The 71,027-nt window shown below is 47.6% G+C and overlaps 1 protein-coding gene across 8 annotated transcripts; it reads right to left on the reverse strand.

Annotated features, from left to right (window-relative positions):
• Positions 1-17,599: 17,599 nt before the first annotated feature.
• ALOX5AP (arachidonate 5-lipoxygenase activating protein) lies at positions 17,600-44,977 on the reverse strand. Of its 8 annotated transcripts, none has more exons than XR_003004581.1 (7): positions 44,771-44,977; positions 37,686-37,785; positions 33,750-33,834; positions 26,835-26,905; positions 23,212-23,293; positions 19,540-19,701; positions 17,911-18,045 (listed from the first exon to the last, which is right to left on the reverse strand). XR_003004581.1 is itself a non-coding variant. In XM_024755386.1 (6 exons), exons 1-6 carry the CDS (start codon positions 44,838-44,840, stop codon positions 17,883-17,885), a joined length of 615 nt encoding a protein of 204 aa, XP_024611154.1. In that variant the 5' UTR covers positions 44,841-44,943; the 3' UTR covers positions 17,600-17,882. The 8 variants fall into 8 exon arrangements, 6 of the variants coding, with proteins under 6 accessions (XP_024611154.1, XP_024611155.1, XP_024611156.1 ...); XR_003004582.1 differs by lacking the exon at positions 17,911-18,045 and adding an exon at positions 19,208-19,336; XM_024755386.1 differs by lacking the exons at positions 19,540-19,701; positions 33,750-33,834 and adding an exon at positions 19,208-19,336 and having other exon boundaries at positions 17,600-18,045; positions 44,771-44,943.
• Positions 44,978-71,027: the final 26,050 nt, after the last annotated feature.

A 71,027-nucleotide genomic window follows, 5' to 3' on the forward strand; every position in this document is an offset into this window, starting at 1 on the left:
AAAAAAAAAAAAAAAAAAAAATTGAGAAGACATCCAGCTTTTCTGGGAAAGAAATCACAGTACAGTTTTGACCTGGCCTCTCTCTTGGAGGAAGTTTGCTTCACTGTCCAGAGTCTTGACCTCTCCAGAGGGGTGGCCGTCTCCAGATGTGGCCACACGGCTGCTGTGGTCCTCCTGGAGACACCCTCAAGAAGACAAGCCAGCAAACTCAACCTCTTCCTCAAAAGCAGCATCTTCTCACAAACAGAATGTGAATTTCTCCCTGCCCCCGGCTTCACCCACAGGGAGTGCATGCCAGGATATACTAGAATGTTCCAGGACTCCCTGGGAATTCTGGAATGCCTATACCCTCCATCTAGGCAACCCAGCTCTCTGCTCCAGGCACTTGCAGGCTTCAGAATCTCCCCCTGCGTGTCCTTCCCCGACATGCACGAAACTCAAGTTCAGAGACTGGGTGTGTTCTGTGTGTGTTACCTTCTGCGCTCACATTTTCTTGCTACTTGCTACCTCCTCCCTGCACTGCACTTGCTTTTCCTCTAACTTCTATCACAGGCCACAGTGGCTGTGTGCAAGGCAGGAGAGCCCCACCTGCGAGTCTGGGCAGCAACTGTAAGTTATATGCATCTCCTTTACGTCCTCAACGTTCTACAGAAAAGCTCGACACAGCTTGTACCACATTATATGGTGACTGTTGCTATGCCTTCGCCTGGAAAATATGAACTGTCATTTACTGAGCACATCCTACGTGTCAGTGTTTAACGTACATTACTACCAGACCCGTAAGATAGGTATTCTTTTTTCCCTATAACAGATGAGTAAACAAAGGATCCAAAAGGTGAAGTAACCTGTCTAAGATCGCTCAGCTAAGCAGAGAGATCAAGCAACACCTGGGCAGGCCTGGCTTCAAAGCCAACCTTCTCTCTATGACCCCACCTGCCCGGCAGCGTCTTAGAAGCCTGAGGTCTGGGCTGAGTCTTTCCTTTCTGTCCTGGAGGTTTGCCCCGGGACTGAGGGGTTTCCTGGGATGAGGGACTCTGGGTGCTGAAACCGGGACAGTTGGTCACCCCACGTGGGAATGTGGATGCCTGGACATTACCGTGGCCTCAAGCGTAGATGCCGGGCTGCGTGGACCAAGGGGAAAGATCACGGCCCACAAGACGCCCCCTGCAGGGCAGGGACCACAATGTAAAGTTCTCCAACTTTTGAGAAAAGTTCCAGCGGGTCTCCAGGCCAGAATATAATCATCATGATCATTTGGGGGGTGCACACAGGACTTGTCAGTAGACAAGGTTTGCCAAACATTAGAGAAACATCCTGGGGTTTTTCTCTCTCTCTTTTTTTTTAACGAATCCAAGAAATCTAAATCTAGGTAAAATTTTTGAAAGTATTCATGTATCCTTTGGACTCTTCGTCCTCAAGTGCTCATCTCTGAGCAGGCTTCAGGGTCCACAGCCACCTGGAGCTTGACCGAGAGTCCTTAGGTGGTCCTGCTAGAAGGCCACCAGCAGTCCCTGTGCCACCCCCACCCCCCACACACGCACTCACCCTGCACATGACCTTGTCAAAGCCTCTGCAGCTTCGCTTTGAGCTTCTGCAGGTGCTGTTTAGACCAAACCTTCCCCCTTCCTCCTGAAACCCTACTCATCCTCCGGCCTCTCCTCCTCCCAGAGCCTTCCCACCACCTCCTTCCTGCCTGGGTCCCATGGGCACTGCCCCTCTGTGTGCATGTTTGTTTCACTCCCCCTCCAGGCTGGGAGTCCTGCCGGGCAAGAGCCAGTGACCATCTTCTTCTGGGGTTCCCAGCACCCACTACGGTGTTTGGCATACAGATGCTCAGCAAATGTTTCTTCCAGTGAGACAGAAACAGAGCTCTCCGGGGCCTGCTGGTGATGGAAGCAGCCCAGCTTGAAAGGCGGTCTGCTCCGCGTTGCATCCACAGGTGGCTCCAGGCTTACTTACAGGCACAGAACTTACTGTCAGCTTCGAGCCAGGGCCGCTGGTTCCTGACTGTTGTGGAGACCACCCCACGGTTGCCATGGGAACCGGCCACTCACAAAGCCTCCAGGGAGCCCTGAATTCCGCCCCCAACTCCCTGCGCAGATCCTCCTCGGATGCTGCCTCGGGAACTTCCCAGGTTCCAGCGCCTCCCTCCAGCCCATCCCTGAGGCCAGAAGATGAGGGGCTGGGCTTCGGTGGGGCTCGGACCACGCCACCTACAGCTGCTTTCATGGAAAAAGGCATTCAAAGTTCCAAAGAGACCAGCCAGTAAGTGCACTGCTGGGGCACATCCTGTCAGATGAAGTGTCTTCACACTTGGCAGTGAGTTGAAAAGGGCGAGAACCAAGAAACAGGCAGGATGGGGAAATCGAAGAGGGATCAGTTCTCCTTTACCCACAGGGTGGCTTTTGGGGTGTATGGGGAGGTCTGATGCTGGGAAAGGGGCACCAGGGAATGTTGTCAGACCTGCCAATGGTGGATCCCAGCAGAGGTTTTACCAATTGACTTTGAGAAGCATCTGTGGAGAATCTCACAGACGAAGAAGCTGAGGCTCAGAGACGTTAACCAAATCCATGTCCTTAACGTCTTGGGCCTCTTCTAGGCGTGGTCTTGTAAGTCTCCCACGCGTGCCTCCCTGCTCTCCTGGCCGGCTGCAATGATGATGACTCTGGGCAACGTTGGAAGTGCCCAGTGACCTGGTGAAGAGGACAGAGCCTCTGCCAATCCAAGCCCCTGAATAGCTGTGCTGAATCGGGCTGCGCACCAATTTCCACCCCTGCTCAGGAGTATTACCTGGAGAAGAAATAAACCTCTCGTGTGACTACACACAGGGTCTGTTTGTTACAACAAGTAGCTTTCCTTAACTGAACAATGGGACAGGAAGCTTTCGGCTTCCTTTTACTCCATTTCACAGGACTAGTTCCAGGACAACTGGTGGCATCTGAGGTATGTAGGCTCAGTTGGAAAGGTCCAGAGATGCTGATATGTTCGTCACGATAGCTTCTTCCTGTGCTCTGGAGGGTTTCCAAGAAGTTGGCTCCAAGACAGAGCAATAATTGTTCACATAACGTGTTGCCAGAGAGATTATGGCTTTGCTGCATGGTATCTGGTACTTAAAAGGTGTTCTATAAATACTTATTGAATGGATGGATAGATGGATGGATGGATGGATGGATGGATGGATGGATGGATGGTTGGATGGATAATGGCTTCTACTGCAGGGCAGGGGAAGGAGGGAATGTCCTAAATATAGACATGGGAGTCTAACTGAGACACAAGAAAGAAGGTAAAGAGAGAGAGCTGGTCACTGCAGTGACAGCACCCTCTTAGGGTGTGTTGGCAAGTCCAGCTGGGTAAAGAAGAACAGGTGACCAGAGATTGACAGGCCCAAGCAGGCAGCAGATGTGTGGCGTGAGCGAGCAGCTCCTGCTGCTGGAAATGCTTCCCACCCAGCCCCAGCCAGTGCTCGGGATGCCACTTCATCAAATAAAAACACAGACAGTGTGCCCACTTAAATTTGAATTTCAAATAAACAACTCTTATTTGTCCTTGTGATGCTTGGGACATACTTATACTAAAATGCTATTCACTTTTTAAAATCTGAAATTCAAGTGGAAATGGGTGTTCTGTATTTGATCTGGCAACACTAATCCAGGCTGCCCAATAAGTGATCTTGTCTGGACAAACGGGGGGACATCTGACATAGGCTGATCAAAGACCACTGTTTCAGGGATCAGCAGTTGTTTGCTTCTTCTGAATAGCCAGGAGGTAGAAGACCTCTAACAACTTCACTGGGCCTCTTCTCTGCATTTTGGAAAGTATTCTAAGTACGGAAAATGGCAGGTTTGTAAATAGTGGTGTAAATTAGAACAGAAAAAAAAAAAAAACCCAAAACCAAACCAAAAAACCCTTTGGCTTTCAGTCTATTAGATCCAGAGAAGAAATTCTTCCAACCCAGTGACAGTTTATTAAATGTGAAACATACAGCCTCATTCAGAATAGAATTTATAGAATGGGGAGAACAAGGGGCCTTTCTGCTTTTAACCTTTGGAAGAAGTCTCTGTGTGTTTTATTCAAAATTCTTAAAACAAACATTTTCCACATGTAGGTATTGTCCCTATGAAAAACTTGCTGTTTAATAAATAAATCCATTGTCAGCGCAGAATTCTTGGTCAGCGTTTGCAAAGATGCTCTTTTCCTCCCTTTAGATTCGTTATTTTAGTTTATTTTCTTAATATTCCTGGGAGCCGTGGGAGAAAGTTCTAGAAGTAAAGGGAGTCTAGCCTCACCCTTTTCCCCCATACTGATCACATTACAATTTTACATTAAAATCTCCTTGGGGAGAAAAAAGGCAAGAGGCCTGAAGGGCTAAGCCAACCACTTTTCAGGGTCGGGAGGATGGGTCGTGTACCTGGACCACATCCTCGCTGGGTGCTGATGCCTCTCGTCAACAACAGGATGGACAGCTGCATCTGCGCATCACATCGTGAGAGAACCTCCACCATCATCATCCCACTGGTCACGTGCTTTACTTGTCATCGTCCCCCGCAGGAGTCCTGATTTTCATGCGTGCCTCTCTGCAGTCTGTTCCCTGCCCAGCAGCCATAGAGGGCTTTGGAAAACGCCAGTCCCCTGCTTTAAACCTTCTGATGAGTCCCCAGCCTTGAACAAAATAGCCAAACCCTTTACTGTGGTCTCCAGTGCCCCTAGTTCCACGCCCGCTTAGGGCTCCCGATGAGCTGGTAACTGTGCTTGGAAAATCCTTTCCCCGGGTGTTGGCCTGACTGCTGCCTTGTTGTCACTCAGGTAACAGCCTAAAAGCTGCATCTCCGGGCAAATTGCCCGGATCATGAAACCTAAGGCAACCCCTTCCCCCCCGTCTCATCTCGCTGTTCGATTCTTATCATAGCACTTACTACTATCTGATCAGTTTTTGTTTATTTGCTTATTGGCTGTATCCTCCAAGCAGAATGTAAACTCCAGAAAGCCAGGGGCCCTGTTTCTCCTCTTCAACCCATATTCCCAGCACCTAGAGCAGCACAGCACAGAGTAGGCCATCAATACCTGTGGACCAACTGAACGAATGACTTGCAGAAACTTTCAAAGGCTCATCTTTTCACCAGGCACCAAATCCTCATGAAGGCAAAACACACACAGACTAATGACATCAGCAAATATTCATCCAGGGCCCGCTACCTCCCTAAGCACTTCACATGTATAATTAACTCTCTTAATCCTCACAACAGCCCTGGGAATTCCGTCATGTTATTATCCCATGTCACAGGTAAGGGCATAAAGCGGCCGGGTTTCTGGAAGGTATTCCCTGTGAGGCTTTTGGTTGAATACGTTGGTTTCTTTTATACCATTTGTTGAGTTCTGGTCCTATTTCAGTGTTAGGAGGATACAGAGCCAGCGTGTGACTCGGCAAGGCTTAGGAGGGAGCCAAAGACAGAGGGTGAAGGAGGACCCACGATAGAACCACTGTTGCCCGTGTCTACCCACCCATCCCCTGGCCGTTCACCCGACACCCAATCACCACCAGGCACCGTGCCATTCTGGGCACATCTGTCTATCAAGAGGTGGTAAGTACTGCAAAGGCACAGAGCAAGGTAGGGGGTGGGATGCTGAGGATAGAAGAGGATGCTGCTTTATAGGTTCCATGTGAGAGACCGTGGAGCAGGCAGTGGGACGGTGAGCGGCGAGGTCCCGAGGCAGAACGTGCCTGGTGTGTCCAGAGGACCAGCAACAGTGGGCCTGAGATGGGCGAGCAGTGGGCAGGGACGGGGTCAGGGAAGGGAGAGGACTTATGGGTGCTGTAAGGTATTAGGATTTTGCTCTGAGTCAACAGGAAGCCATGGTTTGACTTACAGGTTTGGAGAGTCACTCTGGCCGCTCAGACACTGAGTGGCATGAGCACAAAAGGCGGGGGCGGGCCATGGCCGTGGTTCTGCTTCCTAGCGGACACCCGACAGTGCCTGGACACACGTTTGGTTCTCACAACTTGGGGAGTCAGGGAGTGTGCTACTGGCATTGGTGAGTATCAGCGGGTATGCTGCAAGCAACCTGCACGGCACACAAATCCCCCACGACAGAGAATCATCCAGCCCCAGATGTCAGTCGTGCCAGGGTTGAGACATCCGGAGCTCGCGGATTACCGCCATCATCTAGGCAAGAGATATACTCATTAAATAGCAACTGAGCGCCTACTGTGTGCCGGGCAACGTTCCAGGAACTGAAGATACAGCGACGAACAACACAGACCAGGTCTGTGCCTTCCTGAGTTTACAGCGTAATGACAGTGGAAGCTTAGAACAGGGTGGAGGCGGCAGAGGGGTGAAAATGGTCGGGTTTTTGTATCTTTTGAAGGTAAAACCAACAGGATTTTCTAAGGATTGGGTAGAATGAAAGAGGAGCCGAAGTTGACCCCAAGGCCTCGTCCTGAGCAGTGAGTACAGAGTCGCGGTTTACTGAGCTGAGGACCACGGGGAAGGTGGGAGAAAGTGATTTGGGGGTTGGGCAAATCGGGGGTTTTGTTGTGGACATATTAAGTGGAGGTGAGGGAAATCGGAGATTTAATCTGGAGGTTAAAAAAAAGAGGTCTTTTTTTGTAGGAAAAAAAATTTAGAAACTGGCACATGTAGAGCAGAGCACTGAAGAATTCAGTGTAGATGTAAGAGTACATCCAGGAGATCATCCCTGCAAGCTGAGCTCTGCCGCCTGGGAGCTCTAACCTCGAACCCTGCAGAGGACGGGGAGAAGCGGGATGAGGTGAGAAGAAAGCCAAATGAAGAAAGTGTTCCGGGAGATGAGAGCGATCAGCCGTGCCAGGGAAGTGCTCCCATTGCCAGGAAGAAAAACTAAATACCACCTCCTCCCCATTTTCCAACGGTATAAATCGCTCCGGTGAAGCAGCACAAAACCTGAAATCGCTGCCTTATCTATTTCAGTCTCTCCATCTACTCCGATCAGTAATTAAATTAGATGTTGCACAAGATGCAAAAGTGTTTAATACATACTCCCTGTCTTCATGAAGCTTTCCATCTACTAAAGAAAATACAACATCAACGAAAGCTTCTGCCTCATAAAAGAAGGAATTAATCTATCAGTATTCACCAGGTGTCCGCTGTATTCACAGCCCTCAGCTTGTGGTTGAAAATACACAAGAGAAAGGCAAGACAAAGGTTTTCGTCTCATGGAATTTACGATCTAGTCGTGGAGATTTAGAGGAGACATATAGTGGAGAGTGGAGATGCTTTAGGTGTTTGAAGAAGGAGGAAGCTATTCATTATTGAAAGGTCTTCTTACCAGCCTCCAGCCTTAAATGTCTCCCTTCTACTGTGGTTCACATATGTATTGGGAGTGGGAGTCCCAAGGAAGTTGGGATCAGGCCAGAGGATATGAGTAAATCAGCATGACCATGACAACCTCTGAAAAATGACCCCAGTGCCCACTGGCCATGGACTGACAGTAGGAGGAGACTTCTAGGAGCTCAGGCTCAGAGCTAGCATCCCCTAGGACTGGTGGTGGAAGGGGAATTAGGGCCAACACGAAACTAAGATATCTTGGTGTCTCTTCCCATTCATTAGCTCCCAGCTGTGATTTCCCCAGAAGTAACCAGATAAACGAGGTTTTGCATTTGCAATGTGGAGGCTTTGGAAAAATCAATTTCCACACCAATTTCTCTCTCAGGTCTGATATTCTAACCCGAAATAGGTTCTCAATTCCGCATACCCCAGCATTATAATGGGAAATCCATGAATTTCTGCATTAATGTAACCAAATCCTCGTATTATAAGGAGCAAAGCTTCAGTGCTCACAGGAACTCTTTGTATAAGGGGCAGATGAGCCTCAAAGAACAATCAGGCATTTACTTGTTTTAGCCTCATTTCTAAAGTATAAGAAAGGCAGTAGAGTGGTGGATTGCTGGGCATGTGTAAGTAGAACATGGTTCAAGGTTTTGCAAAATTTATATACTTCCTTCTATAAAAATCTCAGGCAATTCTTAAGATAAATGTGTTTGGCTTGAGAAGGGATCAAAGAAACCATCTATTTTCTTTTTTGTACGAATTCCTGAAGCACTCTCCCATGAAGACTCAAGATACCTCAGAAGGAAGATGGAAGGACAAAGTATTTCCAAAAAAATGTCTACTTCCTCTATCTCTCCTCATCTTCTTTTTCAAGTCAGTTTGCTTTACCGGCGGTAAGATATTTCAATTATCCGTTCTGTCAACACCTCACCAAAGCCGAGGTAAATATGATCATTTTGCTTTGGTATAAATAAATATGGGAGTAGGAGATTATTTTTTCAAACAGCCAAGGACCATAGAGTTAGAAATCACCTGTAAAGTCTGGAAGGCTTGCAAGGCCGTTATCAGGAAAATTCCCTCAAGTCACATTTCTTTAACAAACAAACAGTAAGCAAAAGACCTGGATTTTTCTTTTTCACCGGTGTGAAGCCATCCTGTTCTTTGAGCCCAGTCTTAAATTGGGAGATACAAAGGGTCAAGTGATTTCTTATGAATGTGATTTTTCTTACCTGACATGTTTTCCATAAATTAGTACAACGATGCTAGGTTTTTAGATTAAAAGACCCAGTTCAATACGTCTGTCCGCGGAAGAGGACATGAAGTATTTGCCTTGTGCCTCCATTAAGAAGATGACTTACAATGGGCTGCTGTCAGACGAGGCGTCTGGATTCTGGCTGAGCTGATTTAGACCCCCAGGCTGAAAGCCTTCGAGGACCCTTAGCAAGTCCCTTCCCACCCCCCATCCTCAGAAACAACATGGAGACCCACACATGCATGTTTTGAGGATAATTTCGGGGTCTTCAAGCATCCCCACCCCAGAGGTCCAGACCCCAAAACCGCATCTGAGCTCTGTGATACAGGTTACTTGCTCTCTCTAAGGCTCACTCTCCCCCTTCGTAAGTGGGCATGTGATAACAATACCTTGATCATCAGTCGACTTTACTGATTAAATGAGCAGATGTGTCTGAAGCTCTCAGCACAATGCCTTGCCCATAATGAAAGCTGGTCATCGTTAGCTGTTATTTTCATGCCTGGGCCATAAGTTTAAGATTCCCTGGTCAAAAAGAATAATATAGGTACTTTTTATCTGTATCAATATATATCTTTATTTATTTATTATTTATTTTTGGCTGCGTTGGGTCTTCATTGCTGTGCACGGGCTTTCTCTAGTTGCGGCGAGTGGGGGCTACTTTTCGTGGCGATGCGCGGGCTTCTCATTGCGGTGGCTTCTCTCGTTGCGGAGCACGGGCTCTAGGTGAGTGCGGGCTTCGGTAGCTGTGGCTCATGGGCTTTGTTGTTCCACCGCATGTGGGATCTTCCCGGACCAGAGATCAAACCCGTGTCCCCTACATTGGGCACGGGCCACCAGGGAAGTCCCTGTATCAATTTTTTAAAATCTATAGGGCAGGTTTTATGGAGTAACAGTTAAGAGCATTAGTTTACTTTATTGTCCATAGTTTACTTGAAAATAGCTTGACATCGAGAATGGAAACATGAGTTGGTATTATTTGAAGCCTTAACTCTTGGGGCATTGAGTTGCTGTAATAGAAAATTCAGCCTCTGAGAGTGGTCAGCTGGCGATGTATCAGAAAGATGTCGGCTCTTCACATTTCAAGCACCACCTGAGGCTTTGCATATGAAGACAATGCATGTCAGAAATGAGTTTTTATTGGCAGAATGAGAGACTTGTTGGTCTGCACGATGAGTTTCAGAAATAGACCCTCAATGGTAGAATGAAAGGTATTCAAGTTCGGAAGCCTGGATAAAATACTGTAAAAATGCTCCCCAATGCACGCTGTAGGAGCCAGTGCCGCTGGGGTCATGTGCATAGGGATGGCACTGAGGCCAAATACAGTCCTGTGAGCTGCCATTGGTTAAAATTTCTGGTTGCCTAATGCCAGTTCTAGGGCCCTACCTCTGGAATATTGTCGCTTGTGCCTCAGGGGAAATTTTTAGTCAAGAGATAGAATCCACCAAGCTCACGGTTGTACGAATTGTCCTGGGCCTGCTTTCTAAAGGAACCCTTGTTTAATAAAAGTTCTGTATTTGTGTCCAGATTTGGTCTGAGAATTGCTTTCCTAATAACATGATAAAAAACGCCTTCAATGTCTCAGTGACGTCATAAACCCAAATTACCCAAGAGTGGTGCTCAGCCCAATTGGATTAAGTCAGTTCACAGTAGCTTTTTTTTTTTTTTTTTCTCCTGTGAAGGATGGAACCTCGGCCCCCAGCAGTGAGAGCACGGAGTCCTAACCACTGGATCACCAGGGAAGTCCCCACAATAGCTTTAAGATAAGATAGACCTGAATTTGACTCCCAAATGTGTTACCTCCTAGCCCTTTGACCTTGGGCAGATGTCCTTACCTGTGGGCCATTAAAGGATTAAATAAGGCATACAGAGCACACGTACAGTACCGGGCGCACAGCGAGACGGTAATAAAGGCATCATCGTCGTTATGATCAAGCGTTTAGGGATTCTCATCTCTCCTAATTGTAAGGGGCTTTCCAACGTCTTTAGATGTTTATCTTACATGACAATTTTACTCAGAACTGTACGTCGCAAGTGCCCACTCTTGGGCTCTTGTGATCTACTTTGCTCAAGCACTTCTTTTACCTCTTGGAGTCTTTAAGGTCCCCATTGGGATGAACATTCCTTGTGGGCAGGGATCTTGTCTCTTAGTCACTCTTGATGCCCGGCACCTGGACCCAGGCCTGGAACGTGGCAAGGGAATGATGGGGACCTAACTGAACTGTGTGTCTTCTCTTATCCAAGCTCAAAACCAGGAGTCCTTTCTTCTCCCTCTTCTCTCCCTGCTCTCATGCCACCAGCCATGCTTCCCATTCATTGTTTATTCATAACGTTACATCTTCTAGCCTCTCAGCCACCATCTTGCATTTAGACCATTGACATCTTCACCTACTGGTTATATCCAGCTTGTTTCCCCTCCCGCGTCTGGCTAGTTCTTTCTTCAAACTGTCTTCTACAAGGCAGCCAGATTACTCTATTAGAACTCTGCACAAATCATCATTCTCTCAACAAACAAAACAAAAAACCCACTTTCAACAACTCTCTACTGAGAGCATCCAGGTCCCACAGGCTGGCTGGCAACTGGAGTCTCCACAACCTAACCCACGGACCTTCCTTTCAGGAAATCCTTCACTCCAGTCACAGTGGTTTCCTCATTATCTCTGCTGACCCCTGTGTTCACAGACCAGTGTCTCTCAAACATCTCCACCAAAGCCTCCCTAAACTACAGAGGAGGGTGGCTCAAGTACAGAGAGGGAGATGTTGCTTTCAAGTCCTGTGTTTTACATAAAAAACTCATATGAATTTTGCATTCCTAGCACATAATACATCCATCTGTGTTTGTATCAATATATAAACATCTTAGATGATAGCCACTCTGTAAAATTGGTTGAGTCCAATCTCCAGGGTCCAAGAAGATGTGCCCAGGTAAGCCGATGGCTTGTGAATCCTCTGGCTTACCACAAAGCACCGTTTTCCCCACCGTCACAAGCCCACAGTCTGTTCTCCTGGCCTCCCTCCTCCTTACCCTGACTATTTCGGGCAGCAGTCACCGCCTCCTCTGAGATCCTACTCACTGTAGCTTGAACCGGGGACCATCTTTTCATAAACAATCCTGTTCCCCCAAATAAAAGGTAGGCACTTGGAGACAAAGACCCTCTGTTACACCAGTGTTTTTCCCCTGGGTGTGGCACGAAGCTCTGAGTGCAGACAGCCCTCAGCAACACCTTCTGTATTCCTTGTGTGCTTTAAAGTGTTTCTTTAACGTTTCCATTTTACATTGATTTCTTTCTTCCTTGTCTCTTCTCCTCTTTCTTTCCCATCCCTTCAATGGCATTTCTTTCTCCTTCTCTCCTATTTCGGGTCTGAGTGAACTGAACACTGAGTTCTCTCTCAGAGGTAGGAGTTTTTCTGATGCTATGCTTTAAAATGCTTCCAACAGAACAATAGAAAGAGTGATAAGAGCAACAAAGAATGGCTTATTTATTTGTTTGTTTGTTTGCTTTTGGCATTTGATCAAAGACAGGCCCTGTGCTCAGAGATTTATTTGACTTGTTTCATGATAACACACCAGTGGAGAATCCCTCACTAAAGTAAAGTGGAACATTTCAGAAAAGTACACAAGCAACCCTCAGCTTCCTGGAGACCCACTTCCTTTCTCTGCCCGGCCTCTCCCATTTCATGTTTCAGTAACAGCCCCACTGAACAGAAGAATGAAGGCAGGGAACTCATGGAAGGAAGGGCTTTGAAAGAGAAGGTTAAACTGAGATGAGCTTCAGTCATTAGCTCTGCTTTCTGTGGTCCCCATTAACCCAGGTGATTGAAAGGGCAATGGAAGGATGTGTCAGCTGAATCACAGAATGCTGTTGCGGTTTTCTTCCACTCAGTGGGCACAAACTATACACACACACACACACACACACACACACCCCTTTCCCTCCGGCCCCTCCCCCAGCCTTTTTCAGAGACTGGAAATAACAAGCCTCATCCAGCCGCATGGCGTCAGTCACGCCAGCCAGCGCTCTTTTCATCTGTCACTGGCCAGCGCATCCATAAGTGTAAACATAATTGGGGTGAGGGAGGGAGGCAGTGTGCCCAGTGGGCGTGGCCTCCTGGCTCCAGGTGAGAATTGACCTTTCCAGACAGTGCTGTGGCCACGGTCAGGTTGCCATAGCACTGACGATGAGAACCGAACATATACGCACGGAAGCAAGTAATCACCCACCAAATGTTCATTCTTTTGCTCTCTTGTTTATGCAGTGGTTTCCACTCTATTAATAGCATGTCCATTTTTGCAGCAAACTTCCTCAAACATTAAGGCCAATTTCCATTAAAAATTGTTTTCAAAAATTATCCAAAGAGAGACAGAGTTGTTGCTTTTCTATAGATAGAATTTCTGATCTCCTTGAAGCCTATGCTGACATCTTTTAGGCAGGCAGGAGTGTGCCAATTTGCGGAGCTGCAGGAAATTTTAATACATATGCTGGTTACAATCTGTACTACCTATCAGCACAGCATCTAAGTGCATAGGCCAGGGTAACAAGAAGAAAGGAGGATAAACTTCTCCTGGGACTCTCGTCTATTTGTGTGCCAAGCGGAATTTTTAATCTGGAGAGCAATTCTGCAGAAATGAACAGAAACTGCTATCTAAACATTTTAATAAGAATAAGCCCCTGAGCCAATATGCAATTGAGTGCAGTGCTTTCTAGTAATTTCATTTATACAACAGCTCCACAAGCTGTTTCTCTCTCCATATTCAGATAACCCTCGCCTCTAGGGTGACCAGAAAAATGATATTTTAATAATGTGCCACATTTGCGATCAGAAATACTTCATGAAACACTCTCATGATCATATGGGTAACAAGCTTCAAAGAACTCTTTTCTAGATTTAGACAGGACCTGTTCGCTTCTTGTGGTAATTTTTCAATATCGCCTGCAAGGAATCGTTACCCAAAGACACGTGCTTGGCCTGAGGTCCAGCGTTTTTTTCAGCTAGGAGAGCTTGCTGGCTCCCACAGAACTTCTGGACCGGCGCTGTCCAATAGAAATATCAATACAACGCAAGCTGCACATGGAATTTAAAATTTTCTAGTCATCACATTAAGGAACGTAGAAAGAAACAGGTGTAATTAATTCTAATTAATTAATGAATGCATTTTGTTTAACACAACATATCCACAAGATTATCATTTGGATGTGTAATCAATATAAAAACATTCTTAATGGGATATTTTACATTTTTTATATTACGTCTTCAAAATCCGGTGTGCGTTTTCCACTTACAGCCCATCTCCATTCCGACAAGCCAAGTTCAAGGGCTCCGTAGCCACGCGTGGCTATCGTATTGGGTGGCGCAGCTCTAGAGCAAAGGGTTCCTGAAAAGGTAGTCTGCAACCACTCACATCAGGAAAAACCTGAGAATCTGAATAAGAAGGTGAATTCCTGGGCCCTGTTCATGACCTACCAAATCATATCTCTGGGGGTGGCACTGAGGGATTTGCATCTTTTAACAGCTCCGTAGCTGGAGCTTTGCTTAGTAAAACTTGAGAATATCCGTTAGGCTCCCTGTCCCAACTTATAGTCCTTCAGATATCACCACCACAGCCCTTAGTGTTCCCGACCCAGGCTCCTCGCCTTCCCCAGTCAATAGAAATTGACTAGAGGCCAGACAAGAAATTCAGGCAAGGCTTTGCCGGGGCCCCTGCTGCAGCAGCGGGGAGGGAGAACAAACCACAAGTTCCCTTGCTTGTTTGTTCCCGAGGCGGGGCAGGCTTGTTTCTTACAGCGGGTGAGAGTGAGGTGTGTTCAGGGGTCGGGCCGGAAGGGTGGCTTAGGGAGTTTGCCCACGCCTTAGGTGGTGTTGTGTGCAGGGGGAAGGCTCAATACCCTGCTTTTGCTCCGGGCTCTTCAAAAGTGGCGGTTGAGTTTGTTTTCTTTTTTGGTCTCTGTATCTTCTGGGTCCCCAACTGCGCACGCACACAGTTATTTTTAGTCCCATACAGTTTCTCTCTATTTTGTAGCTCGAGGAGAGGTGTGTCCACGTGCAAGCACTGCAGCACCGCAGCAAAGGGTCCAGGTCCCAGGCCTGTCTCACCACCACACATCATATAAACCAGGAGATACAACCTCACCACCCAGTCTATTCTGTTATTGGCTCACAAGCGTCTCTTGAGCACTGATCATGCTCCAGCACTGTTCTTGGCAATAAACAATGCGGGGGGGGGGGGGGCTTCCCTGGGGGCGCAGTGGTTGAGAGTCCACCTGCTGATGCAGGGGACGCGGGTTCGTGCCCTGGTCTGGGAAGATCCCACGTGCCGCGGAGCGGCTGGGCCCGTGAGCCATGACCGCTGAGCCTGCGCATCCGGAGCCTGGGCTCCGCAACGGGAGAGGCCACAACAGTGAGAGGCCCGCGTACAGCAAAGAAAAAACAAAAACAAAAAACAATAGGGGTGTTGCTCTGGGGTATTTATTGCTATGGGGTAGAGCAATAAACAATAGAGGCAGTGTCCCTGCCCTTTGGAAGCTTACATTCCAGTGGAGGAGGCAAAGAATAAACCAGGGAAGGGGTAAATAAGTGGTCTGATTTCTGGTGGTGATGGGTACGGACAAGAAAAGTGGGAAGGCAGCAGGACAAGGGGTGAGGCGGAGGAGGGATGGGCTTCTATGCAGGCGCAGTGCGGTGGTCTTGGGGGCTCTGGGAAGAGACGACCACAGACACTGAATGAAAGGATGGAGGGAGCCCCGGAGCAGTCTGGGAGGAGCGCACTGTGTTAGAGCCGGCAGCGCAACGCCTGTGATAGTCAATGCACTTGACTTTAAACGTCGAAGTGTGTGGGATTTCGTTCCGCAGCAACAGAAAACGAATGCAGTAAGATAGCAATAATGAACATAACAAAAATAATCGTCAGCACTTATTATGTGGTAAACTTCTTCAACTGCTTTATCTCATTATTCCTCACAACACCCCATAAAGCTGGCACTGTTATTAGCCCAGCTTAGCACATGCAAAAGCTGAGGCTTGGGAAGATGGCACAGAACTGAGGACGTGACAGAGCAGGGGTCCAGCCGAGGCCGGAACTCTGCAGAGAGTTTGGTCACCGCGCAACGCTGCCTCCTATTAGGGGCGGGGTCCCTCACGCAGGAGCTCTGCGCCTGAGTGCCCCTTCTTCACAATGTGGAGGAAGGCTGCTCTACCCGCGTCTCACGCCCCTGGCGCCTCCGCCCTGCCCGGCCTGCCCAGGCCACGGCCTGCAGAGCCTCCTCTGATGGGCCACCGCATTGCTTCCTCTCCTGCCCGCTGCAGGCCCCATGGCCAGTTTGGCCTCTGGGAGCTAAGGTGCCCCTAGGCTCCACTGGGCATATTCAGGCCTAGCCCACCCTTAGGGTGACCGACTCTTCTTGGTTTCCCAGGACTATCCCAGTTTTAAAAACAAAAGCCCCACCTTCCAGGAAAGCCCTTGGTCCCAGGCAAACTGGGATGATTTCTCACCCTACCATCCTCTGAACCAACCGAGGCTGAGGTAGGCGCAGGGGCCACTTGCATCCTGCAGCTTGCCGTGACCTTTCCTGTCACCAAGATGAAAAGAAAGGCCCGGCTAGGATACTGAGTCCTGCTCCCACCCCGAGGGCTGAGAGCAGAAGCAACTCCACTGAGGCGACTGGCTCCTGCTGGATGTGGGGTCTTCAGCCTGGACCCTCAGACAGGCTAGGAAACCATGACTCCGTGAAGACTGTTCCCGTGAATTGAGAGACCTGCTTGCCTTGAGCGTCATACATGCAACACGTTGATGCAGACATCACTGAGGCCAGACTCCACGTCTCCGTCCACTCTGCTCCCAACAGGAGAGAGCCGGGGGGAGAGTTGGCCCCCGTCCAGCCTCATCCTCCCTGTGATGGTGACCATGATGCAACTCAGCTGGGGGTAAAGGGAACTCATCTACTGCTGGTCACCTCAACTGAGAGCTCAGTCTCGATGAGCTGGCTTCTCTCCACTGGGTGTCCTAGACTCCTGAGCACACCCTGCTGTCTTCCAAATTGTGCTTTTTTTGTCAAGGGACAGCAGGTGTGACAGTGGTTGGACCACTACAAATCTGTACCTGATACAGGCAATGGCTCAACACACATACTTTATTAAGTATTACCAGCCAGTGACTCATGAACTCATGCACTTACTTATTCATTTGTTCTACTAATATTTGGGGACCCCTACAATGGGTCTGGCATCATCTTAGGCTCTGACACTGAGTTACAGCACATTTTAAACTGAATGATACAAAGAGTGCTGGGTACGATGCTAGCACATAAAGGTACCAACCTAGTTCTCATGGGGTGTGGGTAGGGGGCACACATTCAACGAAAGATTCTTAAGGAAACGAAAGGCTCTTAAGGAAGTCCGTTTGTCCATAGGAAGGATTGTTTGTTTGTTTTTGCATTTATCCCCAATTTATTTATCTCATTAAAACTGTTAGAAAAAAATCTTGATCTCATACGACTCACGCCTACTGTCCCCTACAATACATCACTGTACAGGACGTTTTTTTGAGTTCCCAAATAGTCTGAGCCATTGGGTGCCTGCTATGTGCCAGCCTCTAAGCTTGGCACAGGAAAAGCAAAATAAATAGGGACATTCAAGAGCTGATGATTTAGTGGGGATGGGTGGCACATACTAAAAAACCTTGACATTGCGATATGGATTTGCTGTGGTTGAGACGTGCACAGGGTGCTATGCTGGGGGTCAGGGGCAACACCAGACCAACCTGGAAAAGGCAGTCTTCAGTTGTGTCCTGTCTCTTTCTTTGTTTAGTGGTATTTTTTTGCCGCTTAACAATTTTCAAATAATACATGAAAATATAAATAAGAGATTAACACTCCAAATCTCTTCACCCAGAGATAATCACACTTGACCACTGGTGACCTTCCAGGTGTGTGTGTGTGTGTGTGTGTGAAGACAGCGTATTTTTTTATCATCATCATTAAGGTCAAGGAAAACAACGCAGTTATTCAACTGTAGCAATTTACCCACGTAAAACTCAACCACCAGCCTCGCATATGTGTCTGCCATTTTATTTTAGGAAAACATAAATCGGGTCACAAAACATCTTCGGAAAGCAGGATAAGTAAGAAACACACAGACGGGATCTGAAGAGCAAATCTGGTGCCACCATCGTGTTCCAGGGTGGAGCTGACATGAAGATATTCTCTTCCAGGAAAAGTGAGGTTCACTCAAGCTGCAAAGCCCAGAGGGTCAGCAGATTTACAGCATCGTTTAAAGGGTTGAGTTATGACGGCTTCTAGGTATTGATTAGCTGAGCACACCCACCCGGAATTCAGTTAGGGGATGAGAAGGAGGGGGGAGATGGTGTTGGCGATTGTCTTCATGTAGTTTTCAAAGTCACTTCCGAAAAGGAGGATGAGGAAATAGTTGAGTATCCCAGCCAGGGACATGAGGAAAAGGAATAGGATGATGCGTTTCCCAAATATGTAGCCACGTGTGCTGGAAAAAAAAGGAAAGAGGAAACTGTAGAAGCAGCACAAATGATACCAATTTAACAAAAAATGTTATCACTTTGAGGTACACGGGGTTTAAATTACAGCTCCTTTTACTCAAGAATGCTCCATTTACTTTATATGAAGGATGGAAGTGTCTTAGCTACTATTAGTCATTGAATCTATTTCAAAACCAAGCTAAGAGAGCCTCAAACCCATCACCATTAGGGCTCTGCTCTCCGGCTTCTCAGTGCCATCGGAACGCCAGCTCCTGGATGGCATGAGGGTGCTGGCTTCTGCCGGTCAGCGGGGTTCTGACCGGGGACTAGGAACCCATGGGCTGCCTAAGACCCTCTCCAGGAGCGCCTGCAGGAGTTGTGCTGGCCAACGTGTAGAATGCAGGACTTTCAGGGCCTCTGTGTGAGAAGGATGGTTTAAATGAGCCAAGAAGGCTGGTGGACTCTAAGCGGTGCTTTGGCATCTGAGGGCTCGATCTAGTCTCCTGAGGCTGCCTGGGAAAAACTCACTTTCGCACTAATGAGAGCCAACCCCCAGCACTGGAAGGCGGGCCCTTACAATTTAAGTGAATCAGGGGAGGGAGACTTTTCCTCGCCTTCTCTCAGAAGTTCAAAATCCTAAGCCGCTTAGACAGAGCGTCAGCTGGGGTCAGGAGGCGTCTCCCCAGTGACATGGGACCACCTAGCTGTGCATAGGGGCTGCCCTGGCTTCCTCTCTCCCCTGCAACATCCTCCTATGATGGCTGTGGCTGGTCCATCTGTGCAGCACCGGCACATGTGGACCAGCCAAGTGAGTCTCTAAGGCTGTTAGTAAAGACCCCGGCGAGGGGCCCCCGTGGCAATCAGGAGTGCTCCCCGAGATCAGCCAGCTCAGCTAAACAGACGCCTTAATGCCGCTTGGCCCTTGTTTGCTACAATCAGAGAGCAGAATATGGCATCCATAGGCTCGACGTTAGAAATTTTATCTTTTTGAAAGAGACCCCAAAGGTTCATAATGCATCTCCTAATACTCCTGTGTCGAGAATTTGAAAATCATCCCACGGTTGAGCATGAATGCCCTCGCTGCCCACAGTGTCCCGTGCACCGGCAGCACAGACACCTGTTGGAACATGCAGAATCCCAGGTCCCTCCCCAGATCCACTGGGTCAGAACCTGCGCCACTGACGAGCTCCCTCTGTGACTCCCGGGCCCAGTAAAGTCTGGGAGGCACTGCCCGCTGCCAGCACCCTGCTCCTTTTTAGCCGGCTGTGTTCCTCTGTCTTCGGTTTCCTGTTCACGGTCCTGCTCAGGAAGTGACACATTCTAGCTCTTTGTTGGGGGAAAAAAAGTTTGGTCCCAAAAGAAAAGCGAGCTGAATTGTATCCCCCGCATTCACGTGTTGAAGTTCCTAAACCCCAGTACCGCAGAATGACTATTTAGAAAGAGGGTCTTTAAAGAGAGGTAATCAAGGTGAAACAAGGTCCCTGGGGTGGACCCTGACTCACCACAACTGGTGTTCTTATAAAAAGAGGTGAAGACACAGACATGCCCAGAGGGAAGACCACTGAGGACAAAGGGAGAAGACGGCCGTCTGCAAGCCAAGGAGAGAGGCCTCAGAGGAAACCAACGCCCCTGACATCTTCGTCTTGGACTTCCAGCCTCCAGAACTGTGAGAAAATGCATTTCAGTTGTTTAAGCCCCCCAGTCTGTGGCACTTTGTCCTCAAAGACAAATACAGAGAATTACCTGCTAATGCTGATAAGGAACTGCAAAGAAAGTAGACGCGTCTGCTTTTCAGCCAGAGAACAGAGGCTTCAGAGAAATTAAATCGTTAAAAGTCAAATACTGTAGTGACTCAGATTTATCACACGAATGAGGCCCCCATGTGCTCGTTACAGAAACAAGGAAAAGTGATTTGTGAAGCCATTTCAGAACCTGCTCAAGATAAATCTGTGGTGAAGGATGAAACGGGAGTACCTCCTGATGAAACAGTGGTGTTCTTGATTTGGGTAGGAAGTTTCTGAGGATTCGAGGCATATCTCCCCTAAGGAGATGGGTCTATGGTGCTTTAACTCTTCCCAGACAAGAACTCAGCACGCTGTCACGTGCAGGGCTACGTGTGAATGCCCGCCCCACCCCCCACCCCCCATCCAGCCCTTCATTCACTGCATTTTTAAGTCTCAGGCTTGGAGATGGGCTTTTGAAAACTGTGTCCATTATCATTTCTGTAAGCTCAATATTTGGGGTCTTGCACGGTGCCCCTGACTCTGGGAGATTCCCGGGTCTCTGCCACGTTTACTGTTATCACCTCACAACTGACACAGTACCTGCTCAGAGCAGGTGGTCAGTAAAGGTCCTGGATGATGCTGAGTAAACGAGGGGGGCGTGGGCAGTGAGGAGAAGGTGGGCTTGGGTAACCCAAATTCACAGGCCTCGAGTCGCAGCCAATCTTTGCCTAACCAGCTCTGAGCTGAGAACTTCAAATTGCAAAGAGGAACTCAGTGGGAGCTCCAACAGGGAACAGGGCTCTGAGGGACAAGCAGACAGAGCAGCCTAGATGCAAGGCAGGTAGTAAAAGGCAGATAGTCTTGTAACATCAGGCCAAATGCCATTGAGTTTGGGTCCAGATGGTAGCTCAGAATGAAAGGGGAAGAAACTGAAATTCACCCTACACTGCAGTGTCGTTAAGGATGCTACTGACCACCTAATCAGGACAGGGAGAAAGGGGTCCCCGTGTAAGGAGAAGGACTGAGAATAAGAGCCATAACTTCTAGGAGGAGTGCAGGAGACAGATGTAAAATTCTCGCAGGGCAGCCTGAAGCCGGAAGGCGAAGCTTTGGTGAGGGAGATACATCAAGGAGTGACTTACCCACCCACTGGACCAAAAATGACACTGGAACGTCTGCAGGGGTCAGAGCCGAAAGATGATCTAGAGCCCAAGGGAGAAAGTTCTGGGGAAGGATCTCACTGAGCAGTAACCTCCATGTGCTGGTGAGGCCAAGAACTGAAGCAGGTCTGGAGGGCATTAAGGCATCTGCAGAGTCCAAGGGTGACACAGCCCAGGGACAGAAGGACCGGGGAAGGAGAGGAGTCTACAGCAGAAGAGGGATTAGCAAGTAGTTTCTAGAAGGCAGAATTAAAAATCCCCTTGATCTGGGGACTTCCCTGGCAGCCCAGCAGTTAAGACTCTACGCTCCCAATGCAGGGGGCATGGGTTCGATCGCTGGTCAGGAAACTAAGATCCCGCATGCCCCACGGCACAGCAAAAAAAAAATCCCCTTGACATGACCACAGAGGCCCTCAGGCTATATTTTGGTCTAAATTAGGATCAGACACTTCATCTAGTGTATATCATTTCTGCTGATGACAACGGCCCAGAACACCGTGTTGAGAAAGTATTGTGAGGCCGTGCTAGAGCTCGGCGGGAAGGAGCACGATGACGGCTAGTAACGCATACGCAGGGGTGGTGAGAAGGGTCCGGCACTGGCACAGACAGTGGGCTAAGGGGCGATGGGATCTTCTTCCTACCACCTGATGGGGGAGACCAGGGAGGGATTTAAGAGCATAGGCCTCATTTCAATAAGGTCCAGAGACGTGTCCATTTTTAAGTCTATTATCCTGGTGTTTATTCTTGTTCATTCCCTAGTAGTGACTACCTTTGAAACGAAAAGAGCCTGTGGGTAAGCGGACATATTTTGTCATGTCCCACAGAGTGTCTTGGAATTAAAGCAACTTTAAGGGAATTCCCTGGTGGTCCAGTGGTTAGGACTCCGTGCTTTCACTGCCGTGGCCCCGGGTTCGATCCCTGGTCGGGGAACTAAGATCCCGCAAGTCACGCAGCGTGGCCAAAAAAACTTAAAAATTAAAGCAACTTTAAGATCTCAGGCAAGTGGTGACGGATAAAGAGGAGACCAGTGACTGGGCTGAATTCCTGGGACTTTGGGGGAGGAAGACGGGGCTTCGGGGGAGCCAGCCGGGAGAGCAGAGCCCCTCGTTTCATGGATAGTTATTCTGCCCCCTTCGACTCTGGACAACAGGTAAACCTCTGGGGGAAGGCAGAATAGCGGTTTTCCAGGATAAAGAAGAATAAAGAATATCACTGAGGACAGTGTTGATAAGGATGTGAGAGGTAATGGAGTTGTGGTTTTAGAGGATAAACAAAAACGCCGCTAGAGAGGAATGAGGGGGAGGTGAGCTTGGAGGAGACTTGCTGGGGGCACCACCATTCCTCTCCGGCTGCAGCTGACCATCCAACCACCGGAAATCACTCAGCTTCGCAGGCCCCCGGGTTCCCCAGAAGCAGTGCTTTCACCTGGTGACCTTCTGGGATGGCACTGCCTTTGTCACCGCTGAAGGAGGCTCTCTGAACGGAGAGTCCCTTATCCACTAGAGGGGGCGCTATTGTGAGAGACAGAGAGAAGTGAAGCCAGACAAGGGAGAGACATGGAGCCGGAGGCTGGGGTCAGTGTGTGGGCGGAGCTCCCAGGGCATCTTCCCAGCCTTCAGAGCCCATCAGGAATTCTGATCACTCAGGAACTGGTGGAAATTGTAACTCAAACATTTCTTCTTCAAGTATTATCATTTATTTTACTAAAATCCAGCCTTCCCAACCCAGGTCTAGGGAAAGTACAATTGCCGCTTTGGGCGACATCTGTAAGCAGCGCAGTGGTGACTCTATCCACTGGCTCCGTCTGATGCCTGCTAGTGCATCTTACTTTCTCAACATTCTTTCCGCTGGTCCCCGGATGATCTGTTACTCAAGGGAACTCATCACAAGGTGCAAGCTTTAGTTCTCATTTCTCTGGCAAACAATGAAATGTTTCACTCACTGGAGGCTTTGGGAAGCCAGACAGAGACCGTCATTCAAGCCCCAGACTCTGCAGGGTGGGAGTAGAGGGTGTGGGGTTGCAAAGAATGCGTTAAAGCATCCTTTGTGAGCCCAGCACCGTGTGGGGGAATTTTTAAATGGGAAAACTAGTCAAGGGCCCCAGCTGTATTTCAGAACCAGCAAAGCTCAAGGAGAAAAGGACGAGGGGTCCTAGTCGGCCTCCGCCCTCCCACCCTGAGTGGTCCCACAGGGCCTTAAATGGTAGACAGAATACTGTTGTGAATGATCACTCTTCCAGCTGGAAAAGTACGACTCCCTGCATGGTTCTTAAACAGTCCCAGTGGCCTACCTCTGCGTTCTCTCCCCCAGGTAGCCAACAAAGTACTTTTGCCTCACAACCAGGTACATCAGTCCAGCAAAAGCCGCAGGAACTAAGTGGAGAAAGGAAAACACCTTGCGTTAGCGTCGCTGACACCAAAGCATGCTAAGTTAACCCAGTATTAATACAGTCATTATGTAATCAATGTTGGTCACGAAATTGAGCAGAGGCCTCAGCTTCTGCCAGTTGGGGCCGATGGGAAGTTCGGCAAAGAGCCTGCAGCTGGAAGAAACCTGAGATCTTTAATGATAGTCATGTTGTGAAGTAAGTCAGAAACAGAAAAACAAATACCGCATGCTAACACATGCATATGGAAAAAAAAAAATGGTTCTGAAGAACCTAGGGGCAGGACAGGAATAAAGATGCAGATGTAGAGAATGGACTTGAGGACATGGGGAGGGGGAAGGGTAAGCTGGGTCGAAGTGAGAGAGTGGCATGGACATATATACACTTCCAAACGTAAAATAGATAGCTAGTGGGAAGCAGCCGCATAGCACCGGGAGATCAGTTCGGTGCTTTGTGACCACCTAGAGGGGAGGGATAGGGAGGGTAGGAGGGAGAGGCAAGAGGGAGGGGACATGGGGATATATGTATATGTAGAGCTGATTCACTTTGTTATAAAGCAGAAACTAACACACCATTGTAAAGCAATTATACTCCAATAAAGATATTAAAAAAAAAACTCAACAGAAAAAATAAGACAGAACAATCTAGTTAGAAATTTAACAAAAGACATGAAAGGTATTTCAGCAAAGGGGATGTACAAATGGCAAAAAAAAAAAAGCACATGAAGATTACTCTCATTAGACATTATAAGGAAGCACAAATTAAAACGATAATGAGACATCACTACGCACCTATCAGAATGGCTGACAAAAAATAACGATAACACCAAACACTGATGAGGGTACATACTGCTGGTGGGAATGTGAAATGTTACAGTCTGGTAAAGACTTCAAGAATTTCCTACAAAACTAAACATGGAATTACCATATGGTACAGCAACTGTACACTTGGGCATTTATCTCAGAGAAATAAAAAATTATGTTCACATAATAATAATAATAGTCATGTTACCCTGTATTGGCATCACGGTGTAGTTTACAAAGTCTTTTCAAACCCTTCATCTAATTTGAATCCTTTTCACATGACTGATATCATCTTTTCTATTTCCAGATGTGGAAACATGGCCAAGGTGCTTGTGTAAGACTGTCAGCTTGTAAGTGTGTGTGTGTGTGTGTGTGTGTGTGTGTGTGTGTTTGGGAGGAGAGCTGGACTTGAACCCAGAGCCCTGCTCTGAAGCTGGTTCTCTTCAAAGTACGCCCTTCACCTGTGGGCCTCCAGGAATTGCGATGCGCAACCTTTTCTGAACAATTGCTACAGTTCAGGAAAGATCTCTGGGGAAAGAAATGCCCTTTGCATTCCAGCCAAATAACCCCATGGAGGCCTGAACACTTGGAGCTGAGAGTTAGGAACCCCAGCCCCACCAGGACTATTAGGATCTGGAGCTAATGCTTAACTCATTCCACATCTGGACAAAGGGCCGATTGCAGCTTTCCTACCTATCAGGAATTAATATGCAGGTGAAACAGAAGTATGGGTATAAAAGCTCTGTGAAAACCCCCCAGCGTTATTCAAATACCAAATTAAGTGCATTAACCGAGCACTTTTTACGTGTCACGTACTGCCCGAGGCATACCGGGTACTCTGGTCTCCGATCCTCTCTTCTCTGAAGGTCACAAAATTGTCACAATTCACAATTTGCCTTGGACAAAGTCTTTCCTGGTTGGTCCCTTCCGGGTGGCTCTGCTCTGACTTACCGACCCATCTCTCTTTCACTGGGAGCTAAGGTGAATAGAACTTAAAAGAAACCAGGGTGCAAAGTGGCTGAACTCCTTGCCCATATGCAGGGAATGGCGCCCACCTCTGGTGTGGACCTGGGCTGCTTGGAACAGGAGAGGTGTCGTGGATTCAAATCCAGGGTCTAAAATTCTCAGGTTTGAGCAAGTTCCCCTGGGGTTTGGGTTCCTGCTCTGTAAAGTGATGGGTTTGGGCTGGGGCTCCTTTCACCTAAAAAATTCTACAATCTACCATATTCATAGGAAGTGATGATTATTGAACAGGGGTGACTGACACTTCTGTCTCCCAGCAATGCCAACACTTGTTTTGGCAGAAAATGCATATTTCCAGGACCCTGAAACCCCTTCCAACTCCCTTTGGATTCAACTAACCAGAACAACTCCAGATTCACCTGCATCAAGCATCGTCTAAGACATAAAAGGAAGCATCACTCCTACTCTAAGTGTAGTTTGACTTGATTTTTCAAGTGATGTCAGACATGTTTCTTATTTAACTGAGGAAATAAGTGGGAAAGAAAGTGGGAAATAAAGAGTGAGCTTACTGACAGCCTTACAGCACACGTGATATTCCTGAAGTGGCTTCTGCTACCATCCCTCACCTCTCTTCTCTCTCACTGCACCTTATTCTTTTCCTTCATGGCATGTCTCACTCTTGGCAAAAATTTATCCGTTCATTTATTTTCTATGGTCCATCTCGCCAACTGCTGTGTGCTTCACCACCATCTCTGTTTTATTTATCGCTGTGTATCCAGGGACAGGGCTTGGCACATAGTAGGTGTTCAATGTATATTTTTATGGAAATAAAGTGAGAGGATACTTGGGAGAAATCCAGGATTTAGCCTGAAAGACTTGGGTTCCCATCCTGGCTCTGTTATTCACCAGCTGAGCAATGCTGAAAAAGTCACTCTATGTCCCTGAACCAAACAGTCCTCAAAGGTAACAGGGGGAAATAACATCCACTTTACCTACGAATGAGTGAAGGCAATAAGGATGAAATCATTTATCAGAGGACACTAGTGGCCTTTTCTCATGCACCGCTGGGCCACAGCATGGAAGCCGGCCAGGTCATGCCGAGCCTTCACCAGACACAGGGCCAGTCTCCAAAGGGGACCAAAAATACCACACAGGGACTCCCCTGGCGGTCCAGTGGAAGACTCTGTGCTTCCAGTGAAGGGGGCATGGGTTCAATCCCTGGTCTGGGAACTAGAGCCCACAGGCCGCGTGGCACGGCCAAAAAAAAAAAAAAAAAAAACCACCACTCAGGTTTCCATTTAATTTTAAATCAACTCTGGGTGTCAACATGCTGAAGTCAAGACGGTGGGCTGCTAAGAACCGGGGAGGCTGGAGACCTGGACCGAAGAAGGACCACCATGCAGAAGCCGATTGGCAGGACAGCCAAGTGACAGCTGGCCCAGAATAGACCCCTCGGGCGCTCTCATTTAGAATGCCCTCGCATCTGAGCTAACGCTGCTTAAGGATTCTGAGTCACATTTAGCCTTAAACCACCCTTGTCAGCGCAGCCACTCTCCACCAGCCACCAGGGGGCCAGCATTAGCGATGCATTACCGCAGGGGCTCCGTGAAACACAGCCTCCAGAGGGTCTCGCCTCTCCAGGGCTTCATGGATTGGAGCTGGAGGGCAGGCAAAGCCTTTTCAGCAAAAAGCCTGCACTCGAAGCTCCTGGTGATGCATCACGTTTCAGAAAGAGAACACACAAGGAGAAGCCTGGGTTACCTTGACTGCAGAGAAGCCCGGCGCTCCAGAGCGTGACAAGGAAGGTGGGGTACGCATCGACACAGTTCTGGCTGTAGGATAAATACACAAGGGGAAACGTCAGAAGACACGTTACTGCAGCGCAGTCTGAAAATTACCTGAAACCCCGAATTAATAATCACTGTCGCGCACAGCACAAACCCCATTCATAATTCCACTGACCTTTACCTGATAAGACGTCAGAAACAGACAGTGGTGCGTGTAAAGCGGACACGTGTTCGGAAACCATCCACTCCCTTCCTCGGTGAAGCCGATCGGAGACCCACTTTCTTGATGGATTTGCCTTGGCAGGATTCCTGTTCCCGGTTATGCCAAAGCGCTTCTTGGAATTGAAAAGTGAGCGCTGCGGACAGCAGGCTGCTGGAGCAATGGCCTTGTGCGGGGCTCAGTCCCCACTCCCGTGCTGGTGTCTTACACCCTTGGTCTCCTTTAAACTCAAGCAATCCTGTGAGCACACATGGTGACTGCATGCGTTTCCTGGGGCTACTGGGACAACTAGCCACAAGCTCAGTGGCTTAAAACAAGACAATTGATTATCTGGAGGTCAGAAGTCTGAAATCGGTCTCATTGGGCCAAAATGAAGGTGTCCACGTGGCTGCATTCCTTCTGGAGATGCATCGCTTCTGTTTCCTTGCTTTTCCCAGCTTCTAGAGATCGCCTGCATTTCTTGGCTTGTGGACCCTTCCAACCTCAAAACCAGAAATGTCTGATCATGTCTTCTTTGCAACATCAACTCTTCTGCCTCCTTCTTCCACATTTGAAGGACCCTTGTGATTACATTGGGTCCCACCCAGATAATCCAGAATAATCTCTTAAATTGAACTTAAATTCAGCTGGTTAGCAACCTTGATTCCTCCTTGCCACGTAACATAACCCATTCACATGTTCCCGAGATTAGGATGTGAACACCTTTGGGGGTCATTATTCGACCTACCACAATTAGTCTCATGTTTCAGATGAGAAACTGAATCTTGGAGAAGTTGAATAACTTGCCCAGGGTCACCCAGCTACAGAGTAGCAAAGCCAGGATTCACAGCCTGGTCAGTTCGACTCTAAAACCAGGTGTGTTACCTCTTCGACTCTACAGGCACACCTCAGAAATAGCATGGCTTCAGTTCCACACCACCACGATGAAGCAAATACCAGATAAAGCAACTCACAGGAATGTTTTTGTTTCCCAGTACACATAAAAGTGATGTTTATGCTATACTGTAGTCCACTGTATGTGCGATAGCATTATGTCTAAAAAACAAGGTACATACCTTAATTTAAAAATATGTTATTGCTAAAAATGCTAACCATCATCCGACAATGCAGGGCTGCTGCAAACCTTCAATTTGTAAAAAAAACAAAAACCAAAAACCCCAGTGTCTGTGAAGCACAATAAAAAGAGGGATGCCTGCACTAAAGCAAATAGCAAGTGTTCTCGAGTTTACAGCCTAGATCAGAACAATCAACATGCACATCCATGGAAACACAACACAAGACTCAAAAGAGGAGAGGCAATGCAATAGAGCAGGGAGGATTTGGTGACTAGGATTTCGTCCCCCACCTGACATTTAACCTGCTGTTTGTCACTGGCAAAGCAATCTCTCTGGACTTAGTTTCCTTACCAGTTAAACTAAGAGACTAATACAGAGTAACTCTGAGGTCCACTTAAGCTCTAAGAGTCGATGGTCTAATGTACTGGTTCTCAAGGTGTGGCCCCTGGACCAGGGGGCACATCAGAATCACCACGGAACTTGTTGAAAATGCAAATGTTAATGCCTTCCTTGGACCTAAGGAATTAAAAACTCTGAGGGCGGGCCCAGCAAGAGTTTTAACAGCCCCCCAGGTGATTCTGATACATACTCAAGTTTGAGAACCACTGGTCTAAGGTAATTCGAACTGTATAGGTAAAAGCAAAGATGCAATTTTCAAATTACATTTGGCCTTTTATCCAAATTCCTTCCTTGGATTCTTCATCTGGATCCTTCCCGATCTGGTTCTCATAAAGTTCCTCCTAAAAATCAGCCTTGAAGCCTCGTTCAAACCAATAGGATCTCACGATTCAGTTGGTACCACTGAGAACCCTGGAATGACCAGCCTTTGGTCTGTCCCCTGCAGAGAACCCAGAGGTTGGGTCACGGGGGCCTTCAGATCTTTCTGATGGTCAAAAAATCCTTTACTGGAGAAGTCAACAGATGGAAAAGGTAAGAAACCAATGTACCCTGTCCTGGATAGACACAGGAGAGCCAGAAGAGCTCTGATGACACTGCTGGGGGCTCTGGATACCCAGGATTTCCATTGATCTATGGACACAGTAAGAACTCCAAAGGGCGGGAGTCCCTTACAAATCTGCCATTTGCGGTGAAGCACTTAGTGAGTAAACAAGCCCCAAAGTGATAACTGTAGCAGCCGCTAAGCAAATGCATCACATCTATTCTTACACCTCATTAGAGACACAAAACTGTAGCCTCAGGACTGAGAGAAGATCCATCTCCCAGTTCCAGAAAACTAGAGAGAACATTCCCTTTTATTTAGTTGAATAATGTTCCATGTCTGATGCGATCTAATACCTGACGCTCCAACAGTTTGAAAATCTATTAATATCAAAGCTCTCCCCTGCTTCCTCTCATTCTCATGCTCCTGTTTTGTTTGTTTTGAAGTTGTGATTTTGTCTGGGTGATGCAAAATTTAAAAAAATTCTTTATTGTCCAAGGGATGTGCTCATAGAAGTGTCTAGTGATGTGGCATTAGATCAGCCACTCAATCATTCCTGCCTCTTATATCAAGTCGCCATGGGCCCTGGTACAACACAGTCTGCCTGGAATTGAACGAAATTCTCCCAACTCTAAGAAAATGGGCTCTTCTCTGGATTTCCAGAATACACCCAGAAACCTAACCCCCACTCTGGCTCAAGTCTGTCCCTCTCCCCATCCAGGACCTCTGACACATCTTCCATCCACAGCTACGTGCACACATGTCCCTCCTCGCCAGAGGACTGCTGCTGTGCTGAACTCAAGGAGCTTTTGTCCTTTGGTCAGTGATACAGCTGCCTTTAGAGACCTTAGAGGTCACTTGTGTGGCCCCTAAAGTCACAAAGCCTGGGTCCCACTCGGGGCTGCCACTTTTTTTTTTTCAGTATTAAAATGTTTAATTTTATATTGTCTTTACCACCTTTAATCTTCTTTTTCTAACATCTTTATTAGAGTATAATTGACGTGTTCTCAGGGTATATGCCCAGTAGTGGGATGCCTGTGTCTTATGGTAGTTCTATTTTTAGTACTTTAAGGAACCTCCATACAGTTCTCCATAGTGGCTATATCAATTTACGTTCCCACCAACAATGCAAGAGTGTTCCCTTTTCTCCACACCCTCTCCAGCATTTATCGTTTGTAGATTTTTCTGATGATGGCCATTCTGACTAGCTGTGGGTTTGTCATATATGGCCTTTATTATGTTGAGATAAGTTCCCTCTATACCTACTTTCTGGGTTTTATCATAAACGGGTGTTGAATTTTGTAAAAACCCTTTTCTGCATCTATTGAGATGATCATATGGTTTTTCTCTGTCAATTTGCTAATATGGTTTATCACACTGATTTGCGTATATTGAAGAATCCTTGCATTCCTGGGATAAGCCCCACTTGATCATGGTGTATGATCCTTTTAATGTGCTGTTGGATTCTGTTTGCTAGTACTTTGTTGAGGATTTTTGCATCTATGTTCATCAGTGATACTGGCCTGTAGTCTTCTTTCTTTGTGACATCTTTGTCTGGTTGTATCAGGGGGTGATGGTGGCCTCATAGAATGAATTTGGGAGTGTTCCTCCCTCTGCTATATTTTGGAAGAGTTTGAGAAGGATAGGTGTTAGCTCTTCTCTAAATGTTTGATAGAATTCACCTGTGAAGGCATCTGGTCCTGGGCTTTTGTTTGTTGGAAGATTTTTAATCACAGTCTCAATTTCAGTGCTTGTGATTGGTCTGTTTATATTTTCTACTTCTTCCTGGTTCAGTCTCAGAAGGTTGTGCTTTTCTAAGAATCTGTCCATTTCTTCCAGGTTGTCCATTTTATTGGCATATAGTTGCTTGTAGTAATCTCTCATGATCCTTTGTGTTTCTGCAGTGTCGGTTGTTACTTTGTCTTTTTCATTTCTAATTCGATTGATTTGAGTCTTCTTTTTTTTCTTGATGAGTCTAGCTAATGGTTTATTAATTTTGTTTATCTTCTCAAAGAACCAGCTTTTAGTTTTATTGATTTTTGCTACTGTTGCCTTCATTTCTTTTTCATTTATTTCTGATCTGATTTTTAAATTTGTTGTAAAGCTGGTTTGGTGGTGCTGAATTCTCTTAGCTTTTGCTTGTCTGTAAAGTTTTAATTTCTCTGTCGAATCTGAATGAGATCCTTGCTGGGTAGAGTAATCTTGGATGTAGGTTTTCCCCTTTCATCACTTTAAATATGTCCTGCCACTCCCTTCTCACTTGCAGAGTTTCTGCTGAAAGATCGGCTGTTAACCTTATAGGGATTCCCTTGTACGTTATTTGTTGTTTTTTCCTTGCTGCTTTTAATATTTTTTATTTTATTTAATTTTTGATAGGTTGACTAATATGTGTCTTGGTGTGTTTCTCCTTGGATTTATCCTGTATGGGACTCTGCGCTTCCTGGACTTGACTATTTCCTTTCCCATATTAGGGAAATAGTTATTTCCACGATTTTATCTTCCAGCTCACTTATCTGTTCTTCTGCCTCAGTTATTCTGCTACTGATTCCTTCTAGAGAATTTCAACTTTCATTTATTGTGTTGTTCATCATTGTTTGTTTGCTCTTTAGTTCTTCTTGGTCCTTGTTAAACGTTTCTTGTATTTTCTCTGTTCTATTTCCAAGATTTTGGATCATCTTTACTATCATTATTCTGAATTATTTTTCAGGTAGACTGCCTATTTCCTCTTCATTTGTTTGGTCTGGTGGGTTTTTTCCTTGCTCCTTCATCTGTCTTCTCATTTTGCTTAACTTACTGTGTTTAGGGTCTTCTTTTCGCAGTCTACACGTTTGTAGTTCCTGTTGTTTTTGGTGTCTGTCCCCAGTGGCTAAGGTTGGTTCAGTGGGTTGTGTAGGCTTCCTGGTGGAGGGGACTGGTGCCTGTGCTCTGGTGGATGAGGCTGGATCTTGTCTTTCTGGTAGGCAGGGCTGCATCCGGTGGTGTGTTTTGGGGTGCCTGTGACCTTATTATGATTTTAGGCAGCCTCTCTGCTAATGGGTGCGGTTGTGTTTCTGTGTTGCTAGTTGTTTGGCATAGGGTGTCCAGCACTGTAGCTTGCTAGTCATTAAGTGGAGCTGGGTCTTAGCATTGATATGTTGATCTCTGGGAGAGCTTTCACCGTTTGATATTACATGGAGCTGGGAGGTCTCTGGTGGACCAATGTCCTGCACTTGGCTCTCCCACCTCAGAGGCACAGGCCTGACACCCGGCCAGAGCACCAAGACAATGTCAGCCACACAGCTTAGAAGAAAAGGAAGGAAGAAAGAAAGAAAGAAAAAAATAAAATAAAATAAATAAAGTTATTAAAATAAGAAATTATTATTTTTAAAAATTTTTAATTATAAAGTAATAGAAAATGAAAAAAAAAAGAAAGAAGAGAGCAATCAAACAAAAAAAAATCCACCAATGATAACAAGTGCTAAATCTATACCAAAAAACCCCACAACAAACGGACAGACAGAACCCTAGGACAAATGGTAAAAGCAAAGCTATACACACAAAACCACACAAAGAAGCATACACACACACATTTACAAAAAGAGAAAAAGGAAAAAAAAAATATATATATATATCGTTGCTCCCAAAGTCATCTCCTCAATTTGGGATGATTCGTTGTCTCTTCAGGCATTCCACAGATGCAAGGTACATCAGGTTGATTGTGGAGATTTAATCCGCTGCTCCCGAGGCTGCTGGGAGAGATTTCCCTTTCTCTTCTTTGTTCGCACAGCTCCTGGGGTTCAGCTTTGGATTTGGCCCCGCCCCTGCGTGTAGGTCACCTGAGGGCGTCTGTTCTTCGCTCAGACAGGACGGGGTTAAAGGCGCCGCTGATTTGGGGGCTCTGCCTCATTCAGGCCGGGGGGAGGGAGGGGTATGGATGCGGGGCGAACCTGCGGCAGCAGAGGCCGGCGTGACGTTGCACCAGCCTAAGGTGCGCCATGCGTTCTCCTGGGGAAGTTGTCCCTGGATCACGGGACCCTGTCAGTGGCGGGCTGCACAGGCTCCCGGGAGGCGAGGTGTGGAGAGTGACCTGTGCTCGCACACAGGCTTCTTGGTGGCGGCAGCAGCATCCTTAGCATCTCATGCCCGCCTCTGGGGTCCACGCTGATAGCCGCGGCTCGCGCCCGTCTCTGGAGCTCCTTTAAGAGGTGCTCTGAATCCCCTCTCCTCGTGCACCCCAAAACAGTGGCCCCTTCCCTCTTAGGCGGGTCCAGACTTTTTCCCGGACTCCCTCCCGGCTAGCCGTGGCGCACTAGCCCCCTTCAGGCTGTGTTTATGCCGCCAACCCCAGTCCTCTCCCTGCGATCCGACCGAAGCTGAGCCTCCGCTCGCAGCCCCGCCCGCCCCGGCGGGGGAGCAGACAAGCCTCTCGGGCTGTTGAGTGCCGGTCGGCACCGATCCTCTGTGCGGGAATCTCTCCGCTTTGCCCTCTGCACCCCTGTTGCTGTGCTCTCCTCTGCGGCTCCGAAGCTTTCCCCCTCCGCCACCTGCAGTCTCCGCCCGCGAAGGGGCTTCTAGTGTGTCGTAACCTCTCCTCCTTCACAGCTCCCTCCCACTGGTGCGGTCCCGTCCCTATTCTTTTGTCTCTGTTTTTTCTTTTTTCTTTTGCCCTACCCAGGTACGTGGGGGGTTTCTTGCCTTTTGGGAGGTCTGTGGTCTTCTGCCAGCGTTCAGTAGGTGTTCTGTAGGAGTTGTTCCACGTGTAGATGTATTTCTGGTGTATCTGTGGGGAGGAAGGTGATTTCCACGTCTTACGCTTCCACCATCTTGAAGGTCTCCCGGCTGCCACTTTTTGACTGTGCGATTGTGGGTGCATTTCCTAGCCTCACTGAGTTTCAGTCTCCTCATCAATTGAAGGTGAATGGAGACATGAGTATTTATGGATACCTCCTTGGCTGTTGCGAGAATAAAATGAGAGAAAGCAGCGCCAGGCTCATAGTAAGCATTCAATAAATGGTGGCTATTATTCCTCCAACCTCTTCCTTCTTATAACCCCCAATGGAAATGTCTTTCCTACTGACAAATTATTGTTATTCCAAATATTCTTTTGTGCCATTTTTTCTGCAGGACAAAACTGACAAACCCACTTTGTCTGTCATTTCTTGAGGTCTAACTACGAGCTACTCAGCAGATCTCTCAACAATTCACTGTGCTGTGTTCAATTGGATGCACCGCAACTGCCAGTGTTTTTATGGAGAAAAGGATTCATTGCAATTTTCCCTTTCATTTTTCTCCACCTTTAAGAATGAGATATAGAAGCACTTAATGTTTTGCTAGTTAATTTGGGTTTATTTAAAATAAGTAAATATGGGAGGGATAAATTAGGAGTTTGGGATTAAAATATACACACTACTATATATAAAATAGATAACCAACAAGGACCTACTCTATAGCACAGGGAACTATACTCAATATCTTGCAATAACCTATAATGGAAAAGAATCTAAATAAGAATACATATGTGCGTGTGTATATATACATATATATATATAACTGAATCACTTTGCTCTACACCTGAAACTAACACAACATTGTAAATCAACTATATTGCAATAGAACTTTAAATAAATAGATATGTAAATAAATAAATATCAATAATAACAGTAATAGTATCAATACTAATGAATAGAACCAATGTAGATGTATCACCTTCAAACCATTCACAAGTCCCTGCTACTTGGAAGTGAGTCCAGAGTGGATTCTGAGAAGTGTTGGGGGAGAAGGGACCTCAGGGTGTCATTTACCAAAATGCATCTTGTGAAACTCTAAACCTTTGATATGCTCTAGAAAAAAAAAAAAGGAGGGGTGTCTGTAGTTAAATAAGACCTCCCCTTCTTGTAGAACCAAGAATCACAGTGTCTTAGTACTTTAAAGTTTCTCAAAAGTCTTGCTGTACAGAACTTGTTCTTTTCTTTAATACCTGTTAACAGCCCATGAACTTGTAATCTGTGGGTCACATTTTGGAAAATGACACATCTGCAGAGACCCATCTTCTCTCCACAACCTGTGCTCACCCACACTCTTGGAGAAGAATCTTAGGTCAGTTAACTGAGACTTTTCTCCAAAAACCAAACTTTGACGGCTCTGGCTGTGCTCATCAACTGGGAACAGGGTTTTGACCTATGCTTTAGACACATGAAGAGAGAGTCAAGGTCGAGATCCTTTTAACTCTCAAACCCTGACTCAGCTCTGCCCTTGAGGGAGATGGGTGGTAGAGTAGCCCATTAACCGAGGCTGAGTCTGAGCTGAAGGCCTCACCTGGCTGGGACGTCTGTTTACCAACAGGCCCCGAATCTTGAACTCTCTGTATCACTCAACAGTCATACTTTATGCTGAAAACCATGCATCAGCCATTTCAATCCACCAGCATCATTTATTCTTTCTGCTATTTTTCCCTTTATGCAGTCTCTAAACATTTATGATCCCACACCCCATCAACCAAGAGTTTTGATCATGCAACCCTATGACGGGTGTATTTATGTACAAATTATATACACATCCTACTCTCAATCTGTATATTAAAATTGAGTAAAGTTCAATTTCCTATTTTTTAGATAGCAACATAAGATACATGTTCTTTTCTTCTCACACCCCTACGGCTCTTCTTGTACCCCTCTTTGGTGCTTTTGGAGGCCTCTGGAGAAGCTATCACTGGGGATGACTTTCTACCGGGCTAACAGGTAAGGCCCTTCCTGGTAGCTTCCTGGCTGGGGCACACAGACTGGGGGCTCCTGGCGTCGCCAGCAGGCGGCAGCCTCTGTGTTGATCTTCAGCACCTTCCACAACCCACCTCAGGCACACACAGGGCGCTGCCAGCTGGGTCAGGGAGGAAGTAGTCTTTGTAACAGAACCACAGTAGTGTATGGGCAACCTTATAATTACAGAAAATTCCCCTCCGCTCCCCCCTGCCCCCCCTGCCAAAGCTCCGACCTCTCCACAGCTCTCTCCCCTCCCCTCCCTCTTCTGGCCCTCTCTCGGGGGTGGGTAAGTGGGAAAGTCACGTGGGTTTGGGAGCTGGGCGGCAGCACCCATGCGGTGGGGACCCCCAGGTGGCACCAATCACCCACCACTCTGCTCTAGCGCCTTCGGACATCAGGGACGCCATCTGGAGGCTGGCAGTGGGGACCAGGCGTCAGCAAGGCGTCTTCTGAGACGCAGAGCTAGTCCACTCCTGGGGGAAATGGCAGACACCAGGCGGCCTGGCCTGCCCCGGTTCTTCTTCATTTTCGGCAGGATGGAAACTTAGCTTCTCACCCGGTACCGAGAAATTCCGCTGCATGCAGCCCTGCACCACTTCTCCAGACGAGCCCAGCTGTGCCCCTAAGAACACGGGGCAGCCGGTGAGAATGTAGTGATCTGGGCTGGAAGAAGCTTCTCTTTCCGAACAGGTAGAATGGTATTCACGTTCTTTTGGATTCCATGTGGGGGGAGGTTCTGGCGTTACCCCTGACGGAGGACACTGTCCTTGCCCCTCTTGCACTCTTGCACGTGGGTGTGTCTGAGGGGACCTCTCCCATCTCCCCTGCAAACAGCATAGAGGGGCTGACGGCACCGCACACACTCTCCTCCACGTCCTGTAAATGTGAACATCTAATATGGCCTAAATCACATCCTTACGCTTCTTCGATGGATTCTGAGAATTAACACACCGAAGGCCCGAATCTTAAGATGGAAATCTCCCTGTAAGTGGTTCAGGAAGGGATTTCCTCGGAATCAGACTGTGCAGGAGGGCTGGGTCTGAGGGGCTGGGGCCGACGGGAGACAGAGGGGCCTCGAGGGGCTGCATTTGCTTGTGCTATTCCTGCCGTTGCTTGTGTGGCCACGACTCCCACTTTGGAAGGATCTCTGGAGACATCCAAGTCACCTCCAAGCCGAGGCCGAAGGCCAGCTCAGAGCTGCAGCCTCCCTTTCTCCCAGGCCAATCACAGGCTCAGAGAAGCAGGTGACAGGCCGCTGGCTGAACCCTCTGTCTGAATGCGCTCAGCAGAGAGGGAAATGAATGTTGGATTTGCATCCCACATAGCACCCGCCTCCTTCACCGAGTTCTTCAGGTGTTTTCAAACAGCCTTTTCATTTGGAAGGAAAGCAGCAGAGGTGGGGAAGCCATTGCATAATTCCCCCATTCTTTCCGTTCTGGTTGCACCAGGAGACCTGGCTTAGGAAACGCACTAGAGTCCCCTCCAGACCCCACCGAGGGGACCTGAGGGGCTGCAGGCAGCTGTCAGCTGGCCCTACCTGTTGCTTCCGAAGCTGGGGGTGAGCGACGGCTGGTTTTCCCGGCAGCCCCTCTGGACTAACGCCCCAGAAAATCGGTCAACTCCACGACTGAATGACTGGCTGAGAGGTCCCCGAACAGGCGGAGCTCCATCCCGCCATCTCACAGCCCCGCTTCCTCTCTTTACACACCAGCACTTGCTAAGGTGATGAAAAGTGCCCCCAAAGTCTCCCAGGTGAAGTTCAAGCTTCCCTGGGAACCTCGCCTCCCCGGCCTTTGGAAGGTTGACCCGGACAGACATGCAGCCCTGTGCCCATTCCCCCTCTCTGTCAGTTAGCAGTGTCAGGGTTTGGACTCACTTGGCAGTGTAGACCCGTTCAAAGGCAAGTGTCCCCGTCCTCTGGAAGCTCCACCCATTATGGGTCTTGCTTTCGTGCTCCAACTTGTGGGCAAAGAACCCTGCCAGAGGGAAAGGTTTGGATTTGGTTTATAACGGAGAACATTCACGAGCCTCGCATCCCATTATTTTACTAGAATGTTAGACGGTTCCTTAACTTGACATCTAAAGAGCCCTAAATGTCCTCCATCAAATGTAACTGAGCAAAAATTTATTCAGCAGCTACCCTCCATTAATCACTGCATTTGGTGTTGGTGACTCAATGGTGAGTAAGACACGACCCTCACTTTCAAGGATCCGACAGGCGGAAGAAATAGACAACCAAGTAAAGAAATTACACTACAGAGTGACTCGTGCTAAGATCAGACTGAGTGAGAATACAGAGCCATCGAGGGTCAAAGGGGGCAACTTAATTCAGTGTTTGGGACACAGAAGGATTCCTAGAGGAAGTGATATTTAAGATAAAATCTGAAGAACAAGTGTGGCAAGCAGAGGAGATCACTCCACTCTAGTGTAATGGCATGTGCAAAGGTCCAGAGGCAAGAACCTCTGGGGTTCAGTACATCCAGCTTATTGGTGGTGGGGAAGTGGAACCTGGTACAATTACAAATGAGACCGAAGAGGTAGGTGGTGAATTGTTCTTTCAATGACATTTCTCTGTTATCACTTGCCATGTGCCAGACACTCAGCTTACGTCTGAGAACAAAACACACAAAGAGCCTTGGCCTGAGGAGCTTACGTTCTGGCGAGGATACAAGAAGAGAAGACAGACCACACACAGTAAACAAAATGCAAAAATTAAAACGACACAGTGTGCCAAGCTGTGGACAAAAGAGAAGGCACAGCACGACAGGGGCCGCTGGGGGGTGCAGACAGGGTGGCTGGAGGGAGCCCCAGGGAGAAAGCAGTAAGTGAACCAAGGCTGAAGAAGATGGTGGCTGAGAAGTGCCTGCTGGACTTAGCAGCATGACCGTGACCTTGATGACAGCCACGTTAAGAACTTCTGAATTTATTTCCATCTTGAGAGCAACAAGGAGTTACTGACAGATGTAAGTTGAGGAGTGCCATCGCCAGAAAGCCACTCTGTCTTTAGCATGGTGAGTGTTTAAAGGGGTGAGACCCAGGACAGGGGAAAGACAGAAGGGAGCTGGTTAGGGTGATGCTTGTGGGATTAAGAGATGCTGAGGGGACAGAATCTGTAGGCTGGATGGTGGGGATGGCGGGATAAAGGTCTCTCCCTCCCTCTCTCTCTCTCTCTCACCCCTCTTATTTTATTCCTTTCCTCCTATTTCAAGAGTGAGAAAGGGAAAAGTGTGATTGTCAGGGACCCATTCACAGGGTTTCTTTCCATCAACTTCCTCTTAGGCTCCTCAAAAAGACATGAAAAGGATGCCTTATCCATTGTGTACATGAATAAAAGTCTTCACGTTTTCCTTTTTGTCAAAAGCACATTCCTCTCCTAGAACTGTGCCCATTTTGAGCAGAGCTGCAGGGCTGGCTTGTCTGAAGGCCCTCTGTTAGGCACTGGACATATGCTCCTTTATTGGGCCTGGCACCAGCTCTGTGAAGTGGGTGGTACTGTCCCCACTTTGTAGACAAGGGCCCTACGGCTCAGGGAGGTTAAATAACTTCCTCAGAGTCACTCCACCGGGGAGCAGGGAGGCTGGGATTCAACTCCAGCTGGGCATTCAAGGGTGTGTTTATCCTCCTACTGTCACATAGAAGCTCACTTCAGGGATTCCATCAACTACACAGGGTTTAAGTATCCAACTGTCCACTCTGGACGTCCCTTCTTACCATAGAATACAGTGGAAAATTCTGATCATTGTCTTTCCAGAACCCAAGGTGACATCCCTTGCCCCTGAACATGTAAACAGAGACAGCATTAAGAAAGCCTGAGGTTATTTCTGCAACCAACTGCACAGCGTGGCCGTCCTTCTCCGAGTCTGCCTCTCTTCTTCCTCTCCTTGCCTGAGAACAAACCCCTTCCTCTTTTCCAAGCCTTAGCCCTCCACCTGCAACCCTGACACTGCTTCTGCCACCCTCTTCAGGTCTTTGTTCATCAGTGTTTGCCCCATTTCCTGAACCTTCAGTCTCTGTTTTCCTCCTAATCCTTACCATTGAAACACACTCAGATCTTTCCTACCCTCAAAACAAAAGAGAAACAAGCCTGCCTTTAGTCCTGTATCCCACTAGGGTCTACCTCCCCCTCCTTCTAAGCTAAACTTGAAAGAGTTGGGCCACCTCTGTCCACTCCTCCAAACACTGACACTCCAACTCCTATTTTCCTTGACCACGTTACAGAAACTGCACGCAAAGACCACTCACACACTTCTCTTGGCTGGCTGCTAACATCAGGCCAAACCAGAGAGACAGAGGGAGACGCGGAGAGAGAAGGCTGCAACGGTACCACATGCTGGGCTCTGCTGGCTACTCTACCTATGTTAATTATCCCAGGCAGTACCTTCAACCATCACACATAGAAGATATTAGTAACTCCATCTCTCTGTTGAGGAAACTGGTGGTCAGAGAAGGTAAATAACTTTCTCAGGATCACATAAAAAGCTCTGGAGATTTTCATTAAGTTAGTATGAGCCAGCAGCGTGATAGAAAAGAACAATTCACACATCCATTATTCTAACAGAACTGGTGTCTGAATCTCGGGAACAGTTTCCCTGCATGGAAAACACCCACCTGCATCTTAGAAAGAACATGGCAAGTTGGGGAGTGGGGTAGGAGGGGGAACCCAATGACAAGGGACTCTGGAAACCAAGTCATATGAGGAATGATACATGGAAGAAGGGATGTTACAGGTGACTTTGTAAACACAGAAGCAGCAGGCACAGTCTAAGCTTTTCCAAAGAACAGACACACCAGTGGATAGAAATCATAAGGCAGCAGATTTCAGTTCCCTATAAGAGAGAGCTTCCTGAGTAGTGAGAGTTTGAATGAATGAATTCGAGACAAAATACACTGTGTAAAGGTCTACCCTTTGGAGCAGGTTTGAATCCCAGTTTCACCATTACTGGCTCTGGAACCTCCAAACAATGGTCTAACCTCTCCAAGCTCCACTTTGCTTACCTGTGAATTAAGCCAGGACATGGAAGCAACCTAAGTGTCCATCGACAGGTGAATGGATAAAGAAGATGTGGCACATATATACAATGGAATATTACTCAGCCATAAAAAGAAACGAAATTGAGTTATTTGTAGTGAGGTGGATGGACCTAGAGTCTGTCATACAGAGGGAAGTAAGTCAGAAAGAGAAAAACAAATACCGTATGTTAACACATATATATGGAATCTAAAAAACAATGGTTCTGAGGAACCTAGGGGCAGAACAGGAATAAAGACACAGACGTAGAGAATGGACTTGAGGACACGGGGAGTGGGAAGGGTAAGCTGGGATGAAGTGAGAGAGTGGCATGGACATATATACACTACCAAATGTAAAATAGATAGCTAGTGGGAAACAGCCGCATAGCACAGGGAGATCAGCTCAGTGCTTTGTGACCACCTAGTAGGGTAGGTTAGGGAAGGTGGGAGGGAGGGAGACCCAAGAGGGAGGAGATATGGGGATATATGTATATGTATAGCTGATTCACTTTGTTATACAGCAGAAACTAACACACCATTGTAAAGCAATTATACTCCAATAAAGATGTTTAAAAAAATTAAAAATAAAAAACAAAGAAATACAATACTATATATTTCATAGGGTGCAAGGATTAAATGAGATAATATTATGCCCAGCACCATACTTGACACAAAGCAGATTCTCAATACACTTAACAATGGGAAGGGCGAGGCCAGTGCATTGTGAGCCCTCCATCAGGGGAGTGTTCAGTAGGGGCTCTTGAAGATGCTGTAAAGAAGATTTCTGCTGTCACCATTCAGGCCTCCGCGCACGAGGCCCGGGTCCCTCCCTGCAGCTCACCCTCTCCTCTCAGTCTAATTAGTTTGGCTTCCTATGGAAATCACTCTCTCTAAATCTGTGTTTCCCAGGTTTGCTTCATGGCCAAGCTGCTGGCACCTTGGCCAAGAAGTTGGAGGCCTTCTGGGTGCTATGCATAGGAAATCCATCTCTCTACACTCCCTGGGAAACCAGGCTTTGGCAGTTCTGGTCCAGGTCTCTTGGAACGAGGTACTCTAAACTTGGTCTGCATTTCCAAACGTGGGTTCTGCTGGATCAAGCTGGAAGAGGGCCACGAGCTCAAAGATCTTGATGACTAACGAGCGTCTGGGAGGCCGAGGAGGAGGTTCCACCAGGCGGGTGGGCTCTGGCCCTTCCCCTGGGGAATCAGGCTCACACAATGTACCGAGAGCGCAGAGCTCTCCAACACTGTCACAGACACGGGGACTGACCTCCTTGTCTTGGGACAAAGACAGAGTGTGCCATGCCTGGCAGCAACATGTAAATAGTTCCTAAAGCTAACAGAAAGGGTATCCAATGTAATTGGGGTGGGGACAGAGTTTTTGCATATTTTCCGCACTCAATAAGGTAGACCTGTGGCTGCAACATCGAGGTTAATTAGAATTGCAAAGAGAAGTTCTGGACCAACGTTAGGACCTTTGTGTTTGCCTAAAATCTCAACGGTTAAAACAGGTAGAGGTGTTACCTTCCAAGTCATTTGCATTGTTCTTGTTTCCCTGCACGGGCACATTTAACAGTTAGAAACAAAAAGTCCTCACAGGGTGATCTCAGCATCACATGGGAGCCCTGGTCTCTGCCTCAGAGGGGAGCAGGGCTGATCCTAAGCCTCTGAGCGGGAGGCAAGGGCTCCTTCTGTGGCTTCAAAAGGGCAGGAGTATGTCTTCTCCCCCGAGCATGGGTGAGACAACGCTGTGAAAGGGAACTGGGGGGATTGGATGGGGAGGGACAGAGGCTGTGAGGCTGGGGCCGTGCTGTCCACACCGCTACACACGCACCCCAGTCATCTGTGTGCCCAGGATGAAAAGTCTCCAGCCCAAAGCAGTAGCTGGTCCACACTTGTCTCCCCCCACCAGGAAGCCTCTTCAGTTCACGGGACTGTGTCAGGGAGGACACTGTGCCCTGTCGTTATCTATCTGAAATGGCTGGCCGAAAGATTACGGTTCAAACTCAGACATGTGGCCATCTGTAATCTCTCCTCCCCCTTTGCACCAAAGAAGAAGACTTAATCTCATCTGCCAAAAATAATTAGAAATCTCATCGTCCACCTCAAGTCTGCTCCGGGTTTGCTGTGCTTCTATGGAAAAGCCCGGGACCCCCTGGACAGACCAGGGCCAGGTCCTGGGGCATCTCAGGAGAGATGAAAAGAGTCTGTTCTCACGGGAGGAGACCCTCCAGCTTCCGCCGACTCAGCCTGGACCAACAGGGAGCAGCTCAGGGCGCACTCGAACCTCTGCTCAGCCCCATCTGCACAGGCGGCCGAGGGGACCCTGGCTCCCGTCCACTGTCACCGAGATTGACAGGTATCCGGGGGAGGGCTGGAGGGGGAGAGCTGAACAAGCAGCGCCCGCCTGCACCCATACAACTGCCTCCACGGGCACCGGAAGCATCACTGCAGGCTTCCTGCTTACCGCCTGCCCATCTTTTCCTGCCAGTCTTTCCTTTCCTGGGAGGCAGGAACCTAGCTTTCTTGTTCACTGCTACATCCTCATGGATGCGGGACCCTTCCTGGACAGAGCAGGGTCCCTGTGGGTGTATGCAGGTCGAATGAATGAATCCCTTGGTGACTGACAAGACTAAGGGAGCCCCAACATGAAACAGCAATGGCCTGAGACTGTGGCAGCCTCATCCGGCCCCTCGTCCCCTCTCTGAGCTGCAACTCTGTCGTGTGAGATTTAGAATGAAAATGTTTGGGTCAGAAAGCTGCCAAGTGCTGTTCCGGACACCAAGGGGGAAAAGTGGCGGGAGGGGTGGTGGTGGTGGGATGAATTGGGAGATTGGGATTGACATATATACACTGATGTGTATAAAATAGATAACTAACAAGAAGCTTCTGTATAAAAAATAAATAAAATAAAATTCAAAAAAGAAAAACAAAACGTGTTGTTCCATGGAGGAAACATACTCGGAGTATGCAAAGTTGGCCACTCTCTGGTGGCGGGGAGACCATGGGAAGCCTTACTCGTCACCAGCCTCTGTCCACACTCAAGTTGGGGGAAAATATCCGAATATGCCCAATTGATCAAATACCCAAGTTTCTAAAGTGTGCCAGGGTGTGAACATTCAGTAATTACCATTAAGTTACAGAGCTGCCCTTAGTCATTCCTCTCCTTTTTTCTCTACCTTCGTAAACTGCAAATCCCAAAGACACTGGCCGTACTGATAGAGAGAGCCTGAGGCAGTCCTAGCTCAGAACTTTAAAGAGAAAGTTCTACCCAGTCCTGGCATTTTCAGTTCTAGATCTCTTGCTTGGTTTAAGTGATAGCAGAGTTAATGGAAATGGAAACCGCAAACAAGAAAATCCTCCCTGGTCTCTCTCTCCCTTTATGTAAGTACATAATGCCTACCAAAAAATGCTTCAAAAATTACGCATTGCTAGAGAAAAAGAAAGTATTGCAAAGGACATGTTTCTTCAAAAGAAAAAAAAGCAATACCGAGGTAAAATAATGTTAAGGTGAAATCCCCCTCACACCACACAAATTTCCTGTTTTTTAGCCTACAGGTGACAGGTGAAGAGCACCCAGCTGCAATTAGTATAACCCAGCGTCTGGGTGAACATATATCTGATTGTTCCTTTCCAGCCTTCCTGCCCTCCAACTGGTCTCTGGCCACAGTAATTCCTAGTTAAAATGTTGATTGCAGACACTCCAGTGACGGTTTTTGTACAGCTTGCTGCCCTGGCTCTACAGACATGATTAATCATCCCCATTAAAGCGAAAGAACGATTGGGAGAAGGAAAACCTATATTCATGCCGAAAGGCACAAACCCCTATACATTCAAATAAAGATACAAATACACATAAAGACAAAAGCGTACACACACACACACAACTGTGTAAGCCTGACTTTCAAACAACTAGAAACAAACTCTACCCTGAGGGAGGGGATTCCCTTACCGTTCTGGACTACACTGATGAGGGTGACGATGGCCAGCAGGACAACATTGCCCAGGGTTTCGTAATCCATGTTCGTTTCAGGCTCCCAGCAAGGACCGATCAGCTCTGTGGCACCCAGGCCCGCGCTGTGCAGGAAGGGGAAGTGAGGGCTGGATTCTGCCTTTCATCATTAGAATTTGCAAAGGTCCCAGCGCTGCTTCTTCTTCTTCTTTTTTTTTTTTTAAATAGCCACCAAAGTACCCTGGCTCAGTGTGTCCTGCCAGAAGAAGCAGGGCTCAGGAGAGAGGCAGGAAAGGAAGAAAAAGTGAAGCATGTTTTTTATTTATTGAGCACCTAAAAGGTCTGTGTCCAGAGTACTGTCTTTCTTTCTTTCTTTGAATTCCTCGGAAAAAAATAACTACTTGACATGTGGCGGGGTGCAGAGTAGCGGCCAAGTAATAAGCCCTGGATGAATGAATGAATGATGATGAGGTGGACGGCTGATGCCTCTGTTTCCACAGGAAACAAGCAACAAGAGAATTAAAATTAAACTAAAGAACTTAGATAAGGAGCAGAAAGGGGGTCACCTAGGAAAACTTCCACACAGGAAGGACTGTTAACCACTGGCTTCTCTGAGGTAATTACCGAGCTACTTCCTTGGAATCTTCTCAGCATAATAATAAGAGTAGAGAGAAGGTGTAAGAGGGAACCTGCTGAGTGAGGTAGGTGGTGGCCTGGCATCTTATAGGACAGTTTTCTGCCCTCGGAAGTTACACAGAAAATGCAAGATTCTGCAAACTTCATCCCAGGCTCAACATCTATTTGGCAGTGATGAAGAAGAGCTTTTATCAAAACCTCACTTCGAAAGAAAACATTGTGGGACTTCCCTGGCAGTCCCGTGGTTAAGATTCCACGATCCCAATGCAGGGGGCACGGGTTCGATCCCTGGTCGGGGAACTAAGATCCCCGCATGCCACACAGCCAGAAACAACAACAACAACAAAAAGAAAGAAAGTAGAAAGAAAGAGAACATTGGCCACTCTAGTTAGTGGCAGCAGGATTTGCATCTTGCTGTGGGAGAGGCCAGTGCAGGGAAGAGATCACACAGTCCTCATACCTAAAGCAGCTGAGGCCAGCTTGAGTGAAAGAGGTCCATGGGGGTCCATGGAGGACCGAAGCGTTTGGAGCTTGGATGCACAGAGGCCAGTAGCAAGGGTAGCCCTGGCTGGTCCTGATGCCCTTGAGTTCTCAAGTGCCTGGGGCACTTCACAACGTGTGGAATCTTTACAAGATTGCTTAGGGGCTGGGCACTGGCAAGATTTGTGTGTTCACCTCAACGAGATCTCATTTGTAAGTGTCAGGGCACGCTTAGGTCCCAGTAGACAAGGGGTCTGGTCCTCATAAAGTGTCAGCCCTTCTAAGACCCCTGCTGGCTTAGTGACAGTGCATCAGAAGTGAAGGCCAGGCTCCTTGAAAAGTACTCTAGTTGCAAACAATAGAAACTTAGCTCAAGCTAGCTTGGGCAAAAAAGGGAAATTTATTGACTCAAAGAATCCAAGGAACTGAACAACCAAACACTGAAAAGAGCAGAGATGAGGTTGGGCCTCTCAAACGGAGTTCTCTGTCTCAATCTCTCTCTTTCTCTCTCCACTTTCTCACAACTCAGCAGCCATGTTCTCTCTGCAGACCAGTTTTCTCCACACAGTGGAAAATACCTCCACCTCCAACTCTGGAGTTTTATGTCTTACAGCTCTGTCACCTGTAAAGGGCTGACTCTTCTCAGTGAACTATTAGGACAATCCCATTGGCCCCAGGCTGGTCAGATATCTACTCCTAGGACCACCAGACGGCAGGAAAATGAAAGGACCTGGTGCTTTCCACAGTTGTCACGTGGTTGAGGGACACTGTTCCATAAAGAAAGACTGGGGCAGGGTAGGGGTGGGGTGAGGAGTGCCCGATGCGTCTGCTGCCGTGTTGTGACTGTTCACCACTTATAATCCCAGATTGTAAACGCCCAGCTTTAAAGAATTCTCTGTATCTTACAGCCTGATGTCTTTAAGGCTCATCCTGACCTCCTTCTGCTCCAGTGTTTATGTCTGTGGCGTCTGAGCTTGCGCCAGGATCTGCAGGCACACAGAAAACAGCATCAACAGAATCCTACGCGGTCAGCCCAGGGCGTCCGTGGCGATCTTGCCAGGTGTCAGGAACGCAGGAAAGCAGGAAGGAGCAGCGTCTCCGGCTTGTTCCCCGAGCCTCAGGAGCCCCGCAAACAGGATGGGGCGCGGGGGCGCGGAGCGGAATGCCCAGCCAGCTCCACTTTATAGAATGCTGAGAAGGCGCCTGGGAAGAGGGTCACTCTTCCCGTGGTGGGACCTCCACGTCTGAGCTCCCGGAGACACGCCGCCCGGGCGGGGAGCGCGTACCGGTGGTGGAGCGAGTCCACCTCACCCAGGAGGAGAGCGTTTTAACAGCCAGCCGAGCTGGCCATTAAATTACAGCGTGCACATTAAGATTCTGGCTGCGGCTACAGAGGAGCACTTATCAGAGGTGAAGCCTCTGGAAATGCCATTCATCTCAACAGAGAGCTGCTGAGACAGAACAGAAAGAGAGGGAAGCCGGGGGCACGGGAGAGGAGCGCACGGGGGGCGCGAGGGGCGCAGCGGCCCGCGCCGGATGCCGAATTCCTAACAGAACGGTCTCCTGGCCTGGAGCCGGCCCTGGTCCGGCCAACACCAGACCAGACCCATCCTGGACCCAAAGCCCTGAGCAGCTGTGTCCTGGGGACCTGGCTTGTGCATGTGCTGTTCAACACACCCCTCTGGGGACAGATAATCCCTCCCATTGCCCAAAAGAGGAGACTGCGCTGCCGAGCGGTTAAACCACAGGAAGCAAGGGGCAGACCTAGGATTCAAAACCAGGCCTGTCTAGCTTCAAAGTCTGGGGTTTTAACCACCCCGAACGCTGCTTCTGGAATAGTTTTCAGAGCTTGGGGCCCCTGGTCCTTCTGCATCTGAATCTGGCAATCCCCTCAGGGGCTAGTGAAGTGACCAATGGCCGCTCAGCCCCTAAAGAGATTTTCTTTTTTAAGAAAAGAAAGGAGAAATTAACATATTTCCAGACACCTGACCGTTAGTAAAGGTAGTTGAACGAGAAAGAGCCCACAGGTCCCGGCTGTAGGCCCAACACCCTCTCCTCCCGGACCCCTGCTCCCAGCGTCCTCGGCGCTGACGCAGACACTGCACCCATCCATGTGTGACAGGTTAGTTAGACAAATGTGCCGGGAGTAGGGAAGAATAATTAGCACGTTCATTAATTACAGTACACTTAATAGCTTGACTGTAAAGACAACCATTTGTCAACAGAGATCAGGACAGCCGGGGCCAAGCAGCGACTTGGGGGCAGCAATTCACGGAAGGCGGTGGCACTGGCCAGCTGCTATTAAAATCCATGGGAGCTGCGGCTCAGCCACTTAGCGTCAGCGCGCCTCCATCACCATGGTAACACGGGCCCACTTCAGGCAACAACATTCATGCATCCTTCATCTCACCACGGGTGGGTGGCGTGTTGCCGTTTCATGACGTCTCTCGCCTTCACTTTCCGGCCAACGAGGATTTCCCCGCACATAAACGTTGGGATTGAGGGAGAGGGCGCAGAATGCCCCCAGGCTGCGGGTCAGCTCTAGAGGGGCATGCAGATATAGCCCAGGTCTGTAGGCACACACTGGAGGTGGCTACAGAGCAGTTCCTTTTAATTTCAGTTAATCTAAAGAATATTCAGACCTGGGAATTCCCTGGCGGTCCAGTGGTTAGGACTCTGCTCTTCCACTGCAGCGGGCGGGGGTTCGATCCCTGGTTGGGGAGCTAAGATTCCGCAAACTGCACGGCGTGGCCAAAAAAAAAAAAAAAAAGAATATTCAGACCACTATTGATCTGAATGAGAAGTGATAGGAGCAAAGATCAGGCCACAGTTTGTTCCAGATGTCATACATCGGGAGTCTCCAAGAGAACCAATCAGCCTGGTTAAAGTGTCCTGTCTTCTTCCCCGACCACAATCAGATGGCCTTTCTTTATATGAACAGCCCGCAGTTCCGAACCGAATTGAGTTAGATAGAGATGAGTCCTCGTGCCTCATACAGACGAGGAAATTGAGGGGTAGTGAGTATGCTACAACCTCAATGCTACCGATAAAAGTCCACGCATGACCGGGGCACTGAGCTAGATGCCTCACAAGTCAAAATGACATGTAAAGATATGACCTCAGTTCTCTAGAAGCCCAAGTTACAGGCTGATATTACCAGTGCAAGGAAACAAAGAAAAGCAGAAATCCGTAGGCTGCAAGAAACGAAGATAGTATATGCGGAAAGCTTCTTTCTCTCTTGTCACAAACACGCAACACAGTGTACTGTTATGAGTTTAAGAGGAAAGTTAAGCAAGTAACCCACAAGTGCAGAAGACGTCATGTTGTGTTCTATGTACAAAAACAGAGGTTAGACATAGATTCCTTCGCCCAACTATCAGTGTAATCTGCCTTATAGACTCACCAAGGAAAGGAGATCAGAAATGGTATGACCTGACTTGGGAAAGTTCAGTTCTAATAGGATTAAAAATTGCGATGCTCATATATGCTCAGCTGATTTTTGACAAAGTGATTCAATGAGGAAAGGAAAGTCTCTTCAATAAAGGGCACTAGAACAACTGGATATTCATATGGGGGGGAAATGAATCTTGACCCCGCCCCCAAATCACACAAAATATAACTAGAAATGAATCTTTAACCTAAACATAAAAACTAAAATTATAATGCTTCTAGAAGAAAATATAGGAGAAAGTCTGTGTGACTATGAGGAAGGCAAAGATTTTTTAGATAAGACACAAAAAGTGTGAGCTATGTAAGGGAAAAAAATCAAAAAATTCAACTTCATCAAAATTGAAAACTTCTGCACTTCAGAAGACCATTAAGAAAATAAAAATGCAAGCCACAGATAGGGAGAAAATATGTGTAATACATAAATCTGATGAAGGACTTAAAGCCAGAATATATAAGGAACTTATTTTCAGCCAATGATAAGAATATAAACAACTCATTTTAAAAATGGGTAAATGACTTGAACAGATATTTCAAAAAAAGAAGATAGATAAATAGCCCAGAAGTGCATGAAGAGATGCTCGACATCATTAGCCATCAGGGAAACGCAAATTAAAACCACAATGAGATCCTACTATAAAGCTCTTAGAATGCTTAGCAAGGATTTGGAACAGGTGAAATTCTAATTTGTAACTGGTGAGAGTGTAAAATGCTAAAGGTAAAAATGGCAAAATATAAATAAAAACACACTGGAAAAAGCTTGGCAGCTTCTTAAAAAGCTAGATACACACTTACTATTACCTAGCAATCCTTAGGTATTTTTCCAAAAGAAGTAAAAACATATGTCCTATATCAGCAGGGGTTCAACCAGAGAAGCAGAACCACTAGAGACAATATATATATACTTGCTATAGGGATATGACCTAACACAATTGTGTGGTTAAATAGTCTATGTGCATGTATGTATTTGCTTCTAGGGCAGATGTAACAAAGTACCGCAACTGGGTGCCTTAAAACAACAGAAGTTCATTGCCTCACAGTCGCGGAGAGCAGAAGTCCAAAATCAAGTTGTTGGCGGGGCCACGTTGCCTCTGAAACCTACTTGCTCATGCGATTTACTTGTGGCTTCAGGCACTGCTTGAGCCCAGTCTCTTATACGTATACCCCTTGCATTTGATGATGGAACGTGGCTCCGCGAGCCCAACTTTCTGGCTTGGGTCAGATGACACTCAGTTCACTATGGACAACTCAGTTCCCAAGCTACCATGATGGCCCATGGTGAAGAGTCAGCATTTATTACCAAGAGCAAGCCAGGTGTTTCTTAAAAGGAGAATAGTTACCTTCGGAGGATAACATAGCTTTGCTCCGACATCCTAAGGAGCCATGCTAGGATTCACCTGTAGAGGCCTGCCAAAGGCTCCAAACAGCACCTTCCTACCTCCACTAGCGGTGACCTACCAACAGTACTTCAACCACCACTGTGTCAGCAGAGTCTTTAGGCTCAAGTGACAGAGCAGCTTTCACAGCAGGCTGAATTTGTAGGCAAAAGGAAGGTCATAATGCACTTGATGAGCTGAAATTATTTTCATTTAGCTGGAAACCAGACTGAAGAGGTGGTGTGAGAGGGGCCTGGGGAACCCCGTCACAAAGGGCCCTACCAGTGCCAGCAAGAAGTTTCAAGGGAATTCTCTGGTGGTCCAGTGGTTAGGACTCCACACTCTTGCTGCCAAGGGCCTGGGTTCCATCCCTCGTCAGGGAACTAAAAGCCCACAAGCTGCGCGGGGTGGCCAAAAATAAAATACAATAAAATAAGTTTTGAAATGATCCCAGAGGCCAAGAGAAGCCACTCGAGGATATTAAGAGGATTGTCTCGCAACTGTATTTGCATTTTGGAAGATCACGCTGGCTACGGTACGGAGAGCAAGTTGGAGGAGCCAGCGTGGAGACGGGAGAGCAGTTGGGGGTATGTTCTAGACATCTATGGAGAAAAATGGCTTCGGGCACAAGATGGTGGATATGAGGGCTATTAAATAGTAACTGTGAGGTTTAGTGAGGGATGGGGGATAAGGAAGAGAAGATAAGTGTGAGTCTCAGATTTCTGACAACATTCTGGTCTGGATGAGTGTGGGCGCAATTCCCTGAGAAGTTCCTCTCGAGACCCTTTCACTATCATCATTCTTATGGTACCTCATCAGGGGTCACTTGGGCACGTAGCTGAAGTCCCCAGTGCTTGGCTCACTTTGGCTCTTCTTGAGTGAATTTTGGTAAGCATCATAGCTCCCAAATGATCCACTAGACTGTACTATTGAGATACAGCAAATTTAGACTTGATGGCAGAGGTACGTGTATTAAACATGGATGCCCATTTCCTATGGTCTCCTGACAGAAGTAGAGGGAGGTGTGCCCCACTATCAGAAGGAAGGCGTATGGGGTAGGTTCAACAAAGAGTCCATGAACCCTCTGTGGTGACTGGAGAACTAAATAAATTACAAGCTTCGTTTCCCACCAGATACACGGCCACAGGGGGTTCCCAGCTCGAGATTAGAGGTGCAGCATCCACACTGAAGTTCAACTCCTCCTACAACCGAAGAGCATCTGTGCCCACAGAGAAATGGGGAGAGAAATGACAAGGGCGGTTGTGTTCGCTGGAGGACTCCCTCAGGGTGCAGACACCCCATTCTCTTAGGGATCAGTAGGCAGAAGAGAGAAGAACTCCTTTGTTTGTTGTTCTGTCTTTATTGACAGAAATTATGCAACAAGCAAGTACATAGAACTCAAATCAAATGACTGGGCATTCAAAGATTCAAAAGTTAAGATTCTTCCTCTGGCAAAATTACCCTGACCACATTAACAGAGTATATACAGCATTAAAGTGTTTTTGTTCCTGTTTTCCTTTCAAATAAACTCGCTGAAAACATTACTGTTTGTGGTGTTAAATGGATTTCATAACTAATATAGGATGTGGCTAAATCCCTATTACTGTGATAATTTTAATTGAATTTCCTGACTCTTACATGCTTAATTGTCAACTTTTAACACTGCATTAAACATGAGGTTCCAATGTTATTAATATGAAATGCTCACATTCCCCACGACTGTGATTATATTTTGCTTATCATTCCTGAATGTTGTATTAAGTCTATTTAAAAGATATGTTTACTGCATTAGAAGAAAAACAGATGTTCTCACATATCCTGAGAGATATTATAATTTACACTGTATACGAAGGGTGCTGAGAACCACGTAGAGATCTTCTTAGGTGGCTAAGTTTTCAGTAATCCATAGCATCTGATTTTCTCTGTCATATTATAAAGTTAGAAAAAAAGTCTGTGATATTATAAAGTTAGAAAAAAATGCCAATCACATTTTCCAAATGCAAACATATTTTTTTTTGCGGTACGCGGGCCTCTCACTGTTGTGGCCTCTCCCGTTGCGGAGCACAGGCTCCGGACGCACAGGCTCAGCGGCCATGGCTCACGGGCCCAGCTGCTCTGCGGCATGTGGGATCCTCCTGGACCGAGGCACAAACCCGCGTCCCCTGCATCGGCAGGCGGACTCTCAACCACTGCGCCACCAGGGAAGCCCCCAAACATATTTTTAAAGCAACCACGGGACTTCCCTGGTGACACAGTGGTTAAGAATCTGCCTGCCGATGCAGGGGACATGGGTTCGATCCCTGGTCCGGGAAGATCCCACATGACACGGAGCAACTAAGCCATGCAATGCAACTACTGAGCCCAGGCATCGCAACTACTGAGCCCACGTGCTGCAACTACTGAAGTCCGCATGACTAGAGCCCGTGCTCCACAACAAGAGAAGCCACCGCAATGAGAAGCCCGCGCACCGCAACGAAGAGCAGCCCCCGCTAGCCGCAACTAGAGAAAGTCCATGCGCAGCAACGAAGACCCAACACAGCCATAAATAAACAAATAGATAAAAATACTTTTTAAAATCCCTTTAAAAAAAAAAGTATCTTTAAAAAGAAGAAAAACAAAGCATTTGAACCACAGCCCTATTGTTCTCTGACTGTGTTTGAATCACATTCACCAGTTAGAACTGACACAGGTTTATCAACAAAACATCCCAAACGGTCACTCCTCACTCGACCTGGAGCTTGTCCGTTAACGGCACCATGAACTATGACACGGCAAAGACAACCCTAAGCAATTCAAGCAAGTTTAACAGAGAATATTCACTAAACACCAGTTGATTCTTTGAAATGCCCTAAAAAGCCTGGTCATTGTATGCAGGATTGTAACAAGACTTGTTCTCTGAAGTGTACACATACAGGAAGAGATAAGGAGGAACGAGGGTGAGACTTGAGGAACATGTGTTGAATGCAACTAAGTGCAAGCAACCGCAGCACACTATTTAATCTTGATAACAACCCTCTGAAGAGGCATTCTTGTCCCATCTTACAGCTGGGGACACTGAGGCTGAGAGAGGTCACATGAGCACGTGGAGAAGCTGAGATCCTAGCCTCGGCTTGTTTGACTCTAGAGAGTCAGGAGAACAGTAAATACTAACGTTTACTGGTTGTTTTCCTTGTGTGCCAGGTACCGTCCTGAGCTCTTTATACACATCAGAACCGGGGGCACCTTCAAGATGGCGGAAGAGTAAGACGCAGAGATCGCCTTCCTCCCCACCGATACACCAGAAATATACATCAGAACCCTCAATCCTTACAAAAAGACTTTGTCACCCTTCTCTATTGTGACCATGTCACAGACGAGCGAACTGAGGACATTTTCGGTCACTTTCCCACCATCGCACAGCCCACCGAGAGCAGAGACGGGCCTCAGACCCGGGATAGTGTGACTCCAAGCCCATGGGCTTTCACCACAGTCTGCTCTGCATTGATAGGGGAAGGGACAGCAGGAAACAGGTACCATGGCAACAGTAAGAAGGGGCAACCTGATGGCGAGAGAGGAAAAAAGAAAAGAATTAAGAAGCAACCGGAGCACAAAAATAAAGATGCCCAGGCTGAGGCGTCCGAAAGATGCGGCTGTCACTCAGGATGAGGGCAGGAGTGTGGGGGAGGGGAAGACTGTGAGGCCATGGCCACATGTTCAGTGAACCTGGGGGAGGGAGAGTAGGGAGGTCAGGGGGCAGCTAGGAATACAGGGGGAGGGGGCTGTCGTGACCTCAAAGCTCAGGGATTTTACGGGAGTTCTGGAAGCTGCATTGGGAAGCCAGGTCCACCCTGATCCCACCTCGTGATGGGACCTCAAGCCGCTGGTGTAGCCCCACAGGTCTGCTTATGGTTGGAAAGCATGTAAAGACTAGCCCAGACCCTGTGAAACTGACAAAGGAGCATGTCTCCCAGTGCGGTTCCCCTGGCCCCTGGGGATCGCCTCCTCTGGGCTGGTAGCTCTCATCACTCCAACACCACAGGCCCAGTGACTCGGACCTCTGCAGGCAGCTCAGCTCTGAGGGGGGGGCATTGCCTTGATGTCACGAGCTGACAGATGTTGCCCCCAGCTCAGCATCACAGCGATCAGGCCCTTAAATGCTGACATTCCTATTTGACTATGACCATATATTTTTCTCATCACTTTGAATGTTGCATTTGGTAGCCAGGAAGGGATCATCTTAGAAGTCAAGGGGCTACTTGCCTGAACATTAGCTCCTGAAAAGAAGCCCAAGAGCAGAAAGGGACGCTGTGTTACAGAAGGAAACTCGACAGGGAGCTTTCCAAACTGTTCTGGCCTCGAAACACATCCTGATGGATGGGCCCTTCCCACCATGAGGACGGCTTCCACGGGGGCTCAAGCAGGAGGAGCCACCGGGGCAGGGCAGCAGGGCGCCTGGACCACTTCCCACCCTATAAGTCACGTCCCAGCCTCCCTGGCCCACCTACAGGCCTTGGAGGTTACTGCCGTCTTTTCCTCTGCGTGTACTGACAGGGAGGCCTCTAGGCTCAGGAGAAAGTAAGGCTAGGCATGGAGATATTCTCTGCCCCCAGTGCTCGAGAAGACCCTCACCACCTTCACTCTGGTCAGTGCACTGGGGCACAACTATGTGGTCTTACAATGTTTCTTAGAATAAAAGCTAACATACAGGGCTTCCCTGGTGGTGCAGTGGTTGAGAGTCCGCCTGCAGATGCAGGGGACACGGGTTCGTGCCCCAGTCCGGGAGGATCCCACATGCCGCGGAGCGGCTGGGCCTGTGAGCCATGGCCGCTGAGCCTGCGCGTCCAGAGCCTGTGCTCCACAACGGGAGAGGCCACAGCAGTGAGAGGCCCGCGTACCGCAAAAAAAAAAAAGCTAACATATAGCAAATTGCAACAAATGCACCAGACACTGTACCAAGTGCTTTTCATCCAATGCCTCATTTAACATGGACAAAACCCTATTGTTATCGCCCTTTTTACAGATGAGGAAATTTTAACTCAGATAACCCCAGTCACTTGACTAAAGTCACAAAGCAAATAAAAACACGGTACTCAAAGCCAGACCCCTTGACTCCAAAGCCAGTGAAACTCAGTTACTTTTTCTGGAGGCCCTGGAGGCTCAGGCAACCCGTCCATGGCACACATCAACCTGGGGAAGGAGCAAGGTGGCAAAGCCAGGGGTGAGGGCAGCCCTGCTGCAGCCTGTGAGCCATAGCCAACCGAGAAGTGATCTGGCCACAAGGTGCCCTCTCCCCAGCCAAGGGACAGTCTCTCACAACCTTGATGCAAGTCCCAAAAGGGGAACCCAGCACAGTACCACAGTGAGTAATGATAATGCTGGGAGTGGCATTGCTCACAGAGTAAGATGAATTTCCCAACAGAAACCACAGCTTGTAAGCTAAGTGGAGACATTCTGCCCAGTGCTCAGGGCCCAGTGGCAAGCTGGCCTCTCAGAGGCCACAAAAGCCCCCAACAGAACCTCCTACCAATGCTCCCCAAGTCTACCATCCTCCCGCCCAAAGCATCGTGAGAGCCGTCTGCAGGCTGCCCACGAAGTGCTGGGTCCCACGAGCTCCTCCGACCCAGGGCAGCTGGCAGTCCTCCCGCCAGGCCCCTTGCCAGCCCCCTGCCTCTCTCAGGAGGAGCCTGGGAATGCGGGGAGGGCAGGAAAGAATGGATGAGGCCTAGGAAAATGGACCACTCATGCTGAGCGATCCCACCAGTGTCCATACATGGTGATACCCACACTTACTCCTCGAGTCTCCCCCCCCACTTGCTCCACCCCCTTCGCCCTTGGTCCTGGAGAGGCCACTCATGAGGCGGGAATACAGTGACTGTATCTAAGTGTCTTCCTCAGGAGAGCAGAAAGGACCGCCTGGCTTCTCCCTGCAAAGGGATGGAGCGATGTTCTAAGCTCTTCGTGAAGCTGAACACTCGGCTCAGGTCTTCTGTCTGAAGGTTAGTGAATCCATCACTTACCCTAATGCTTATTCAGCATCCATTTATAAAGAGCCAGGGCGCAGAGGTACCACTCAGGGAGATCACAGTTAATTAACGCAAGGCAGATAAGAACCCCTCAAACTCTCAGTCTGCTAGGAGGGTGGCCCCATGATTCAGATTTATGGAACAAAACTTTAGAAGAAACTTGGTTTGGAAGTAGGTTGAGTTGGATGGAGATTCTGGGACCACTCTGGTTGCCAACACTGCTTCTGCGCGTGTCAGCTCTTAAAACCCCTGCATGAGGTCAGAGGACCCAGGCAGATTTGTAGGGGACGTGTAGAAGGTGCCCCCAATACACACCCCCTTGTGCCAGCACCTCAAAGACAGCCAATTTTCCCAGCGCTTCCCAAGGTGCCTAAAAATTTCCCAGGTTCAGGTGTTCAGATGCTCCCGTGGACACCATGAGAGCTGTGGTTAAATGCTAGCACTGTTATCTCTGTAGACTTCCTGGAGTTGTACAGTGCCGGGTTCACGGTGAAGCGAGAGCTACTTAGCTCTCGGAGGATTGTCCAGATATGTCAGGACTCCCCTTCTTCACTGGGGGGCAGGAAGCGAAATGGAGTGGAGGAGGGTGGAGGAGAGGTGGGATGGGGGGTCTGGGAACTGCAGAGCTATCCCCCGAGCCTCGCCTCTGCCAGAGCTGTGACACCTCCACGTTCCCTTGTGACGGGAAGTGATTTCTGTCCCTTTTCTAGGTGCCTCTTGCCTTCACCAGCTTCCCCAGACCGAACACACCCCGGAAAAGGACGGGGGGAGGTACAGTTTTCTACTTGTGGGGTTAGGAGCAATGAATGTGGGAGACCAGAAGTTGCAGTGTGGTCTCACTCACTTCCTCGTACCAGGCCTCAGAGACTCAGGTCCGCAGAAGGACAGTATTCCATGTGGACACTTCCTGTTTCCCTACCTCTGTGTCACTCTCCGTAATTGGTCTCCTACTGCACCCCTGCAGCCTGGTGTCCTAGCCCCTTCCCCTCTTTAGGTAGTTAGCCGTCCCACCACCACTAGCACCCACATTCTCCACTCCCATCCCCAGAAGGTGTCCCTTTGTGTGTCTTGGAAAATCTAGCACCTCAGGTTTTGATCAGATACACACGGAGCCTCTCCTCTGTCCAACCGTTGGGATGCAGGGTTGGTGAAAATGAAAAGCAAAAAGGAAGCTTGTGAGCTCACATGCCCACGCGTGGCTGCAAGGAAGTCAGCCTTGGGCACACCCAGGAGAGGGACCCTCACTTCCTCGGGACACTCTCTGCCTTCACTGTGTGTCTTTGTGGGTCCGCTTCTTCCTCTCCAACTGAAGCTGGTCTCTAGTACAGGAGTGATGAGATGGGGGTGTTTGATTCCAGTCTGAACTCCCCAGCAATAAGCCATGCTGCTAACGGCCTCTATTATTATCTAGGAAGTAATCCAGTCTAGTTTGACATGAAGAAAACATGTTCTTCCAGTTAACATGGCTTTGTTCCTAGACCTTACAAAATAGTAATTCTGGCATCTTGGTCCTGGTTCTCTTTACAAACTCTGTGACATGTGTTAGCAGCTGTTCCCAGGCAGATTGTATCCCCCTCAAAAGATGGGTCCCAGTCCTAAGCCCTGGAATCTCAGGATGTAATCTTATTGCGAATAGGATCATTACGGACATAATTAAGTTAAGATGAGCTCATCCTGGAGTAGTGTAAGCCCTTACTCAGTAAGACTGGTGTCCTTAAAGGAAGAGGAAAAGAGACACAGACACAGGAGGGAGAGTGCCGTGTGGCAACAGAGGCAGACATTGGAGCGATACGTGTACAGGCCAAGGAACGCCAAGGATTCCTGGCAACACCAGAAGCTCAGAGAAAACCATGAACAGACGCCCCCCTAGAACCTTCAGAGAGAGCGCAGCTCTGCCGACACCTTGATTTCTGACTTCTGTGGCCTCCAGAACTGTGAGAGAACAAACTTCTATTGTGTAAAGCCTCCCAGTCTATGGTACTTTGTTACGGCAGCTCCAGGAAACTAACAGAGCCCTCAACGTGGTAGTACAGCTCAAACTGATTCTTCCCAATCCCCAGTCTTCCCTGACAGGAGGTGCTCGGGCCTCAATTCCTCCCACCAAATGGAAACTTGTTTTGGTCGAGGCTGACTTTGCTCTTGCCTGGTTACTGCGACTCAACCCAATCTCTTCTAGGAACCAGGATGGGATAACTAAAGACTAAACCAACGACTCAACAGCAGGAGGTGTGGATGGATTTCCAAGTACTACAGATAAGAAAAGGTACAGTATTCACACTGGAAACGCGAGCAATGCCTGCTTTGAGACATGGCGAGACAGTCATCCTGCAAGAGCCCTTCACTCTGTCACTGAGTGAACACAGAGCAGGTTCTGAACAGAAGTATGGTGTGCTCATCGATGTCTCTGGACCCAAACCTTTGCTTGGCTTTGAGTTTCTAAGACGTCGATTGATCGAAGGTGTTAAAGAGGCAGGTATCATTCAAAGATTCAAATTTTCCTAATTTAATTAATGATCTGAATAAGGGATTGCTGTTTCTGTTGCAGACGAGGGTGGCCTTGTGGATAGGAGGTCGTGTCATTTGAAGAACTTTCCGCATGAGTCTTATGCCCTCCTGTGTACCCCTTGCCAGGTCGAGAAGCTGAGGCACAATTAACCGAAGACATGAAACACAATAAAATATATATTCTGGAAGTTTCTCCTTGTCCTCACTCCTCAGTTTTATCCCCAGAAGACACGTGGGAACAGGAAGGGTGATGGAGGCTGTCTCACTCTTCCCCACCCTGTAGCAGCCTCACTGTGTACGGGAGATCGACCCACCTCCAGCTCCAAGGGGGGCTCTGATTTGCCCAAACTAGTAGGTATAATCCCTCCCCCTTTGCTGCGGTCCCTGGTTCACAAATGCAACCAGTGCAGAGCGTGAAAACATTCATCTTCCCAGTCTCCACTGCCACTAGGAGGTGGCCATGTGGTCAGTTCTGACCAATGAGACGTAAACAGAATTATAGATGGGACCTCAAGAAGGTCTTTACGATGGTTTGGATTTTTTGTCTTCTTCTTCTTCTGATAAAAAAAGGACAAATTCAGCTGGCCTTTAGCCTGTCTGTCCCCTTCTTCCCACTAGGAGCTAGAATGTGATGCCAAAGAAGTAGCCATCTTGCTACCGGAAAACAAAAATCCACTCGCTGAAGATGGTGGGGCAGGAAGCCGGAGAGAGGCTGCTCTGAACACACAACTCCCTGGCACAGCTTCACCCCGGTCCATCTATCTCTGGGAACAAGATAATAACCTTATCTGAATCAAGAAAGTGGAAACTGGCTTAAGAGTAGACAAATAGATCAATAGAACAAAATAAAGAACCCGGAAATAGATCCACACTGACCGTAAAATTAAAACCTGATTTACTGAACTTCATCAAAATTTCACATTTCCACTCAGCAAAAGAATATGAAAAGGCAAACCACAAACTGGGAGAAAATATTCACAATACATTTATCTGACAAAGGGCTTGTATCCAGACTATACACACTGCTGTAAATTTTAAAAATTAAAAAAAATAAAGAAAATGGTAACTCAATATTTTTAAAGACTGAGCAAACGACTTTAATGAACATGTCATGGAAGAAGCTAGAAATGGCCGATAAGCACTTGAAAGGATGCTCAACGTCATTAGTCATTAGAGAAATGTAATTACAGCCCCAGTGAAATTTCACGTCCACTAGAAGGGTTAAAATGTTTTTAACTGGCAACACTGAATGTCAGGGCGTATATGGAGCAACTGGAATTCTTGAACATCGGTGTTGGGAGTATAAATTAGTGCGGCCACTTTGAAAAACTGCTGGACAGTTTCTGATAACTTAAATATGCATGCCTTTATTACCCAACAATTTTACCTCTGGTTATTCACCCCAGAAAAATAAAAAGATATAAATAAAAGACTTGTACAAGAATATTTTTAACCACCTTATTTGTAATAAGCAAAAATTGAAAAAAAAAAGTCCAAATATTTACCAAGTGAATGGATAAACAAATAGTAGTATATTTATTCAACAGAATACTACTTGGCAATAAAAAGGAAAAACGGATACATTCAACAACAGAGATGAATCTCATGAATGTTACTTTGAACAAATGAAGCCAGCACAGAAGAAGGCATTCGGTATTACTCTATTCATATGAGGTGCTAGAAACAGGCAAAACTTAGCTATGGTGACAAAAATCCAAACTGTTTTTGCCTGGGGACAGGGGACCCAGACTGACAAGGAAGGGACATGAGGTCATCTTCTAGGGTGATACAAATGTTTTCTATTCTGAGGAGGTGGTTTTAGATAGCTACCTTACACTTGTGAAAACTCATTGAACTGTGCACTTAAAATATGTGGAACTTACATCATGCAAACAACACCTCCAAAAAACAAATTACCCTATTTGGTTAAGCGCTGTGGTCAGGTTTTTATTAATGCTACCATATGTAATCCGTCATTGATTCAGGAAGGAAGAATCAGAGCAAAAATAAAGATAATAAAGGTGAAATGAAGAGAGGACAGAGGCAGTGTGGTATATACAGTGTGACCTCCTTTCATAAGTCCTTAAACCTTCACAAGCACAGTCAAATTAATTGCATTGATCCCATAGTTTAATTGGATTTTCTTGTGCGGGTGGGTGGCAAGACTACTGAAAAGATGGAGCTTTGTGTACAGGGTGGAAATAGATCACATGTGCCTCTTCCTGAGGGGACACTCAAGGGACAAGGGGAGGTAGGCTTTCGGGTATTCCAGGCATCATGGGACGAGCTTTAGAAACCCACAGCTAGGAAACTAGGTGTGTGAAAGAACGTACCTAAATCTTTGAAGTTCTAAGAGGCCCAAATTAATGTATGAGTTGGGTCTGCTAAGGGGAGAGGAGGGGTTATACCTGGTGCCTTGACTCCATGTGAGGTCTCGTTGTGTTTGTGTCCCCATCCTAGTTTCCAGCCGCTACATACTGCAGGGGTATGGTTTCACCTCGAAGCAGTTTGCACAGCAGTATAGGACCTTCTTATGGAAGGCCACTGCCCTTGCACATTTATTACCACCCAACACATATAGTCTTGTCCTCTGGCCCCTTTACCCCAAGCCCAGCCCAGCTGGGGCTCCAGGAACAATATTCCACAGTTGTGCCCCTCACCATCCGGGGTAGACGTATGTGGGGCTTTCACAGCATTAGCAATAAGACCTTGTGTTCTGATCCCAAAGCATCCATGCAGTTCCCACTGAAAAACAACAACAACACATGCTATCACTAAGACCTACTGCAGTTCCGAGGGCAGATGCCAAGTATTGATAAATGCTTTGACGATGATGATGGTGCTGGTGGTGATTTTGTTGATTATATTCCCCACCATAGTGGCTCTTTCTTCTTTGGGTGGAGTCACACATCTCCTAGAAAAACTTTGCTTTAGAAAGTAAAAGAAATTGTGCTCATCAGACTTTAGCTCAGCAGGAACAGTGATTGTGGTATTTCTAGGGGATTCTCCCAGAAAGCCAGGGAGAACTGGGCACATGGAGCTCAGGGCCCTGAGGGGACTGTCCTCCGAGCACATTTCACCTGCATTTCCTGCCACCTGACCAGCTGCAAATTCAATGCAAAAAGTTTCCAAACCCTAAAATTCCAGGGAACCACGTTAGTTCAGAGCGACAGATGTTATCGTTTTGCTGAACCCTAATTCCGTCAAACCACAGAGGTGGCCCTGCCTGTCAGGCAACTTCCTTGGCTTCTTGGTGTGACCTGCTGCTGTGTCTTCACTCATGCCAGGCACTGAGATGTCTCTCGTCCTTCACTTGACGCAAATACTTTGTTTCGTATGAAATCCATCTCTTGTCTTTTCCATTAATCTGCAACTACTTTTAAAAATGCCACTTGGCATCAAAATGATTATAAAGCCATTTGTGGATACGGGTCCTGAGGTGGTAAAGTAGTACTCCTAGCTGAGGGAGTCACTGGAGAGCACAGAATAGGCTTATCTCCACCTGTTTAGGTGACCATAAGCATGAAAACACACGGTTTTAACACACGATCCCTTGCAGAGGACTCTCACAACTCCAGGTGTATCCTCCCACCCCCCGGCTGTGGCCGGAGACTGCAGACCCCGTCTGAGACACTCTTCACTCTTTCTCAAGTTTCCCTCGGTGCTTTCTTGCTTTGCTCCAAATCAGACTCTATTTGTTGCAAGAAAGCATGTTACGAATCCCACAGTGCTTTGGTTCAGGCCTGTTCTAGAATCTTTAAAAGCAATGTTTATGTCCTGGTGGTTTCCTAACATTATCTTGCCAAGTATTACCTCCAGGCTTGATGTCACTGTCATATAAGGCAATTCCATGAGAAGCTCCCTTCCATTTGGGATTTATGGACAGGGCTTTTTATTTTTCAGCCTCTGATTTGCATTGAACTTGGTACCCTACAAGGGAGGGAGACGGAGGCTTTCTGTAAAACTCGGGGTTTGGCCTCCTCTTTCCCACACACACTGGCGCTGCCACAGACTCTGGCCGGTCAAGCCCCGGCAGCTCCCTCCTCTGAGGGTCACTGACTGTCTGCTGGAGAACAAGTTCCAGGAAGGCGATGCTGCTCTTCAGGCTGGGAAAGGTCACACGCTAAAAAATCTCCACGGCAGACACTGTCACCGGGGAACACTTGGCATCGAGGAAGAGATGTTCTGACATGGAAAGCCCCATCCTTCCGGGAGAAGTTTCTCAACCAGTCTGGTCTGTGAACGAGCCTGGTAGCCAGTCCCCGCTGCTGGACGTCTACACTGCTTCTCTCCTACCCGCCAGCCCTCCACACAGGTGCTCACTCCTGTTTCCTCTTGGGGTAAATGAGATCCTGGCCCTCCCGCGTCCCCAGGCTCCCAACCAAGGAGTCACCCTCCTCTGCTCCTTCACACTCCTCCCTACGTTGAGGGTCTCATGGACCTGCCCCTGAGGTGTCTCTTTCCATCCCCCTAACAGTGTCTGCGTTCAGACTCTCATTACGACTTGTCTGGACTACAGCAGTGGCCTCTGAAATTACCTTCTCACCTCCGGTCACTCCTTTTGACAACCGATACTGTGCACATCATCAGAATTATCATTCTTTGTGTTTGTTTTCTTTTCATTATTTTTTAATTTTTTAAAAAAAATTTATTATTTTGGCTGTGCTGGGTCTTCGTTGTGGCACGCAAGCTTTAGAGTCCGTGGGCCCGGTAGTTGCAGTGCATGGGCTTAGCTGCGGTATGTGGGATCTCAGCTCCCCAACCAGGGATCAAACCTGGGCCCCCTGCATTAGAAGCGTGGAGTCTTAACCACCAGACCACCAGGGAAGTTCCCTTTGTGTGTTTTTTTTAAAAAACAAAGCAAAACAAACAAACAAACAAAAAACATTGCTCCCATGGCACACAACACCATGGCAAAGCCTTGAAACTCACGGCTTTTCCCAAACGATTCCCCTAGCCTTCATTTCTGTATCTTTTGCTGCATAAAAAGTTACCCCCCAAATGAGTGGCTTAAAGCAACAAAGAAAACATTTATTATCTCTCCCCCTCTGTGAGTCAGAAATTCAGGCATGTCCTAGCTGGGCAGTGCTGGCTTGGGTCTCTCAGGAGGTTTCAGTCAAGTCGTCAGCAGGGGCTGAAGTCGTCTGAAAGCTGGATCTCGGGCTGCAAGATCCACTTCCAAGGTGGCTCGCTCATGGGGACAGGAAGCGGGTGCTGGCTGTTGGCAGGAGACCTGAGTTCCTCCCCGACGTGGGTCTCTCCCTACGCTGCGTGAGTGTCCCATGACAGGATGGCTGGCTTCCCCAGAGCAGGCAATCCAAAATCCAGTAAGGGAAGTGGAAACATTTTCTATGACCTAGTCTTAGAAGCCACAAACCATCACTTCCACTATATTTAGTTGGTCGCATAGACCAACCTTCTTACAGTGTTGGGAGGACTGTGAAAGAGCATGAATGCCCCAAGGCAAGGATCACCGGGCACCAGCTTGGAGGCTGGCTACCTTGATTTTCCATCGTCACGTCACCCTCCCATCCTGTGCACCCTGCGTGGTAGCCACTCAAAATGACCCTCCTCCCACCCCTAGCTGCCCAAATCTTCCCATTTCTGCCAGAGCTCACTCTTCCATGAAGGCATCTCAGATCCCATAAGCTTTAATAAACTCCTGGTTCACTTAGCACTTTTACTTCCGTTGCAGTACTTATCACCCTCTGCCTTGTATTATAGTTGGGGGCAAATGTATCTACCTCCAAAAGACTGAAAACTCCTAAGGAGAAAATCCCTGACATTCACATTTTCACCCAGTCCTTGGCAAAATACTTGAAGAAGATGCTCTATAAAAAACTGATTAAATTGAGGACTTCCCTGGTGGCGCAGTGGTTAAGAATCTGCCTGCCAGTGCAGGGGACATGGGTTCGAGCACTGGTCCGGCAAGATCCCACATGCTGCGGAGCAACTAAGCCCGAGCGCCACAACTACTGAGCCCACGTGCCACAACTACTGAAGCCTGCGCACCTAGAGCCCGTGCTCCGCAACAAGAGAAGCCACCGCAATGAGAAGCCCGTGCACCGCAACGAAGAGTAGCCCCCGCTCGCCGCAACTAGAGAAAGCCCGTGCGCAGCAACGAAGACCCAACGCAGCCAAAAATAAAAAGTAAGTGAATACATTTATAAAAAAATAAATTGAATTGAAGGTGTCTTTCTCCCTGCCAGACTGGGAATAGACTATTTCACTTAATATCATAGTATGGGTCTACTATGTGCTAGCTGTTGGGGACAGACATGGTTCTGCTTCCACGGAGTTTTCAGCCCAGCAAAACATTGATAACTTCTCACAAATGACTGGACAAAATGGCGCCACATTTAAAAATCTCTATTCTGTCAACTCAGTGCATTAGAATATTACTGAAAGTATTTTAAAATAAGATTTTGTAAAGATTTTATGGCCCAATCCTTCCACTTTCTTCTCAGCTTTCTTGTGATGGTAATCCCCGCACCTACTGTGGGGATTCAAAGATGAACAAGAGAGTCTCTCCTTTTAAGACCTTTGTAATCCAGTGGAGGAGACAAATGAGCACACAGATGACTACAACGCAGCTGGTAGCCCGGCAGCAGCAGCAAATTCTGAGAGTGATTCAGGAGATGGTCCTCTGCAAGCGTGTGAGGGGCAGGACCCTCGCTTCTGCTACAGGAGCTGCTGAGAGCGCAGGAACCACCACAAACTACACCAGAGATTAAAAAGCTGTGTCTTTTTTGTCCAGCAAGATCTGGACACCATCCCCTGATCCCCAGAACAAAACATTCTTGCCAATCTCTCCCTCTTTCTATGCAGGGAATTGAGAGCCAAGAAAGGAAATAGGAACAAGGATGCATTGAAATTCTCTAGGTACAACGTCTCGGCAGTGTGCTTTCCTCAGAAAGGAAATGGGCCAGTCCTCACCTTGGACTGCCCAGTGCAGGCTGTCCCCTCTCTGGACCATGGCGGCCGGCCTGGAGGGGACAGGTACACCAGTGATTCAACACTAGGGACTCCAAGGAATCTAGCACCTGCCAGTCTTCCAAAAAGAAGGGAAAAAATGAAGACAGGCTCAGATACTAATTCCCAGGAATCAGGACTATTCTTATCATTACCGTAGTTTTTGATCCATGAATAAGAACACCTGGCTAGTCCCATTGTTTGGCACATGGGTCTAGTAATAAGGTGGAATATTTTCCTTCACTGCTGTCCTGGAACCCTGGGACCTACGACTGCTAAAGCAAACTTCACGAATGCTCATTTTTTAAAATAGATCTTTATTGGAGTATAATTGCTCCACAGTACTGTATCTGTTACTTCCCGTTGTACAACAAAGTGAATCAACCACGTGCATACATATGTCCCCATATCTCCTCCCTCTTGCGTCTCCCTCCCACCCTCCCTATCCCACCCCTCTAGGTGGTGACAAAGCACCGAGCTGATCTCCCTGTGCTATCCAGCTGCTTCCCACTAGCTATCTATTTTACATTCGGTAGTGTATATACGTCCATGCTATTCTCACTTTGCCCCAGCTTCCCCCTCCCACCCCATGTCCTCAAGTCCATTCTCTATATCTACATCTTTATGCCTGCCCTGCAACTAGGTTCATCAGTACCAATTTCTTTTTTTAGGTTCCATATGTTTGCGTTAGCATACGGTATTTCTTTTTCTCAGCTTAGTGTTTCTAGATTTTTTGATAATGGCCATTCTGACCGGCGTGAGGTGATACCTCATTGTAGTTTTGATTTGCATCTCTCTGATAATTAGTGACATTGAGCATCTTTTCATGTGCCTCTTGGCCATCTGTATGTCTTACTTGGTGAAATGTCTGTTTAGGTCATCTGCCCATTTTTTAACTGGTTTGTTTGTTTTTTTGATATTGAGCCCCTTTAGCTGTATGTATATTTTGGAGATTAATCCTTTGTCTGTTGCTTCATTTGCAAATATTTTCTCCCATTCTGAGGGTTGTCTTTTTGTCTTGTTTATGGTTTCCTTTGCTGTGCAAAAGCTTTGAAGTTTAATTAAGATCCATTTGTTTATTTTTGGTTTTATTTCTGTTACTCTAGGAGGTGGGTCAAAAAAGATCTTGCAGTGGTTTATGTCAAAGAGTGTTTTTCCTATGTTTTCCTCTAAGAGTTTTATAGTGCTTGGTCTTACATTTAAGTCTTTAATCCATTTGGAGTTTATTTTTGTGTATGGTGTTAGGGAGTGTTCTAATTTCATTCTTTATGTGTAGCTGTCCAGTTTTCCCAGTGCCACTCATTGAAGAGGCTGTTTTTTCTCCATTGTATTTCTTGCCTCCTTTGTCATAAATTAGGTGCCCATATGTGCACGGGTTTATCACTGCGCATTCTATGTGGTACCATTGATCTATATTTGTTTTTGTGCCAGTACCATACTGTCTTGATTACTGTAGCTTTGTAGTATAGTTTGAAGTTGAGGAGCCTGATTTCTCCAACTCCATTTTCCTTTCTCAAAATTGCTTTGGTGGGCTTCCCTGGTGGTGCAGTGGTTGAGAGTCCGCCTGCCGATGCAGGGTACACGGGTTCATGCCCCGGTCTGGGAACTTTTTGATTTTTCAGTGTTGGTTATAGGAATGACAGAGATTTCTGTGCATTAATTTTGTATCCTGAAACCTTACCAAATTAATTGATTAGTTCTAGCAGTTTTCTGGTGGCATCTTTAGGACATTCTATGTATAGTACCATGTCATCGGCAAATAGTGACAGTTTTACTTCTTCTTTTCCAATTTGTATTCCTTTTATTTCTTTTTCTTCTCTGAATTTGGGTTTTCTTTGTTCTTCTTTCTCTAGTTGTTTTAAGTGTAGGGTTAGATTGTTTGAGATGTTTCTTGTTTCTTGAGGTGACACTGAATTTCTATAAACTTCTCTCTTAGAAAGGCTTTTGCTGCATCCCATAGGTGTTGGGTCGTCATGTTTTCATCGTCATTTGTTTCTATGTATTTTTTTATTTCTTCTTTGATTTCTTCAGTGATCTCTTTTTTATTTAGTAGCACACTGTTTAGCCTCCATGTATATTTACATTCAAGGTTATTATTGATATGTATGTTCCTATTACCATTTTCTTAATTGTTTTGGATGTTTTTGTGGGTCTTTTTCTTCTCATGTGTTTCCCTCCTGGAGAAGTTTCTTTAGCATTTGTTGTAAAGCTGGTTTGGTGGTGCTGAATTCTCTTAACTTTTGCTTGTCTGAAAAGCTTTTGACTTCTCCTTCGAATCTGAATGAGATCCTTACTGGGTAGAGTAATCTTGGTTGTAGGTTTTTCTCTTTCATCACTTTAAGTATAGCCTGCCACTCCCTTCTGGCCTGCAGAATTTCTGCTGAATAACCAGCTGATAACCTTAAGGGGATTCCTTTGCATGGTATTTTTTGTTTTTCCCTTGCTGCTTTTAATATTTTTTCTTAGGAGTTAATTTTTGTTAGTTTGATTAATATGTGTCTTGGTGTGATTTTGCTAGGGTTTATCCTGTATGGGACTCTCTGCTTCCTGGACTTGGATGACTATTTCCTTTCCCATGTTAGGGAAGTTTTCGACTATAACCTCTTCAAATATTTTCTCAGACCCTTTCTTTTTCTCTTCTTCTTCTGGGAAGAGCTGGGTCTTGGTGCTGAGATGAGGACCTCCATGAGACCTCACTCCGATGAATATTCCCTGGGATCTGAGGTTTTCTGCTAGTCCAGTGGTTTGGACTCAGAGCTCCACTGCAGGAGCTTCAGCCCCATCCCCGACTCGGGAACCAAGATCCCGCAAGCCGCATGGGGTGGCAGAAGAAAAAAGAGAACAATAATAAAGTAAAAAATAAAATCAGACTAGGAAACTAACAGATATGTTAGAAAGAATATAAAAATAAAAATATAGATGAATCAACAACTGGAAGGTACATCAGTACTACAATAGTAAAACAGAGGAGGGAAAAGAAAGAAAACAAAGGGGGAAAGGCCTTGGCTGTGGAGGGCGGGGACTAAGCAGCACGAGGTTTGGGCAGTGGGCGGGGCCAATGCTCAGGACCCACAGGGCTGGAAAAGGCCCTGGGGGCCATGGGGGGTGGGGTTTAGGCTCAAGGAACAGAAGGGGCCCAGGCGTACCCCCCACCCCTGGTCTCAGAGGGTGGGGGACCTCACCTGGGAGCCCAGCAGGCTTCCTGGGCTCAAGTGGGCGGGGCTAACCCATGCGCTCCTCTCCCTCTCCTCCAGGAGCGCCCCTCCCTCCTGCCTCTTCTGATCTCCCTGGCCTCCCTCCTATGCCCTCAGGACCCACACGGCCGGCCTGGAGGGGGCTTTGGAGCGGGGGATACTGGCCTGGGAGCTCAGCAGACTCCCCGGCCCGAGTGGGCTAGGCAATCGCCCTCCGCTCCTCCCAGAGGGTCCCTCCCACCTGCCTTTCCTGATCTCCCCGGCCTCAGGGGCCCCGATCCTGTATGGCCTCCACTTCTCCACCCCCCTCAACCCCCCCACGTCCTACCAGTTCATTTGGGGGCTCCTCCCGTCTCCTTGGGCGTCAGGGTCCCCCATCTTCATTTATTTTTAAGGCGTGTATTTTAATGTATGTGAAGTATATGATACACATAAAAAGGATTTATAAGATATATGCACAGTTTAAAGCTTAATAAAACGAACAACATGGACCCACTACCCCGCTCAAGAAATATATGTCAGATTATTAGTAATAAGAAGAGTTAACATTTTCTGAGCACTTATCACGTGCCAGGCACTGTTTTAAGCACCTCAGGTATTATGGGATGGATCCTCACAACAGCCTTATCAGTCAGGTGGAGGGAGCCAGAGGGAGGATGGGCAGGAGGCTGCGTACAGAGGAAACGCTCGTTTCAGACTCTGCAGCCGACAGACAGAGGGATTTGGAGAAGAGTGGACACTTTGGTGACTCTTTCTCCCTTTCCTTTCATTGTCCCTCCATTGACGTCCCAGTTGTTTAGTGACTATGTCCTGTTTCCCATAAAAAGATAAGACCAACGTTTACTAGTTTGAAAAGCCTATGAAAATTATCCCCGGAGCTTTCTGACTACTTCACCCTTCTGCCCACAGAAATGCTCCACAACACCCTCCTCTTTGCAAATGATGAGAATATCGTGCTCTCTTTCCAGCAGACATAAGAACAAGGGGATTTCCATAGCCACAAGGTGAATGGAAGGGAAACGAACTTTTGGCAACGTGGCCCATTCACCTCCGTATACTGGCTCACATATTGCAGCACACAACAATTCAATAAAACCTCCATGCCCACATTTCTTCTTTAACGTGTTCCCTTCCAATAATTGAGCACAAAGATTTATTTCAGGGAACTTGGTCCTCTCCGTTCCCCTCCTTGCAGAAATTACCTTCATGGAAAAAGTCAACTTCAGTTCCTGGAAGAGTCAACAGCATCCTCAGAATTAATGTCCAGGCCACACTGCAGCATGGCAATGGGTTGTGAGAGAAGAGACTCCCCCTCAGGGTCACTGGGGCAGCCCGAGGCAGGGGACCGGGGAGAGAGCTTGCCACTGAGCCCCCGTCCAGTCTTCACGACAATGATTGGGAGGGAGAGTTGCAACATCTTGAGAACTGCAACATCCTGAGAACTCAGGGTCCAGCAGGAAGCCTTTGCACAGGAAAGTGATGTCCTCCCTGTTACCAGGAGGTGGGACCCAGACTGGGTCTCGGTCACGAGCTGCACCCTTCTGGACATGCAGAAGCCACCGACTGTCCCCAGGGAGGAGAAGCCCAGCACAAGAGGGAAGCTCTCCTCTGAAACAGGGTGCTGGAGAACAGGAATGGCCGGCCA

The sequence above is a fragment of the Neophocaena asiaeorientalis genome, unplaced genomic scaffold (genome assembly GCF_003031525.2).
Source record: "Neophocaena asiaeorientalis asiaeorientalis breed wild unplaced genomic scaffold, Neophocaena_asiaeorientalis_V1.1 scaffold59, whole genome shotgun sequence".
NCBI classification, from domain to species: Eukaryota; Metazoa; Chordata; class Mammalia; order Artiodactyla; family Phocoenidae; genus Neophocaena; species Neophocaena asiaeorientalis.

What these genes read in the sequence shown, in the direction of transcription:
- ALOX5AP (XM_024755386.1), bottom strand. Translation starts at nt 44,840, where the DNA reads ATGGATTACGAAACCCTGGGCAATGTTGTCCTGCTGGCCATCGTCACC. An exon ending in CATCAGTGTAGTCCAGAACG is followed by an intron (nt 37,786 to 44,770) that starts GTAAGGGAATCC and finishes TCCCTCTGGCAG; the next exon opens with GGTTCTTTGCCCACAAGTTG. An exon ending in CGGGCTTCTCTGCAGTCAAG is followed by an intron (nt 23,294 to 26,834) that starts GTAACCCAGGCT and finishes TTCTCCACTTAG; the next exon opens with TTCCTGCGGCTTTTGCTGGA.